General features: G+C 45.2%; 1 protein-coding gene across 3 annotated transcripts; it reads left to right on the plus strand.

The window, feature by feature from the left end:
- Window positions 1-26600: 26600 nt before the first annotated feature.
- On the plus strand, window positions 26601-57212 carry LMO2 (LIM domain only 2). 3 transcript variants are annotated; one of them, XM_027562696.1, is made up of 5 exons: window positions 26601-26806; window positions 34596-34659; window positions 45598-45829; window positions 49888-50103; window positions 56205-57212. In XM_027562696.1, exons 3-5 carry the CDS (start codon window positions 45789-45791, stop codon window positions 56422-56424), a joined length of 477 nt encoding a protein of 158 aa, XP_027418497.1. In that variant the 5' UTR covers window positions 26601-26806; window positions 34596-34659; window positions 45598-45788; the 3' UTR covers window positions 56425-57212. The 3 variants fall into 3 exon arrangements, with proteins under 3 accessions (XP_027418497.1, XP_027418498.1, XP_027418496.1); XM_027562697.1 differs by lacking the exons at window positions 26601-26806; window positions 34596-34659 and adding an exon at window positions 44560-44805; XM_027562695.1 differs by lacking the exons at window positions 26601-26806; window positions 34596-34659 and adding an exon at window positions 45347-45474.
- The last annotated feature ends 3736 nt before the right edge of the window (window positions 57213-60948 follow it).

The raw sequence follows: 60948 nt of genomic DNA on the forward strand, positions 1-60948 counted from the left end.
ATATCAAATGAATGTCAGGACTTTTTACTTAAAAGCTTTTAATCCTGAAAGACAGACCCTTCCTCCCTGGTTCAGCCTCCCCCATCCCCAGAACCCAGGTCCTTCCATTTCCTTCCAGAGCTTCCCGGGTCAGGGTAGAAAAGGGCTCCTGTCAATGTGCTAAGCTTTACCTTGAGGGATGAGTGAGGACACCCTTTAAATTACCTATAAAACCCTTTGATTCACTCAGCAGAGGTTGCCATGGGCAATTTGCTAAGCTTATTGATTATTTTCTGTTTAAATTAAAGTTTGATGTCCTGGAACAGGCTGTGCAGTGTATGGAGTTAATGGAAAAGGTTGAGATCCTGGGGAGAGACACTCGCTGGGGAAATGGAGGGTATTCAAGGGGAAAACAGAGTCTATGAAGAAGAGATTGTCAGTGCCAAGTTGTAGTAAATATGATGGCGATAAAAAAAGATAGAGAATGGAATTCTTTTATGGAGAAGGGTAGCTTCCTGGACATTTAAAGCCTCAGGGAGACAGAGGGAAAAATGTATTCACTCCACAAATATTTGTTACATTTGTGCTTGTTATATGCCAGGCATTGTGCTGGTCATCAGGGACAAATAGCAGGGAAGGTATGATCTCTGCCCTTTGCTTCAAATCAGTGCTTCTGAAAGTGTGCTTCCTGGTGGGGCAACATCCCCACTGCCTGGCAATGTGTTCGGAATGCAAATGCTCAAGTCCTACCTCAAACCTAGGGCTTCCCAGGTGGCGGTAGTAGTAAAGAACATGCCTGCCAATGCAGGAGACATGAGAGACCTGGGTTTGATCCCTGGGTGGGGAAGATCCCATGGAGAAGGGAATGGCAACCCCCTGCAGTATTCCTGCCTGGAGAATCCCATACATAGAGGAGTCTGGCGGGGTACAGTCCATAGGGTTGCACAGAGTCAGATACAGCTGAAGCAACGTAGCATGCACCTCAAGCCTACTGAATCAGAAACTACGGACGTGGGGCCCAGTCCCTTCCAGATGAATCTGATGCATGCTAAGGCTTGAGAACCGCTTCTCTAGACCCTTAGGGCTCTGAGGAGTGGAGCTCAGTTTGCATTGATTTTTTTTTATGGCCAACATCTGTTGAGTATTTATCATTGCCAGGTTTTGTGCTAAGCATGACATACAGGTTTCATTTCACCCTCATGACAACCTTTTTTTAAAGGATGAAATGGAGGTACACTGGAATTAAGTGGGACTGATAGAATTCAAATGCAAGAATTAATCACCCTTCCCTACTGTCGCCCCAACACCAAACACAAGCTCTCTGATTCATCCTGTCCTGGTTAAAGCCAATCTTCAGATAGACACAGAACCCTGGTTTTCTCCAGATGAACTATATTGGCAGAGTTGGGTTTTAGATACTTGGGAAGTAAAAGAGGAGTAAGAAGTATGAAATGTGGGATGAACTTGGAGAGTAGCATTGACATATATAACGCTACCACGTGTAAAATGGGAAATTATCGTATAGAACAGGGAGCTTAGCAAGGTGCTCTGTGATTACCTAGGGGTTTGGGATGGGGTGGGGGAGGGAGGTTCATAAATGTACACATATAGCTGATTCACTTTCTTGTACAGCAGAAACTAACACAGCATTGTAAAGCAATTATACTCCAGTCAAAAAAAAAAAGTGTTTAACGGACTTGGGAAGGTGGCAGAGGGCATAATGGGCCTCAAGGAGAAGCTAGTCAACAGTCCTGCATGCATGGTTCTGCCTCTCTTGTGGGAAGGTAGAATCCACAATTGCCATATATTGATTGAGTATAGGGAACTCTTGTCAATTCAGTCAAAATGAGACTTCATATTATGATACCTAAACCCAAGATCTTTAACTTTTCCACTGTTAGTGTGTATTGGTTGCCCCACTGCTGCTGTGACAAAGTCAGTATTCGTTTCATGCAACCGCTGAAGCAAATTACCACAAATTGAGTGGCTTAACACAAATTTATATCTTATAGTTTTGGAGGTCAGTTCAGTTCAGCCACTCTGTCTTGTCCAACTCTTTGCAAGCCCATGGACTGTAGCACACCAGGCTTCCCTGTCTATCACCAACTCCCCGAGCTTGCTCAAACTCATGTCCATCGAGACAGTGATGCCATCCAATCATCTCATTCTCTGTCATCCCCTTCTACTGCCCTCAATCTTTCCCAGCATCAGAGTCTTTTCAAATGAGTCAGCTCTTCGCATGAGGTGGCCAAAGTATTGGAGCTTCAGCTTCAGCATCAATCCTTCCAATGAATATTCAGGGCTGATTTCCTTTAGGATTGACTGGTTGGATCTCCTTGCAGTCCAAGGGACTCTCAAGAATCTTCTCCAACTCCACAGTTCAAAAGCATCAATTCTTCAGTGCTCAGCATTTTTTATGGCTCAACTCTCACATCCATACATAACTACTGGAAAAACCATAGCTTTGACTAGACAGACCTTTGTTGGAAAAGTAATGTCTCTGCTTTTTAATATGCTGCTAGGGTTGTCATAGCTTTTCTTTCAAGGAGCAAGCATCTTTTAATTTCATGGCTGCAGTCACCATTTGCAGTGACTTTGGAGCCCCCCAAAATAAACTCTGTCACTGTTTCCATTGTTTCCCAATCTATTTGCCATGAAGCAATGGGACTGGATGCCATGATCTTAGTTTTTTGAATGTTGAGTTTTAAGCCAGCTTTTTCACTCGCCTCTTTGACCTTCATCAAGGGGCTCTGTAGTTCCTCTTTGCTTTCTGCCAGAAGGGTGGTGTTATCTAGGCTGGCATTTCACACGATGTATTCTGCATGTAAGTTAAATAAACAGGGTGACAATATATAGCTTTCACATACTCCTTTCCCAATTTGGAACCTGTCCATTGTTCTATGTCCAGTTCTAACTGTTGCTTCTTGACCTGCATACAGATTTTCTTGGAAGCAGGTAAGGTGATCTAGTATTTCCATCTCTTTAAGAATTTTCCACATTTTCTTGTGATTCACACAGTCAAAGGGTTTAGCATAGTCAATGAAGCAGATGTTTTTCTGGAATTCTCTTGCTTTTTTTATGATCCAGTGGATGTTGGCAATTTGATCTCTGGTTCCTCTGCCTTTTCTAAATCCAATCTGAACATCTGGAAGTTCTTGGTTCATGTACTGTTGAAGCCTGGCTTGGAGAATTTTGAGTATCACTTCGCTAACATGTGAGATGAGTGCAATTGTGCGGTAGTTTGAACATTCTTGGGCATTGCCTTCCTTTGGGATTGGAATGAAAACTGACCTTTTGGAGGTCAGAAGTCTAAAATCAAGGTGTTGGCAGGCTGTGTTCCTTTTGGAGGCTTCAGGGGTGAATCCATATCTCTATTTTCCCAGTTTTTGGAGGCTGCTTGTATCCCTTGGCTTTTGATCCTCTCCTCCATCTTCTCTGCTGCCATTCTTACATCTCTAACGGACTCTGAGCCTCCTTTGTCCCTCTTGTAAGGACCATGGTGATTATATCAGGACCACCTTGATAATCTGGAATAATCTCATCTTCATATCCTAACTTAATCACATCAGCAAAATCCGTTTGCATTGTAAGATAACATATTCACAGATTCTGGGAAATAGGATGTGAATGTCTTTGCAGAGGCATTATTCTGTCTACCTCACTTTGTGACCTTAGGAAAGGCATTTTTCTTTCTGAAAGCCTCCAGTTCTCTCCAAAAATGGGGACCATCATAATTCTCAGTCTTAATCTTATAGGTCTATGGTTGTAATGAGTGGGCATGTCATTTCAATCACGGATGTAAATAGTATTACTGCCTCAGTTTCCTTATCTGGCAAATGGGTATAAGAGTGGTATTTCTTTTTCTTCAGTTAAAACTATGTACTGTTTACTTGCCCTGAGCTACATGGTGGTCGTGTTGGTTTGGAAAGGACTTGACATGCATCCGCCACAGAAAAAAACAGTAAGATGTACTTACAGTAGTTGTGTAAGTTAGTTAGGTTTTAGAGCCTTAAATACGTGTCAGCAACAGGCAGAGATGAGGCTGATTCTCTTGAGAAACCAACCATCTGATGACTCATATCATCATGCAATGTTTGGAAGAGAAGCAATAAGCCCAGGTCCCAAGATGCTCCAGCGATTGTGAACTTAAGAGTCTGCCCACTGAGCTGAGGGTCAAAATGAGCCTCTTTGCCCCCCATGGTAGGTGACAGGTAGGGGCTGTGTGTGCCCACTGGAGGCTGTTATTGCCAAATCCCTTGATCTGCATTTGTTGGGGATCGAGAACAAAAAGCAGCAGCCAGGTCCACCAGAAGAGAGACATTAAAGTTGATTAAGTGAAGGGGCCAATTATCGTCTGGCTTCATGCAGTGTTGAGTTAATTAGCCTCTACAAAACAACAACAGCTGCCTTAATGGTGGGGCAGGAGGCCCAGCAGAGGAGCCATGGGAAGAGAAGTGATAGGGTTAGTGCTTAATAACTTGGCTGCAGTGAGCCCTGCTCCACTAAAAACGGAGAACAAAGCCCTGGGCAAACTTTCCTGCCGGCCTGCACACAGTGCCTGGGGCAGAGAACCAGACCCTTCCAGGGTCCTCCCCCCGAGGGGGAGACCAAACTCAGACCTCAGACTTGAGTTTCTTTCTGAGCCTATTAAGCACAGCCTAGTTTACCTTCTATCTAAAATCACTATGCGACAGCTTTTGTCTGGATTCTCAACTTTATAATTCGCATTGTTACCGAATGGTGATATTTTTTGCCTTGTTCCAAAAGTAATATATATTCTAGGGGGAACATTTGGAAAGTATATAAAAGAGGATAGAAATATCCCTCCATCCTGCGATAGATTCTTTTATTAATTAACCATTTATTGTTCACCTGCTAAATGCCAGGACTGTTCAAGGTGTTCAGACAAAGTATCCATCAGTTTTGCTTTTTCTCCCTGCAAATAGATATGCTCTTTTACAAACTGGACTCACTATGCATGATCTTTAATAACCTACTGTTTTAAGCAATATGTCATGAACATTTTTCCCACCTTGTTAAAGTATATTTTTAAACAACTCAGCCTTTATGGTTCCACTAATTAAGCTACATTTTAGCTGTCCATTTATTGATGCCTTCTGCTTCCTCTTCTAACAAAGTTCTTGAGGGCATAGACAATCGCTCTCTCTCTTTTTAAAATCACTATATTCCTAATGCCTAGATGAGAGCCAGGCATGGGGTAGGTACTCACTAAAAATGTGATGAATGAGTCAGCAAATGGCTAAACAAATGTAACCAGTCACTTTTCATGGGTTACTGAGATTGCTTTCATTTCTTTTCCATTATAAAAATGCTTTGTATCAGTTAATATTGGGTTCAACCACAAGTGACAGAAAATCCCCCAAAGCAGTGACTTAAACAGATAAAAGTTTGCTTCTCTTTTGAAAAAGTTCAGGAAGTGAGTCCAGGGCTGGTCCAGTGCTTTGCTGGGCTGGTCCAGTGTTTTGCTATCCACTGGCATGGACTCCATTTAAGTTACCCCATTGTTCAAGATGGCTTGAACCCTGTCCAACTACATTCCAGCCAAAAGCAAGGAAAGGAAGGGAAGAGAAGGACATATACTCTTTCTTTAAGGACCCTTCCTGGAAGTTCCATATATGGCTTGCATTCTCATTAGTCAGAATTGGTCACATGAGCCTGTCTAACTGCAAGGGAATCTGGGAAATGTGGTCTTAATTATGCAGCTAACATTCAGGGCTACTGCTAATGAGAAAAAAAGGGAAGGAAACTAGGGAATCATTAATTGGGATGGCTATTGGACTTCTGCATTGACCCCAACCTGTCAAGCTAGCCCTTCCTTTATGTGGCCCTTAACGATTCCGAATGGGGATCTGGATATCGATCCAGTCAGCCTGGCTTCTTGGTCTCAGTCCTGGGGCCAGTGCACCAGGAAGGTTTCAGAGCTTTCATCTCTCTGCTGCAAACTTCATCTTGCCAGTTGACATAGCCATGGCCAAAGATTGACTCAATAAAGCTGCCCCGTTTCCCGGAGGATGTTTTTCCAATTAGTGCAAAGAGGAAGTTCCAGCTGTGAGGACAGGAATCGAGTTCTGTCCTGAAACACAGTGATTATTAGTAACAATCAATCAAATGGCCTCTGAGGACAATGAGAGAAAGCCAGCTCTCAAGGATTCTATGTGGGACAAGGAGGACGGGCTGCCTATAACAAGAGGTGGTGTGGCTCCATCACAATGCTACCAAGCTTCTGAGACAGCGAGGGACTTTGTAACAAGGTTTTATTGCCTGCAGTAAAAATCCTGCCAAAACGCATTCAGAAACGTGCGGGGAGATATGTATTCATTATTGTGCCCCTAGCAGCTATCACAGGAAACCATCTGGGCTTGGTTGGCCTATAAATTTGCAGCTTGCAGTTGGGTGGGCTACGAGGACTTGGCCAAGTGGGAAGGCAAGGTGTGAAGTGGATCTGGCAGGTTCCACACACAGGGCTAGCTCAGAGTCACCATTTCTGGCAGCTATTTTTCTTTCAAATTTTTTTATTGTGAAATATATCACACAAGTTTCTGTGGTTCAGTTGCTAAGTCATGTCTGACTCTTTGAACCCCATGGACTGTGGCTCGCCAGGCTCCTCCGTCCATGGGATTTCCCAGGCAAGAATACTGAAGCGAGTTGCCATTTCCTTCTCCAGGGGATCTTCCCGACCCAAGGATCGAATATGCATCTCCTGCATGGGCAGGCGGATGCTTTACCACTGAGCCACCAGGCAAGCCCCAAATCACACATACAGAAAAGTGAACAAAACATAAATGTATACTTTAACAAATTATTATAAAGTGAATGCATAGGTAACTATCACCTTGGTCTGCCAGCCCGCCAAAACTTCCATGTGCTATTTCCTAAACACAGTGCTGTCTTTTTCCTCAAATATAATAACCTTGACTTTAATGAGTATACCTTCCTTGCCTCACTTTACTGTTGTCACTGAAGTATTCACCCCAAAATGGTAAAATTCAGTTTGTCTATTTTTGAACCTTCTGTTGTTGTACAGAATCATCAAGTTCATATTCTTTTGTGTCTAGACGTGTTTTTGTGTGTGAGTGTATGAGTGGTCAACATTATTTTTTTAATACTTATCCATATTCCCCATGGACAGAGGAGCCTGGTGGGCTGTATAGTCCATGGGGTCACAAACAGTCAGATACAGCACAGCACAGCATCGCGTACGACTCTGGTTTCTTCATTTTCATTTCTGAATATTATTCCACTTACCTATTTTACTGCTTTGGAACATTTTACAGATCCTAGACATTTGGGTAGTTTTCAGTTTGAGGCTATGACAGACAAAGCTGCTGTGAACATTCTTGTACATGCATCCGTATGCATCTATGTGTGAGTTTCTCCACAGCTGTAATTCTCAAACTTAATTGTGTTATGAAAATAGTCAAGGGCCTCTTAAAATTCAAATTCCTGGTCCTTCTCTCTAATGATTCTCATTCAGTTAAGTCCAGGGTAGTGCCCACACCATTTCCAACATATTGTTAGGTGATAACAGGGAGAAGTTGAAAGCAACCTAAATGTCAGGTAATGGAAGAAGAGATATCATTTTGTCAACAAAGGTCTGTATAATCAAAACTATGGTTTTTCCAGTAGTCATATATGGAAGTGAGAGTTGGTCCATAAAGAAGCCTCAGTGCCAAAGCATTGATGCTTTCAAACGGTAGTGCTGGAGAAGACTCTTGAGAGTCTCTTAGATGCAAGGAGATCAAACCAGTCAATCCTAAAAGAAATCAGCCCTGAATATTCATTGGAAGGAATGATGCTAAACTCCAATATTTTGGCCACCTGATGTGAAGAGCCGATTCATTGGAAAAGACCCTGATGCTGGGAAATATTGAAGGCAAAAGAAGAGGGTGGCAGAAGATGAGATGGTTAGAAAGCATCACCAGTTCAGTGGACATGAATCTGAGCAAAGTCCAGGAGATAGTGGAGGACATAGGAGCCTGGTGTGCTGCAGTCCATGGGATTGCAAAGAGTCAGATGCGACTTAGCGACTGAACAACCATGAAGGAATGGATAAGTCAACCATAGAATATTGTGCAATTATTCAAATAAAGACAGAAGCAACATGAATAAGTGAATTGAAATTAATTAATGAATTAGTATGATGCTAATTGAAAAAAAGACAATGAATTTCTGTTCATTAAAAGACACCATCATGAGGTTTAAAGACGCGTCTCAGCAAGGAGAAGATACTTTCACACATATGAATGACAAAGGAACTGTATTCAGAATAGATAAAGGACAGATAACATAATAGAGAAGGGGGCAAAAGATTTGAACAGGCATTTCCTGAAGTAGAAATCCAATAGCTAATAAACACTTGAAAATGTGCTTAATGTTTATTGATAATCAGGAAAATGCAATTTAAACCACAAGGAGATACCACTGTACACTCAATAGACAGGTTAACATTTAATTCAGATAAAGCCAAGTGTTGGTAAGAATGTAGTGATGGGAATATAAAAGTGGTACAACCACCTTAGAAACTGACATTGTCCAATAAAGATGTTACAAGTGCATACCCTATAACATAGAAATTCCACTCAAGAGCATATATTCTAGATTAGGTATCCAGCAAACCTTTTCTGTAAAAAATCAAATAGTAACTATTATAGGCTTTCCGGGCCAAACTCTGTCTTACAACTACTCAACTCCACTGAGCACTAGCTTGGTCATAGATAATACATAAAGAAATTGGCATAACTGTGTGCCAAAAGAACTTTATTTATGGACACTAAAATACAAAGACAAAAATAAATACATCTGTAAGAGAAGAAAGATGCATTGGAAAAATACTGGAAGGAATTACAATGATAAGAGTAGTTATGAATATGAGTAGTATTTCCTTTTTTCTATTTTCTAAACCTTAGGTAATGAAGTTATATAAATTTATCATCAGAATGAGTTAAATAAGTTAAAGAGCCACTTCCTATTAGTAACTGACTCCTATTTTCAGTACCTGTCATGTATCCGGCAAGATGCTAAATGCCTTATGTATGTGATCTTGTTTAATCTCCAGAGCCCTTGTGGGAGGAGTGTTTTTAGATTATTGCCTCCTTATGAATAAGAGGAGGAGGAGGCTTAGAAGGGCAGGTACTTCCCCCAAGCTACACAGTGAGAGCAGAGCTGATGCACAAACGTGGATCTACCACACCCTCTGGTCTTCATCACTACACCAGCCTCCTTCCACTTGCTAGAGCAGTGGTCTCCAAACTGGCACCAGGGACCAGTTCCATGGAAGACAGCTTTTCCACAGACCAGGTGGATGGGGGGTAGTTTTAGGATGATTCAAGTGCATTACATTTATTGTGTACTTTATTTCTATTATTTTTGAATCAGCTCCACTTCAGATCATTACCCGGAGGTTGGTGACCCCTGTACTAGAGAACCATGGCATCTTTCAGAGGGAAATGAGGTTAAGAATGGTTAAAGTGCAGTTCAACCCAAAGCAAGTAGGTCATTAGCTTTTAGACCCCCCCCTTGGCCCAGTGCCTCTGATTCTCAATCCCGTCTCATGTGAATGAGCCAGGTGATTTTAGATGGTGTCTGAATCCTGCTGAGCCCCAGCTTAGTCTTCTGTCAAATGCAACGACGCAGCCCACCTCGGAAGTGGTTGCATTGATTAATGAGATAATATATAACCCATGTCCTTCAAAAGGGAGGCACTTGTTAATTTATTTCCCTCCACCCAAGGACACAGGAAACTTTAAGAAGCCTTTTCCTGTCACTTGGTCTCTGGTTATTGTCCTGGGTGTAATGGAGTGGAAAACTCTATACATGGCTCCCTCTGACAGTGAATTTCTAATCTTAGAAAACTTAATGGTTTTTGTCAACCTGATTGTCCAGTGAGAGCGGATTAGGAGAATGACTTCCTTGTCACTGGGAAGTTGACTTGCTTCACAGCGTTTTTCCTGGTGCCAGTGGGAGGCATGATCGATACAACACAGACCTAAATACTTACCTGCGGTTTCGAAGTGAGGACAAAGGTTGGGTGTTCCATTTATGTGCCTTCCGCCATTTCCATGTAGACCCAAGCGTAATGTGCATTAAAGCGGTTTAGGCGGGCGACCTGCAGCTCTGCAGTCTGAAGGGCAGACCAGAAATCGAGCAGTCGCTTCCTCCTGAGCAGCAAAGCACAGGCCCCTCAGGCTCAAGCTGGGTTTGTCTTTTCTTGCTCTGTTTTTCCCGTCTGGGAAAGGAGGGTCCATTAGTTACTGTCTGTGCTACAGGGGAAGGACGGCCTTGCTTTTTTCTGTATCAGGACATCCCAGACATCATGCACTGGGGCGAAAATGGATGGTGACTGCTAATGGAGACGCAGTTTCAAATCCCTACCCACTGTCTGCCTATCGCCGGGAGCATCTCTCCCACCAGGCTACTCTCTAAAGCAGATGGAACTCGGGCAGCCTCAGCCAGAATTTAGTCTCCCAGGGAAACTCCTGCCCTGTCCAGGGAAGCCCTCTCAGTCCTGGCGGGCAAAACAAAGCCTCATCTTATCTGAGGCACTTAAAATGATGTCATTTCCTCAGGAATATCAGATGAGGCAGGTCCCCTGTACTTTTACTTCGTGCTACTTATTTTAACTAGAAATAAATCAGTATTTACATCATTAGAATGTAATCTTCCTGAAGGCAAAGCTGTCTACATGCTTTGTTCACTGCTGAACTGCAGTGCTTAGCAACACTTGTGCCATGTGGTAGGTACTCAGTAAATACTCGTTAAATACATGAATTAATAAATCAGTTATATATAATTACTTGTTTATGTCCCGTCTCCCCTATTTATGAGAGAACCTCCATGAAAGAAGGAACTGTGTTTATCTTATCCATCCTGTATTCTCAGGACCCAGATGAGAACCTGGCACATAGTAGGTGCTCAATAAACACTGAAGAAGAATAAAGTATTTAAATTTTTTATATTGAACTAATGATAATTTTATTCATGTAACAAATGGTATCACAGTTATTTTTAGAAAAAGAGAGTAAGGTAAAAGACATATCTCCCACCACTCTTAAGCAGCTACTTTCATTATTTTGACGTTTTTCCTTTCAGGGATTTTCCACTGTGTGTTTAACACATAATTTTATTCAGGTCACTTTAAGTGCACACGTGTGCACACACACACGCACATCAACAGCTGTCCAGGTGGCAGGGATTTTTATGAATTTAAGAGCAGGAAGGGAGGACTGGATGAATAATGTCTCTCTTATTGTTATAACTAATTGTTGGTCCTGCAATGGGATTGATAGCATCATGGGAACAGCCAGCGAGAAGCATTGCTCACTAAAGGTTTACCCCTGGGGTCAAGGCAAATCTGGCTATGGAAAAAATTTGCAGGTTAGAAATAATCCACAGGAAAAATGCTTTATTTTTATGCTCACAAATCAGGGAAACTTGCCGTGGCCACTGCTAAACATTAACTGGTTATATACACTGCAGTGGGCTTAGCGGCTCAGGGCTCATTTCTCAGGCTTTTTTATTTGGATCATTATGTAGAAATCAACCCAGTTTCTATCTTTAAGCCCCTGGTGATACAGTGCCAACAAGTGACTCTGACTGTATTTATAGAAGTGAGGAAACCACTGTATACTTTAAAAAAACAAAACAAATCCACACCCTGCTCTGTTATTTTCAAAATACCTTTCTGAATGTTTAGAGGAAAATGGGTCTACTCCCTGTAAGATGCAGCCCATAATAGTAGAAAGCCTCTTAGGTTACATGAGGAAAATTCATGCAAATTCCTTATTGATAAATAAGGTAGACAGGAAGTTGAGTGAACAAATTATCTATTGTTAGGGGAACTACTTTGAGGCTTGGATACAGACTGTGTTGACTGGAGGATAAGAGATTTATCTTGATCTGGATCTTTTGTCTTTTTTTCTGTTCCTTATCTGCAATAGCAAACAGGGGTAAATGGTGAAGGGAGGGGATTTATTTGAGATGAATAAAACAACGCTCTTTCAGGAGATGGTTCAGTGCAGCGGTCCCCAACATTTCTGGCACCAGGGACTGGTTTCGTGGAAGTCAGTTTTTTAAAAAATCATTGTATTTATTTATTTTTATTTTTGGCTGTGTTGGATCTTCCTGTGACTCAGGTGGTAAAGAATCCGGCTGCAATGCAGACTTGGGTTCGATCCCTAGGTTGGGAAGATCCCCTGGAGAAGGGAATGGCAACCCACTCCACTATTCTTGCCTGGAAAATTCGAGCCACCAGGGAAGCCCTGTGAAAGACAGTTTTTCCATGGATGGGGTGGGAGGATGGTTTTGGAAAGATTCAAGTGCCTTACATTTATTGTGCACTTTATTTCTATTATTATTACATCAGCTACACCTCAGATTATCAGGCACTAGATCCCAGAGGCTGGGGACCCCTGGTTTAGTGGAAAGGCAGATGAACTGGGTGCTGGTTTCTAGCTCTCTGACCATCTTAATGTGTGAACCTGGTCACCCTTCTGGGAGCTGGGGATGACAGTGACCTCATCTCACCTTCAAAGAGTTGTTTGGAGGATCAAATAAAACCCTGGCAGTGGAAGCACTTTGAAAACATGTAGTTAAATGGTTTTTAAATGAATGGTAAGGCTCAACATTGCAGGAGGAAGCCATACTATTGAAAAGCCCTGGTGAGGAATTTCGATATTCAAGCTCCAGCAACCATAAAGGAGAGAAACTGAGCCCAGCTGAGAACTTGGGACTTTTGTATATTAGAGGCACACAAACAGAGAGAGAGAGAGAGCAGTTTTCTCAAGCATTCAAAAGATTGCCCTCGTGTGCTAAGTCACTTCACTCATGTCTGACTCTTTGCAACCCTGTGGACTATAGCCTACCAGGCTCCTCTGTCCATGGGGATTTCCAGGCATGAATACTGGAGTGGGTTGCCATGCCCTCCTCTGGGGGATCTTCTGGACCCAGGGATCAAAACCTGGGTCTATCCAGCATTAGGAGGCAGGCTCTTTACCAGTAGCACCACCTGGGAAGCCCAAAGAGAAAAGTTTCAGCAGTAACCGGCTGTGTGTGTGCTAAGTAACTTCAGTGTCTGACTGCAACCCTATGGACAGTAGCCTGTACTTGATAACAGTTGAGTTAAATGGGAAAGAGCATGTGTATGTGTTTCTACTTCTTTGATTTTTCCTTTCTATGATGTTGACGTTATTTGTAAAATGAAGATGGGAAGAGACATCCATTTAAGCAGAATTCTAAGAAAATTAGATTTCTAGGGTTAAATAGTAAATTTTGTCTTATTGTCCCCAGTTTTTAATAACTGAAACTGCTGGATCTGTTAAACAATATATTACCTTCAAACAGGCTTATTGAATTCACTTATCCATTCAACAAATATGAATTGAGTATCCAGCTGAATGTACACGGGAGAAATAATTTGCTAGAGTCTCTAGGGCAGTTCTTATAGTCCCAAACCCACTGGGCATTGCAAAGTTTCCCAAGAAGAAACTAATAAAGAAATTGCAAGAGCAAAGCACCATTCAGAATTTGGAAAAGAAACATCAAATGCGGTTGCGGGGACTAATGACACATATTTTCTGCTCCTTCCTGGACACACAGAGGGACTCATTCCCCAGTTTCCTTTGCATGTAACAACAGCCACAGGACTATATTCTAGTCAAGGAATAAGAAATTGCTCATCACTTTCAAGTTTGGCCCATAAAATCCTCTCCCACAATGCTCTTTCCTGCTCCAGCTGGCTAGAATCCAGGGGACCTCACACGTTGAAGATGGCAGAACCTCCATCAATCTGGATCCCTGAATGACTGCACAGAAGAAGCCTGCCCTGTGAGCTGTTCACCAAGCTACTGCCATTACGAGAACATGAAGTCAATCTCAATTATGTTGTGTCATTAGGCTTTTGGGGTCTGTTGGTTCAGCAGTTATACTAATTAAACTAATTCATATGGCAACCAAGTCTTCACATTTTAGGCCTATAAGAAGGAAGAAATCAGGAACTGTAACAGATATCAGCAATGGGTGCTTTTGCTGTCATTAAAAATTTCAATTTTTAATGGGATTCTTAGTCTGATTGTTCCAGGGACTTGCCTTCTAGGAGAATCATCTACACTTTTCTCTGCCTTGGTGTTTCCATGGCAAGAGAGTAGATATATAGATAGATAGAGATATACAAATATAAAGATATATTTGAAAGTATAGTATAAACATAAACTCTTTCAAGGGTAGATGGATGCAGATACAAAAGCAGAGTGTAAGGCATCAGAAAGAACCTGGCTTTCTGTATCTCTGATCATTTCTCTGCCAACCCAGCCCTGCCAGGGTATCCACAGTGATGTCAGGCATCTGTAGCCTGAGTCTTACCCAAGCCCTGGGCCAGTGGGAGCCTGGCCTCATACCACACCAGGAAACTGCTATCTATCAATGAGCAAACTTGTGCCTGAAAATAGGCTCTCTTCAGTTGCTTCAGCCTTCAGTTAGGATGCTTTGGTTGCAAGTGATAGAAAATGCAGGCCAAGCTGCATTAATAAATTCCCTATTTCTGCTAATAGGGAATTTATTAATATATGCACCTGAAAACCCAGGACCAGGGACTAGCTCCAGGACCAGCTGGATTCAAGGGCTGCAACGGCATCATTAGAAACTGTCTCCTCTTTGTTCTACTCTTTTTCTTCCTTCAGTCTCCATTTTGCCTGGCCACAAATGGTTGCAGCAACATCAGCTACCTAAGGTAACTGCTCTTCTCTGAACCAATCCCAGTGGCCAGAGAGGCACAGTGCTTTGATTGGCCAGGTTTGGTCATGTGGTCTACTCTGGTGGCTGGATGTAAGAACTCTACACAGGTGGCAGGGACGGAAAGCAGGGAAGAGATGGCTTCCTGGGGGAATGGCAAGGGCTATTACCAAGAAAGGGAGGGTGAGTGCCAAAGAGGCAAACCTTTCTGGGTACAGAGAGGTTAAGGTCATAAGCACTGTGCTGTGCCTTTCTGCCTCCTTGCTCCCGGTGGTACTAACCCACCTCCCTGGCTCTTCTAGAACCTAGTGAGATAGACCAGAGCCCTAGTTCTGAACCCCAGCAGCAGGCTACAAATCCTGTCCCCTTTGCTTAATTCTTTCCCCAGCATTGGTTTCTAGGTTTCCCTAATCCTGCAGGAGACCAGGGGCAGGGATGGGCAGCTTTGGGCTCTACAGCAGAATTCCTGCCTGTGCATCTTGCTACTGGCTTCTCTCACTGCTCTTCTTTCTGATCTTTTGGACCGTCCAGTCTACATACACCATTCTGCCTGCTCCATCAGTTTGGGTTCCTTGGTCATCATCATCTGCTTACATTGCACTTGGGTTTTATTCATACTCTTTTGGACATCATTGTCAAGTTCTCAAGAGATGAGCTTCCATCTGTTTGGTCTCATGGTATTTCTGGTTCAGCCTTCCTTCTTCTCCCAACCTCAGTCCCACCTGCTCCCACAACCAGCCCTGTTCTGTACTTCAGACACCTCTAGATTTTGTCAGCCTGATAGGCTCCTAGGATGGGAGGCCTGGGCGTCCAGCAGCTCTGAGAGGGACAGTCAAGTGTCTTCTGGACCACCCTGGGCCAGAGGCACATTCTCTACAATTGGGCTAGAGCTCTGACCTTGTGACCCTTCTCTGGCCTTATAAAGTGGGAAGACTGGTGCTGTTTGTAGATCTGAAAATAAAACCCCTTTTAATGCATATGTGTTATAGCTCATCAGCATGCAGGCCTGGAGACAGCTCATGAACAGAAAATATCCTAAGTCCTGAGTTGGTTGGAAGTAGAGGAAATACTGTGGGTTCCCAGAGGTCTGTGTAGGAGCCATCCCATGTGGGCAGGGCCTTCTTCATCAATCTTGGGGGAATTCAGGATGCTTCCATGAAAACCATCTTGAGCCTATTAGGTTTTAGGAAAAAAGGAAAAATGTTCCTTATTTGGAAACTAATGAAAACACTTATAAAGATAAGAATAATGGTATTTTATTCAGTCTTTTCTATAATATTAATATGTTCCAAGTATGTTAGAAGCCCTTTACATATCTCATTTGCCATGAATCCTTACAACACTTTCATGAGATGATTATAATCTCTACTTTTTATAGGTAAGAGGTAGGAAGCTCAGGAAGGCAAAATAATGTATCCACAGCTACACAACTAGTAAGTGACAAGGACTAAGGTTCAAATACAACCAGTCTCACACTAGGGGCTACATCAAAGTGCTTAGTTTTAGAAGAGGTTCGGGCTTTATAAAGGGCTTACATGAGCTGTGGACAGTCCCAGGTTGAAAATGCTAAATCAAAGCAGAGGAGACAACAGGTTGTCAGTCTGGTCCTCAATTAGAGCTTAGGCTCAGCCAGTGTCACACACAGGGACAAAGACAGACCAGGAAACCCAGTGCTCAGGAAATCAGGTTGCCAAGGTCTGAACAACAAGTGTAGGAGGCCCGAGGCTGGGGCAGGGGGCAGGGCCAGAGAGAAAGGTGATCTGCCAGGAGCCAACTGACCTGGCTCTGAATGTGCGGATGTTTCTCCCCACCAGTGTGTATCTTGGCTCACAGTTCAATCCCTTTGTGCTGAATCAGGACCTCAAGGCATAGTTCATGGAGGGCTGGGAGGGGGCAGAAGTGGTCAGCCAGAACTCAGAGACCACATCAAAGCATTTTCTGTGTTGAGTGTCCCACCACGAAGCCACACAATGCCAGGGGGACTCTGTGAGATATTTAAGGTGTGTGCAGAAGAAAGAAATGGGAAACAAGAAAACAAGAATTTGCAGGAGGGCAAGAGCGGAGAAGGACAACACCAAGGTGATTGTGAGGTCAGAGGATCGAGCTGTGTCATTTACTGCCTTGCCCCACACTACTGCTCCCAGAAACCTGTTCAGGGGTCAAGGTGGGAGGGCAGGCTATACTGAACAACCTGGGCTTCCTTCCCCCACATTTGTCCACTCTTCTGAACAAATTTTGAGTATAAAATATCTCTCCCTAGGCAGGAAGAGTTCTAGTAATAAGATGCCCAGAGTTAGTTATGACACTGAAGCCTCTCACAGGAAGGAAATATTTTTTTATGTCATCATAAAACTGCTCAACTCCTCTAAACCTGCTGTGGAAATGGTGACTCTGAGGACAGAGTGGAGATAAGAGCATCTGACCTGAAGCCGAGGCAGAAGGGAAAGCGAGGGACACAGGTCCCCTCCCAGCTCAGAGTCACACTGGCTTTTCTACTGCATCCCCAGTCAACAGGAAAAAACAACACAGTCAGAGAGGAAAATAAAAGGACAAATGGGAGTCCCTGGACTAGGCCCAGCCCTGTCCAGAGGAATTAAGCCTGTAGAATCTCCCAGGGCGCAGTCATCTCCCTGGTAGGGGCAGGTGTGGGTGGGTAGGGGCAGGTGTCTGTGTATAGCTGCCCTGAACTCTCTGCTTAATTAGAACTCCTTGTCCTGTTGTTGTTCAATTGCTAAGTTGCATCTGACTCTGCAACTCCGTAGACTGTAGCATGCCAAGCTCCTCTGTCTTCCACTATCTCCCAGGGTTAGCTCAAACTCATGTCCATTGAGTTAGTGGTGCCTTGTAACCATCTCATCCTCTGCCAACCCCTTCTCCATTGCCTTCAATCTTCTCCAGCATCAGGGCCTTTTCTAATGAGTCAGCTCCTCACACAGGTAGCCAAAGTATTGGAGCTTCAGCTTCAGCATCAGTCCTTCCAGTGAATATTCAGGACTGATTTCCTCTAGGGTTGACAGGTTTGATCTCCTTGAAGTTCAAGGGACTCTCAAGAGTCTTCTCCAGCATCATAGTTCAAAATCATCAATTCTTTGGCGCTCAGCCTTCTTTGTGGTCCAACTCTCACATCCATACATGACTGTCCTGGTCCCACCTAAAGTAAGTCAGTGTAGGTCTGCCAGGTTGCGTTCACAGACCTCTCCCTCAGATAAGAGGTACCCCAACATCTGAGCTCTGGAGGCAGCAAGACTTCTGTCCAAATGTCACTCTGTCATTTCTAACTAAGTCATCTTGGGTGGCTGCCCCTCTCTGAGCCTCTATTCCCTCATGAAGTTGGGGAAAACAGTGCCAATCTCCCAGTGGTTTGAGGCTCAGAGACAGAGAGGGCAAAACACTGCTGGTGAATCTCAAAGCTTTGTATCTAAAGATATTATTACATAGTTGTCCCACCCAGAGCCTTAATGGTATGTTCCCTTCCAGAGATGCAGCTTTGAGGGTCTTTGTCACACAAGCCCTGGAGACAGAAGTGAATAAGGCCTGCCCACCAGGGCACGCAATGAGCAGGGAAAACAAGACAGGCAGACACCATTAGAATCAACACGAAATGTGCTGAGATGACTGAGCAGCTCCGGGAGCTCTTGAGAGTGAAGAGTGTCCACCTAGGGGATACAGCAAATAGGCATAAGACCTGGGCTTTGAAGGGTGAGCAGGATTTTATTAGACAAAAAGTAATTAGTAGAGAAAGGGAATTTTAGGAAGAAGGAGCTACGTGAACAAAAGTATAGTGATTTGATATGACCCAGAGTATTAGGAGCAGCATGAATGGTCTAAAAGGCTGGAGAATAGAGTACATAATGGGCAGTGACAAGAGGGAGGTGAGAAAGGCAAGCTGGTCAAGACTTAGACATGGTTACTACAACCAAGAATGATCCCATGAAAGTAAGGATGCTATCCCAGAGGACTTCCTGTGATGGAAATGTTCTGCATCTGCACTGTCCAGTATGGTAGCCAGTTGGCCTTGTGTGGTTTGTTGTTGTTCAGTCGCTCAGTCATGTCTGATTCTCTTTGCGACCCCATGGACTTGTAGTGTCTCTGTCCCTCACTGTCTCCCAGAGTTTGCTTAAATTCATGTCCATTGGGTTGGGGATGCTATCTAACCACCTCATCCTCTTGTCACCCCCTTCTCCTTTTGCCTTCAATCTTTCCCAGAATCAGGGTCTTTTCCAATGAGTTGGCTCTTCACATCATGTGGCCAAAGTATTGAAGCTTCAACTTTAGTATCAGTCCTTCCAATGAATATTCAGGGTTGATTTCCTTTAGGATTGACTGATTTGATCTCCTTGCTGTCCAAGGGACTCTCTAGAATCTTCTCTTGTGTGGCTGTGCTTTGTCGCTCAGTCGTGTCCAACTCTTTGCAACCCCATGGACCCCATCAGGCTCCTCTGTCCGTGGAGATTCTCCAGGCAAGAATACTGGAGTGGGTTGCTATTTCCTCCTCCAGGGGATCTTCCCAACCCAGGGATCGAACCCAGGTCTCCCACATTGCAGGAGGATTCTTTACTATCTGAGCCACCAGAGAAGCCCTTGTGTGTCTATTGAACACTTAACACGGAGTTAATATGACTGAGTGGAGAAGGCAATGGCAACCCACTCCAGTATTCTTGCCTGGAAAATCCCATGGACGGAGGAGCCTGTGGGCTGCAGTCCATGGGGTCGCTAAGAGGCGGACACAACTGAGTGACTTCACTTTCACTTTCCACTTTCATGCATTGGAGAAGGAAATGGCAACCCACTCCAGTGTTCTTGCCTGGAGAATCCCAGAAACGGGGGAACCTGGTGGGCTGCCATCTATGGGGTCGCACAGAGTCGGACACGACTGAAGCAACTTAGCAGCAGCAGCAGCAGTATGACTGAGAGATGAAATTTTTAGTTTCAATTAATTTCAATGTCAATTTATGTAGCTCCATGTGACTAGTGGCTACGATACTGGTCAGTGTTACCATCAAACTTATGACAATAACTTCGAGTGTATAGAGGGAGCCCTCAAGATCCCCACCTTGCTGTTCTGTCCTCAGCCCCTACAATGCGAGCTCCTAAGCCAGCCATTGCTGTGATCGTGCAGCCAAGTGGTTGAGTTGGGCTGAAACACAGTTTGTTTCCTGCTTGCCAAGCTGTGACCCAAGATGTGGTTGTGTCTGCTTGGAGGAAGGGGAAGCTTTAAAAAAATTCCTCCAAAGGCGCCATGTGGACTAGCAGCAGCCCTGTGTCTGTCCTTGGTGGCCTCTCTGCAGGCAGAGTCAGGTTTCCTCTCTGCTTCTACTTCCTGGAGCTCCTGGTCCAGGTGAGCATACCTGGGGCATGACTCAGGTGGGGCATGCTGGGTGCTGGCTGTTACTCAGGAACGCTCCCAAGAGGTGATGAGGCCAGGTTCTCATTAAGAATGTCAGTGTCAGGTTCTATTCTGCAGCCCTAACTGTCTGCAAGCAGGTCGCTTGGCCTGAAGTTGGGAAGAGGTAATGGGAGGCTCTGACTCTGGTCACAGGTTAAAAGCAAGGTCATTATTCAGCTTTACCTGCCATAAAACATATATTGCAATTTAATTCCCACTTGGCCTCCTGGTCTAGTTCTCAGTAGTTTCAAAATACAAAAGGGAAGAGGAGGAAAGGTAAGCCATTAAGTTCCTCCAGAACCTCCTCGCCTCCCAACCAAAAGGACATGGATTACACTCTAGTCTTGAACACAAAACAGGAACATAATCACGAGCTAACATGTCCATTCATGATGCCCTGCTCTAGAACATAGGCACAAGCTTTCTGAGTTGGAAGGAATATTGAATTCTAAAATCTCATCATAAGATGAGGAAATTTGGGTCTTAGGGAACTTTGATGACTTGGTCCAGGCCATGCAGAGATCAGAGGAACATATGACTGGATTCCAGTTCTCCTAACTCAGTCCAGTCCTAATTATAAAAATCAGATCGCAAACCGGAGGCAATGGGTTAAAGTTAGCTTGCTGTTTTTGTTGTCGTTGTTGTTTGATTGTACACAGTGTTTGCCCATGCAAGGTTTTAAAAATATTTTTGAATCATTTGCCAATATTTAAAAATCAGATGAATTCATTTTGAAATCCCTATTGGCTATTATCTGGGGGCCTGTAATTCTACATGGCAGCAAGGGCATACAGGGAAGTAGTGCCTGATCCTGCCAAAAGAGAGGTAAAAGCGAGAGGGGGAAGATGTGGACCATCTCAGACGCTGATCAGCCAAGGCCATATCAAACTGATCCCAAAGTAATATACGCTGCTTTGAAAATGCCAGGTGAGTGATTTGTTACTGCTTAACAAACTGCTTTGAGTTTCAGTTTGTGGACGTTCAAACAAAATAGAGATCTTAGGAATCACCTGGTTAAGCCGATTTTTTTTTCCACAGATAAGCGTCATGTGTCTAAACCACTGCGCATCTAAGCCTGCAGGTAAGACAGGGTCACAGGGTGTTGTGATCACGTGTAATTTTATAGGCTCCCCTGGCTCCAGCTCTGCTGGGGGCTCCAGATCCATCACATTTCCCCCTAAAATAGTCTTGGCAAAAAATTTCCTAGGAATATTTCTTGTGGACTCTGTGTATTGACAGCACTGATGTCTGCACCAGACTGATGCCTGTGCCCAACTTGGCACATAATAGGCATTCATTCAATAAATGTGTTGAACAAGTGAATGCATCTGTGGGTCAAAATTGGGTGTAGCTTCCTTATACATGTTGCCGTTTTCAGGACATAATCTTTTCAAATTAATATTGATAAATCTTGACAAAATCCTGATATCTCTGTCAATTATAATCTGTTCTTCTTGAAACAGATGTGACATTGCTCTGATTTGGAGAAGTAGAGAATCAGAGTACTAGTGTTATATTTTTCAGGATGTGTTTTGCAGTCTCATAAAATATTAATATTTTAATTGCCCCCAAATGAAAACTAAATAAATCTTCACATCACTAGGTAGGAAATCATCAGGAAAAAAAAAAAAAAAAACTAAAAACAAATCAAAAACACCATGTTGTTGCTGAAACCAAGGCAATCATCTTTTGAAGCCACCAGTACCATCTTTGCTCACAGCCAAGGAGCTCGCCCGGATGTCTTGCGTCTTTCTACTCCCCAGATATTTGAGTGAGAAACCTTTGATTCAATTTTCATTCACTCTTATTATAGGTCTCTTGTTCCGGAGCTCTGTTGTGGGTGCCTTAGCTGTCATCAGAAACAATTCTGCCCTCTCTCCACTGTTACCCCTTGTCCTTGAATTAGACAAATATCCCTCAACTTTGCCTCTGCTTGAGACAAGTCATCTTCTGAGAAGCAGCTTAGTCCTGCAGGTAATTGGATCCTGGGCAGGGATGGTACCCCACCGGTCCTCCAGTCTGGTTCCAACATGTCTGGACCCAGCTTAAGCTGTGTTATCTGATACATAAAGGTGGTAACACATTGGAATCAAAATGATGCAAGTGCTTTGCTCTTTCTTTGCTGCTGTCTTCTAGAGAAGTGCAGGGACCTTGCTCAGCTCCACTTCACATGGGAGTCATTGCTGATTTGATCACTGTACAAAAATGAGCTTATACAAGTCCGACTCTTTGTGAACCCATGGACTGTAGTCCACCGGGCTCCTCTGTCCATAGCATTATCCCAGCAAGAGTACTTGAGTGGGTTTCCAGTTTCTTCTCCAGGGGATATTCCCGACCCAGGATCAAACCCAAGTCTCCCACATTGCAGGGAGATTCCTTACCATCTGAGCCACTAGGGAAGACCATACCAATTTGAAAGCCTTTGCCAACTAAAAGCTTTTTCTCCATAAACATCAACACACTAGAGAGAAATCTCCACAGTGAAAACCCTTTTTTTAATTTTTAAAAATTAAGTCACAGGTTGCATAGAGGGGCAATAAATTACTACTTACTATGTGCCAGAAATTATACCAATTCTGTATCTTACTAAATCCTCACAACAGCCTGAAGAGGGCTTTATAATCCTCATTTATAGACGAACAGTGGAGATTCAGTGAGTGAGTGGCTTGCCTGTATAAAGAGCTGAGCCAGAATTCAAATTAAGGTTTTTCTAACTACAGCGTCCTCTGCTTAGTGTTGCCTCTCCGGAGAGATTTTTTTCCTTAAAGCACCCCCAAAACACACAAAACAGCCTCCTTCTCTGTGTGTTACCACCGGGAGTTCATAAAACAACATATTCCCACCGTAGTCTGAGACTTTGCAAAATGCACATATAACTAACTGGGAAAATATAATGTTTGAACCATCCCAGTAAAGAGAACCTCAAAGCAATAAGTCCGTGGCAAATGCCCAAGGCTCAGCCTAAAACTTTCTGCAGGGTGTTACTCTAAAGATGGCCCAGCCCAAGGCTCAGCCTAAAACTTTCTGCAGGGTGTTACTCTAAAGATAACCCAAAAGGTCTCATAGCTTCCTGATTGTTAAAACAACAACTACAGTAGCAGGAATTGAGACCTAAAGATCAGCAGAGTAGAAATGAGGAAGGAAATGGCATGTTGAATGACTATTTTTCCCCAACTGGCCCTATTCTTTCTAGATATAGTCCCAGAACTTGCATAGTTACAGTGGGAGAATTGATCGATCAAAGGCTGAAAGTTTTCTACCAAGGTTCAGGCTGTTCAAAACTTGAAGTACTTCAAAGTCTGGGGTGTAGTGGAATTCCTAAGAAATTTATGCCTTTATCTCTGTTAGGCTGGTTTGACACAAATACCCTCTTAGGAGGCCCTTCGCAAGCCACCATGTAAATTCTCCTAGGCCCGCAACGAAGTGTGTTCTCGTAGTCTTCTGCCCTCCGAGGATCTCATTTTAATTCCTGCCTCTCTTTGTCCTTTTCTGGTTTCATTAAATTCGTTGTCACTTTGGCTCTTTTCTTTTTTTGTTGTTTTCATTTTTATTGGCATATGATTGCTTTCGAAGTTGTGTTAGTTTCTACTGTACAGCAAAGTCAGCTATATATATACATATATCCCCTCTTTTTTGGATCTTTCTCCCTCTCTCTTCCCATTTTTCTACTTCAGTTCAAAGGAGCTCTCCATTTCCTCACTTCTGAAATTACTCCCTGGAAGGCAAATCCAGTGATTTCCCATCTCCTTTTCCAGGCACACAGGGTGCTCCTTAGCTGAATAAGATCCCCACCCCAGCCCCCACCCCGAGAGCTCTGGCAATTTCAGGCTTGTAGCAAGAGTAAAGCTTTAGTTTGATGTGGTTAAACCAGTCATCACAGTGTCTTCAGACTCTCAGCCCCAAACCACTCTGGGGTACATCACCCTCACTTTCCATTTCTCTGGATTATCTTTCATCTGTTCACCACTAACCCTCACAGCCTCAACCAAGGCTGAAGCGGGGGCCAGCAGGGTGGTACGCTTCCTTTCTTGGTTGAAATACTAACTGCTGTGGCTAAAGCCATTCCCTTTCGGACTCATTACAGGGAACAAGAGAAAGAGAAAGCAAGAGTAAGCGCTGCAAAGACTGCTGTTACATGGTTTCCCTTAAGCCCCAGAAATAGAAAGTCAGACTTCCGACTTGCAGAGCCTCTGTGCGAACCACCAGACCACACTGCCAGATAAGAAAAATGTTCGATTGTGTCATATTTCCTTCATCAGCGCTAGTTTCTGAAAATGGCTCTGAGTTTCAGAGAGCCCGGCCATGATCCTAAGATTAAGAGAAGATGAAAGAGGAAAGAAGAAGGGATCAGATCTCTTTCTTTTCAGGTATAAGTTTATTTTCAACCACATAAGTAAAGGGAAGGGAAGATTATGAGAGATTAGACGTGAGCTAACTTTATTTGCAAAAGAAATTTTTTATTTGCAAGAGAAATGAATTGGACATCAACAGGCATTGAGAAAGGGAGCCTGCCAGTTTAAAAAAATGTGTCCTTGGTCTTTTCAATTCCCCTGTGTTTATTTATTGAGTGCCTGCTCTATGCCAAGGGCTGTGCTTATTGCTGCAAATCCAAAGAGGATGAGGCATCTGTTCACAGAACAAGGAGGCTGGACTAGATTCAGATTCACCTAGATTCCAACTCATGTGCTCAGCATCACCTCCACCACCAAAATAATTTTACTCCACTCTCCCAGAGCAGACTTGGTGGGCACCTGTGCTGTCAGCTGCTGCAGGACGAGTGATGGCCCAGTTATTGACAAGCTCCTAATTGGATGGTAGGAGGTACCATCAGCTATAAAAGGTTATCTTTGGACCAGGCTGGGCTGCTTATGCTCAGAAGAGACTTGGAGGGTGAGGCCTGGTGAGCTGTCAACCTGGGGTAGGGCCTGGCCCAGCAGACAGATGACAAAGGTTGGGGAGGCAGATGATAGACAAGGCTCTCGTGGGGAAGTAGCCATTTCAGGGATGCAGCAACAGCATGGAAACCAGGACCTCAGAAGCCAGAGAGCTCACTAGGGGCACAAAGAAAGGAGAGCCTGATGTGGCCCCAAAGCCCAGGACCAAAGAGACCGGGTTTGGAGAGCTGCTGATAGGAGACTTGTAGTGAAGACAAAGGAAGGCGAGGGGACTTCCTTGGTGGTCCAGTGGCTTAAACGCCATGTGCCCAATGCAGGGAGCCCGGGTTCAATCCCTGGTCAGGGAACTAGATCTTGCATGCCACAAATAGACCCTTGATGTCCCAACTAAGATCCAGCACAGCTGAAAAAAAAAAAGGCAAAGGAGAGGTAGGAGTCAGGAGTCTCTTTTATCAATATGCAGCCAATACAAACCCAGCTACTTATGAGTGACTTCTGTTTGCCTATCCGTGTGCCTTGGGGCTTCCCTGATGGCTCAGACAGTAAAGAATCTGCCTGCAATGAGAGAGACCCGGGTTTGATCCCTGGGTCAGGAAGATCCCCTGGAAAAGGGAATGGCAACCCACTCCAATATTCTTGCCTGGAGAATGCCATGAACAGAGGAGCTTGGTGGACTACAGTCCATGGGGTTGCAAAGAGTCGGACAAGACTGAGCAACTGAGTGCGCACACACACACACACACACACACACACACACACACACACACACGTGCCAGGCCCTGAGGGGCTCAAAGAAAGAGCCAAGTTAGAATTTCACATCGAATGAAGAGCAGATCAAATCCATACACTGAAATTACTGCTGGCTGAGACAGTCCTGCATGGGTCATGCAGCACTGGCACTCACACAAGCTCTTTCTCCTTGCCTTATCTCATTTAATCCACCCGACAGCCCTGCAAGGTGGGGACTGTTGTCCCTGTTTTAGAAATGAGGGTGCTGAGGTTCTGAGAGACTGTGTACCTTATCTGAATTGGTCCAGCTAGTAAGTGACTGAGCCAGGCTTCGGATCCAAGCCTGTGTTGAGCCTCTGAACGTTCTAGTATAGCCTGCAGCATTCCCGTACTGGAATAATACGGTGCTCCATTGAGCGAGTGTGCTTAGATGTTCAGCTGTGTCTGACTCTGAGGGAAAAGTAAATACCGGCCGGAGGTGCAGGGGAGAAGAGCAGCAGGAGGAGCCCTAGGAGGGAGGGTGCCATGCAGGCACGGCGTCAAGGATGGCTTCTTGGAAGCAGAGGGTCTGTTGGAGCTGGTTCAAAGCTGTAATCATGAGTCTTCTCCAGTTTCTGAGGCAGAGAAGGAGGGTCTGAATTAGGATGTGAGCCATCAGGCAGTTGCTGTCTGCAGTGGCCCTGCCCTGAGGACACAGGGGTGCCACGCAGAGCACACGTGGTGTGAGCGCTCACTGCGGGAGCCATGTTCCATCCGGTCAGACACCCAGGCGGCCCACAGGCCCAGCCCCCGAGCCGTGGGCTTGCAACCCCCTCGCAGAACAGCCACTGACCCTGAGCAGAAGTGAGAAGGAAGTACCCCCTCAGCCCCAGGCTGTGGAGGGGGCCTGGCTGTCCACCAGGGACTGCGGGTGTCCTGGCAGAGACAGGAGGTAGCACAGGCCCCAGGCACTAGGGTGCCAGAGCCTCCTGAGAAGGAACAGGTGTGAAGCAGGCAATTAGCTGGGAAGGCGTCCGGGGGGCAGGCGGCCTAGAGCTGATTGGGGAAGTCACCAGGATTACATCATCGACCGGTAAGTAGGCTTCATTAACTCTCCGATGAGTGCAGTGTCGAGAGGGAATGGTTTTTTTCTTCTTCCAGGAGCCAGAAAAAGTGATCGTTAGATTTGTTTTGTAAAATAAAACTGTCCCGTGGCAGGGACGAGCCTTTAAGCTTCTCCGGTGTATCTGGCACCCTGGCTTCTCTCTGGGAAGAAGGAAGAGTGTCTATTCATGGGCTGTGACTTGGAGAGGCCCCACGGTGAGTCAGGGGTTCTCTGTGTGTGTGCGCCCCGCGGTCACTCATGTCGTGGGGGAACTGCTAATTTACTCATGTAATGTGTTCCTCTAGACCAGCCACAAAGACCACTCAGTTATTTTGATCCAAAAGAGAGGCTGGTGTTTACCACAAACTCCCCAGCAACCCTGTGGGTGTGTGTGTTTGTACAACGACCTCATACAATGAAGCGTTGCCCTGGCTGGCAATGACAAGCATTCCAACTCTGAATTGAGGGCAGAGATTGTCCTGGAGTGACCTCCACGGGCATGATGGCTTGTATGTCTTCTAAAAATCCAAGTGCATGGAGAGAGTGGTCATGTGTTCCGGCCACCACAGGGGACCTGAAGGGGAGCAAACATTTGAGAATATCTAATTCTTGCCAGGCACGGGGCTCAGGTTTTACATATCTTATCATGATGGCTTCTCTCAATTACCCTTTGAAGCAGGTATTATGCTTTCACCATTCCAGGTTCTTGCCCCAATGTTTCTGCTTCGAGGACGCTCATATGTCCTTAGGTGCCCGCTGAAAAATCCTGTAAAACCTTTTCTGACTTTATCACAGTTAGTTACACTCTCCTTTGTGCTCCCAGAAAATCATAGACTTTACGGAGATGGCAGCTTCAGTTTCTTCCTCTGTAATATTAGGGTAACCATAGGGTCATTGTAAGGAATACATGAAATAAGTCACATAAGTGTTTTGACAGCAGTTGGCACTTATCCCTTGCCAGTCATTGCTGTTATTAATAACAGTAACAATAATACCACATACGATTACGTATAATTGTAAGTTCCTTGAGTATAGGGATGTTAACTACTTGGTTCATTGCTTTATCCTCAGAGTCTAGCAGTATTTGGCACGTGGGAGGCACTTGTTTTCTAGCTGGTGAGTGAATCAGAGTGAAAGCTTTGCCACCTCTCACTTCTGTATGCGCCTGAGAGTGGACCCTTGTCTAACCTGCCTCTGTATCGGTAATATCACCACTTCATCTGGTACAACCCACGTGTTCAGTGACTGTACTGAACAGATGAACGGGACCATGAGATGCTGCTACTCAGCCAGTGCCTGGCTAAGGGAGGCGGCCTCGTGCCCATTTGATGCTGGGTGGGGGCTCAGGGATCCCTCCTGCTCCCTGAATTCAGTAAGTGTGCCCTCGACACACCACCCCTGCATGGTGAGCTTCTCAAGGTGGGGACTGCGTCTTGTTTACTTTTGAATCCTTGGTGTCCAGCTCTGTGCCTGGCACAGCATGCTCAGATGGGTGTCCGAGAAATCTCCTGTCCTCCCGGACTCCGAGCGTGGAGTCAAGTGGATTTGTCATCTCTCTTCCAGCACCACCTAACCCTCTTCTTCTGTCGAGGCTCCCACTTCAGTTTATTAAAGACCCTTTTCTCAGTTATAATGGTCTAAGTCTCCTCTGGAGTACTGTACCCTATGGGAAGAGCAGTCTTTGTAATCAGGCTTTTCTGGACTCAAATCTTGACTCTGGCAACTGAGAGCTGTCTTATCTGGATGAGTTGCTTACCTCTCCTGGGCATCAATTTCCCCTTTCAACAAATGAGGCAATAATACACTCTATTCACCTATTCACCTTAGGGCGCCTAAGACATGGCGGGACCTGTTCTAGGCCCCAGAGATACATTTATGTGAACAAAACAAACATTGCTCTTGCCTGAATGGTACATGCAAACTAGAGAGGGAGAGACCGACACTAAACAAATAAGCCAGTAAACAGATAGGGGGTTGGATGGTGCATGTGCTTTGGGGAAAGGAAGTGGGCAGTCAGGGTTATCAGTGTCTTATTCTGGGGACGAAGGGAGGCCTTTCTAATAAGGAGAAACTGCATCCGGAGAATAAGATTCCAGGGAGAGGAAGACAGCAAAGATACCTCCTGCCTCTCCCACCCCAGTCCAGCCCCAGTGCAATCCAGTCACATCCCTTGTTCTGCTCAAAAGTCTGCAAAGAGCTAATGGCTCATTAAGTTCATAGTCTTAGAGACTGACCTTCAGAACCACCTCCAATATGAGGCTACATTCACCTTTTCCAGCCATATTCTACTGCTGTCAGAAATATTTAATCCTAGGAGAGAGAGCTGGGTGCACTTTGTCAGTCTCAGCAGAATGACTGAGGAAAAAAGCCTAAGCATACTCCCAATGACGAACAGATTGAGATGGGCCCTTATCCCAGATTCCCTGGGCCAGGTTCGCATGTTCCAGTCAAGGTGGACAGGACCCCTATTACTGGCTCGCCCTTCCCATAGTGTTACCATGGAGTCGGCGATAACGCATCTTTTTTTTTTTTGAGTAATAAGCGTCCCTTTATTTGCTGACGCCATTACAAAAACCGATTACATTAGCAACAAAAACTGTTTTCTTGAGTTGAAGTCAGAGGCAGTTACTCCCCAAAATGTTAAGTAAAACAGTGTACTACATCAGTATTAAAATGTTAAATTTTACATTGTCTTTACCACGTTTGATCTTCTGAACAATTTTATTGAGCAAGATAAGATAAAAGAGTACATGTTTATTTTATCTTCAGGAATGTAAAGGTTTAATCATTCAAACAGTTTTTATTATAAAACTAAATTCTGAGGATGTCTACAGAGTTGGCTTTTTTTTTTTTCTTAAAGCTACAAAATGGCATGTGGTTTCCCAAATCAGTTTTCTTTTACTACTTTTATCTTGATCCCTGCTCCTATGGGCCCCTCACCCATAACAAAATGACCTCATTTTGCCTTTACTGATTCTAATGGGTGATCCAGGCTCCAGTCATAAATTCCTGTATCCAACGGCTGCAAGCTTCCCTGGTCCTCCATTCTTCCATTCTTTTTCAATCAGCACTCAATCCACAAAGGATTAATGTCCAGACCAAGGGCACATTGGTCTGGACATTAAACTGGGACCCTCTGGCCGTACACAGAACAGTAAACTCCCCAATACTATGGTTTTACCAGCCTGGTGAACAGGCACCACCAGCCTCTAAAACGTCCCCCATGATGGCATTTATGATGAATTTAAAGCCTGGCTAATTTCAGACCCTTCTTGTAGGGAAAGCCCTTGGACTGACATTTACCACCATGTGGATCTTGGAGAAAAGCAAAAGAGATCCTGATCCTCAACACTGATGTTCTAAAAGAACGTGCCTGAGGCTTTCTATTCTCTACCACACGATGTTGAAGCAAGGACAGCCATTCATGACTGTGGGATACAGATGCCCCCTAGCATTATGAATGGCATCCCTGAATACCACTGTGGAGCCTACACATCTGAAAATGTTACTGCCGAACCTGTAGGTTTTCACTAGCTGGCTCCACCTGATGTGGCTGATGTAGCCTCAGTCTGGGACACAGTTTTCCTACTCAATGCCAGGACGCCTGGGCAATGTGGCACCCACACTGTCATTCCTATCTGTTTGAGTGTACCCCTCTTCTTCCCCAACACCACCGGCCAAGCAGATTACATTATCCTAAGCAGCCAGCAGGAAAATAAAAATGGAATGTGATTCTGTATTTTAGTGCCCACTTCTGAAGATTGCTCCATCATAGTTATGATGCCCAATTGGATGCCCAGTACACAGAAACTTGTGCCCTTGAACACACCTTCTACCCTGTGCATCCTTGTGACAGCCTTTCTGATGTCAGCCTATCCTTCCACGACCTGGGTCAAGAGCTGCACTTGCCCAGGGAGCCTATCACAGCATTACAGGTGATGACCTGATCCCAGACAACCACCCCTCAGAAAATGACTACCCAGTTACACACATCATCTGCCAAGGTGCCCCTGCCAGAACACAGGCATCTTCCCCTCAGGGGATAGCCCACTTAGCATATACCATACACTCAAAAGAGGTGAACACCAGACAGACCTGCAAACTTAACCCTCTCCTCCCCATTGGGCACAATAAACCCCATTACCACTGTGGCTAAAATGTTCCCTCCTAAACCTCCTAAAGCAAGCCTCCTGCTTAAGGCCCTCCCCAAGCTAGTCTGTATGTACACATGGTCAAGGCTACGCCCCAGAGGCCCAGTCACTGGGTGCACTCAGCCCCTATGGGCAAGCCACTTCCTTATTCACTCCATGCCAGATGACCCAAGACTCATGAAAAAAGGCTCCCCCCTACACCCACCAATACTGATGCTACTGGTCTGGGTCTCTAGGTCTTGCTTTGTCTTACCCAGGACCCGACAGGACATTGATTGAATGTTATCAAGTTTGGTCCCTGGCCCATGAGTCTGGACATGTAACCATTCAAATCCACATGTCTGTGTTGGTGTCTTCCCAGGCCCACATAGCATGATAGGAGGCACAGCTCTCCAAGATAGTAAAGGCCCAGATAGTAAAGGAACATGAGTGATTAGAAGCTACAGAAGGAACCTGGTTCGCCAGTGTCCCTCCCCTAGATAACTCACTCCTGATGTCCCAACTCCTAAACTCACCCGCACACCCTACTGACTCCATTGATCTTCTTGACCTTTTCCAACCACCCCGTGAGGGGACCCTGCTGGTCACAATCCCCAGCAGAAATGATGAGCATTTCCCTATGCATGGCCCCAGATATAAAAGTGACACCTTGGGGCTAGAGGAGTGGGGCTAAGGGCTCGATTACATAAGGAATGTATTATAGCAGATGCAGCAGAGGAAATGTCTGAGGTTCTATTAGAATCTTGTGACGTTCACAGTGTAACAAACAGTGGCAGCACTTGAAGCTTTCACTGAAGGGCAAAAGTCCTAACTGCCAGGGTGGCAGACGGCAGACTAGCTCCAGATGACCTTACCACTGTAATACATGTGCCCTCAAAGAGGAGGAGTATGTGTCCTCAAGGGAATTTCCTGCTATGTGTGGATAAGTGACACAGGCAAAGTCATCTAAATAGCCCAGCAGATGCACCATCAAACCAAAACCAAATTTTATACAAAGTAGCTTGAAGTCTCTAGTTTCTGAATGTTCCCTGACTCTTGGGGTGACCTGCTCCAGACCCTCCCACCAGAAAGTGGACCTCACATACTGAACGGGTTATGTAAAGTCAGTACAGCCCACAGTCAAGTGTATTAATAAGAGACCACCTGAAATTAATCTCTCTTCTCCATCACCTCCTGGCATTTTTCAGCAGGTGGGCTCCTGTCCTATATCGATGTCCCCAGGACCAGGTTTTCTCTCCCTGAAGAGGTTAGGGAGCTCTATTGTCAGGGGGCTGTTCACCTAGGGATTCCCCTCATTTTGCCAATGTCTGATTAGATTATAAATCTTTGAGTCACTTGTGATCACAGCCAAGGGGTGGTGTGTTTGGACAGGCAATGCCTTTAAACAAGGGGGAATGGCAGACAGGTTGTCGAGTTGAATCATAACAATATTCCAGTGAAATGAAACCTGAACCTGTCTTTATTCCATCAGTACCCCAGAACCACGCCTCCAACTCCTGACCCCAGACACTTAGGCTCTTTCCTGCCAGTCACACCTGCTTCACTCACTGGGTGCTTAGGACTATGGGCTTTGAAACCTCTGCTGTTTATCCCTACTCATTCCTCAGCTCTGTGACCTGTAGCAAGTTCCTTAACCTTTCTGTGACTCAGTTTCCCCATCCATAAAGTTATGAACACAATACTTACTCCATTAGGGTGTTGTAAGAGATGTGAATACCCCACTCTAGGTAAAGCCCACAGTACAAGTCTGACACAAAAGAAATACCCAGGTATTTATTCATCAAGGGTACCTCACTTTCTATTAATGCTTCCTCCAGAAAACCTTCCACATCTATTCCCACTCCAATTTCTCCTTAATCCAATTAATCTGATTCCATCTCTGTTCAGCACCTTGCTGTGAATCATATATCTGTTCTCCATTACATATGCATTCATTTTGGCTTCCCAAGTAAGACATAAAGGTCCTTGAGGAAGGGACAACATTATACATGGCTCGCCCACTGACGTGCTGTGTCATCTTGCACTTAATTTTTTTAGGATTGAGTTTCTTTCCCTGGAATATGTGGCAAATATGTGGCATGTGTGCCAACATTTCCCCACCCCTTAGCCTTGGGAGACACTAGTACTTAACAATAATTCTCTTCCTCCTCACCCGTCTCCAAACTCAGCATCCTTAGCGCAGCGCTTTGGACAGTGTCTACTAATGTATTCAGTAATTAAGTTAAGTGTTGAGTACTTACTAGGTACTACTCTTATTTAGTATTCTGGGGATAAAACTTTGGGTGTGCTGTTGGTGCACTTGTGGAACTTGTCACTTAATGGGGAAGAAAGAAAATATGCAAATGCATAAGTGAGAAGATCTCAGATAGTGATCAGTACAGGGATGAAAATAAAACAGTGCTGTGTAGTGTCTGGCGAGGAGGTTGAGTGTCCAGGGACTTTCTGAGGCCTCAAGAGATTTTGATCTGGTAGATTTGGTGTGGGCCCCAGAATATGTGTTGTTAACAAGCAAATGTAGGAAATGGCAACCCACTCCAGTATTCTTGTCTGGAAAGTTCTATGTACAGAAGAGCCTGGTGGGCTACAGTCCATGGGATCAGAAAGAGTCAGACAAGACTAAGGGACTGAGCACGACGTGGTAAGAGTGAATGTCTGGAGTCAGAAGACCTTACATCCACTTCCTCACTACATAGTTGTGTGACTTGAGCAAGTTATTGAATTTCTATGACCCTCAATTTCCTTATCTGTTAAATTGAAATATTACTACTACTCATCTCAGAAGGTTATATTAGGATTAACTAAGATGAAACATATAAGATTCCTGGTGCATAGTGCATGCTCAATAACAGGCAGGTATTAATTACAACAATGGGCCCATCTCCTCCTAATTATAATCTTCAAAAAACAGACCCAACAAGTACCATTTAGTAGGTATTGAATATAGCCTTTAGTTGGTTTTTGCCTAATGAAAACTCTTCCTCTTGAAAAATAAATTGTCAAAAGACCTTCCTGTCAGCAGGACTGCCAGAGTCCAGTGAAAATATATTCCCTGGCACTCTAGTTGAGGCAGGTTTCAGGTTTGGAAGGACTTTGTCTTAATTTCCTCTCCAGTCAAGTGGAAGCCTGGCTACTTGCCTTTCTAAGTTGGTGGGCAGGGATGGGGGGATTTCTGAGACCTGCAGGGATGTGAGATTTGCAAAGTATGAGGCACAAACAGGACACTTGCCTTCTCAGAGCAACTGGCCCATCCAGCTGACGGGCCCCCATGCGCTCCTGCTCTGCCGGCCTCCACTCACTTAGAGAAGGGGGCCACTCCTCCGCGTTAAAAGCTGAGCTGGTACATAACGAAGAAAAAAAAAAAAGAAAGCTGGGCAGGAAGCAGCCTTTTCAACCAGTGAAGAAACCGTTAGAATCCATCCCTTTGCCCCATGCCAAAGCTCAACTTGCCCCACCCAGCCACACTATCAAGGACACTCAGGCCATCGCAAAGCCCTGGAGGTATTTGTCCCTAGTTTATCAGGGACCTGTGAAAACATTTCCCTAACTGAAGATAAAGAGCTCTTTCCCCTTCTCCCTCCATTCTACTTCTAAATACCTACCAGAGAGTTCCTCTCCTTTTCTTTCAGTAACACCGACTCTGAAAAGAAGTTGTTTTTCACCCTGGACTTGAAGTAACTGGTGGAGAGGCAGGTAAGAGCATTTTATTCGTTCATTCCTTCAGTAAGTAATTATTGGGTGCTTAATACATGCTGGGCTAGGCTCTTGGATTCAATTCCAACGCAGACGGAGCCTGCAGTGTTTGGGGGAACCCAACAGTACTTAACAACCACAAAACGTAGAATTATCCATTGTGATCCAAACTGGCAAAGAGTAGATAAACAACGAAGTCCTACTGAATAGCACAGGGAACTATTCAGTATCTTATACCTATAATGGAAAAGAATCTGAAAAAAAAAAAAAAAAAAAAAAACTGAATCGCCTTGTGGTATACCAGAAGCTAATACAGCACTGTAAATCAACTCTACTTAAATAAATAAAAAGGAAAAAATATTAAAAACAAAAAGCTTGGGAGTGGGGTCATATAATGATGGGTCCTAGTACAGTCATGAGGGGCTGGGGGCTTCCCTGCTGAAGTAATGTTTGAGTTGAGAGAAGTGTATTAGTGTAATCTTCTAGATTTCACTCTTGCCCTCCCAGTGGGTGTTTTCAGGGTTAAAAAGCTGCCTCAGGGGCGGGAAGACTTGCTGCCATGCCATGCCTGTCCCGTTTTCGGGACTAAGTCACGATTCCTCGATTCTGGTGAAGGTTAGGATGGAAATGACTTATTGGAGTGATGGAGAGGCCAGCATAAACCTGCCAGGACCTCCTTCAAGATTCAGTTCACTTTGCAAAAGTTGCCAGATAAAAGATATTTCCAGATGGAGAGCCATGCAGGAAATACAAATGGAAGAGTTTTTAACAGCTCCTCCTTTGCAGGCTATGACCAAGGCAGTTTCTGCAGCGTGATGGGAAAGACTATAGCCTAATAGCATGGGAAGAGCTGAACGGGCCCGCGAGCATCCCAGGGTCGTCTGGAGAGAGACTGTGCCCTGAAGGGGGCATTCAAGATGCTCTACTATGAGACCACCCCCCACCCCAACCCCAATCCTGCCACCACCACTCCATGTGGAGCCTGTGCCTGCTATATGCTAACCCTCGGTTTCTCAGAGGAGAGGGCAGATAGGAATCGATGACAGCGTGAGTCCCTTTAAGGAGGAGGCTGTACATAGTAACAAACTGCCCCCTTTTCCCCGTCCTTGGGGCCTAGCGGGCCTGCAAGGAAGATCATCTGAGAGTCAGGGACCAGCGCTGCTGACGGGGGCCTAAGTGGGCAGGGATTGCCACTGGGGGGCCCAAAGAACGTCTCAGAGTTCATGCAACAGGGCTCACTGTAGCCTTGTGTGTGTGTGTGCTAAGTCGCTTCAGTCACGTCTGACTCTTTGCAACCTGATGGACGGTGTAGCCTGCGAGGCTCCCTTGTCCGTGGGATGCTCCAGGTAAGAATGCTGGAGTGGGTTGCCATGACCTCCTCCAGGGGATCTTCCCAACTCAGGGATCGAACCCACATCTCTTACATCTCCTGCACTGGCAGGTAGGTTCTGTACCACTAGTGCCACCATAACACTGGATGTTGTTAAATATATCTATGGGTGAACCTGAGAAGGTTGCAAGCTCCCTGAAATGAAAGGCAAAATTCTTTGCACCTTGGACAGCTGTGCACCTAGGGAGAGGTGTTTGACTTTTACCAGGTTGTGTGTGTGTGTGTGTGTGTGTGTGTGTGTGAAAAATACACACGGCGTAACATTTACTATTTTAACCACTCCCAAGGATGTAGCTGAGGGGCACTGAGCACATTTACACTGTTGAGCAACTGTCACCCACTACCCATCTCCAGAAGGTTTTTTATTCTCCCCAAACTGAAATATGATATCCAGTGAAAAACAACTCTTCTCTCTCCCAGCCCCTGGCCACCCCCATTCTACTCGTTGTCTCTATGAATTTAACTACTCTAGGTACCGCGTATGAGTGGAATCATACAGTCTTTATCCTTTTATGACTGGCTTGTTTCACTTAGCATAACATCCTCAAGTTTCAATCACGTTGTAGCATGTGACAGGATTTCTTTTTTAAGGTAGACCTTTCTTCTTTAAGAATGTAAGTCACTTATGAGGTGGCAAGATAGTATGCACACATTTTATGCATATTTATTTATTGGGTATATACCCAGAAGTGGAATTGATGAATCATATATTAATTTATTTTTAATTTTTTGCAGAACCTGCTTATACCATAAACTATATTACATTAATATATTATATATATATAATATATATTATACATGTGTGCCTAGTCACTCAGTTGTGTCTCTTTGCAACCCCATAGACTATAGCCTGACAGGCTGCTCTGTTCTTGGGGATTCTCCAGACAAGAATACCAGAGTGGGTTGCCATGCCCTCCTCCAAGGGGTCTTCCCAATACAGGGATCAAACCCAGGTCTCCCACATTACAGGCAGATTCTTTACCATCTGAGCCACCAGGGAACCCCAAGAATACTGGAGTGGGTAGCCTATCCCTTCTCCAGGGGATCTTCCCAATCCAGGAGTCAAACCAGAATCTCCTGCATTGCAGGCAGATTCTTTACCAGCTGAGCTACCAGGGAAGCCCATATGTTGTATATAATATATATATTATATTCCCATTAGCAGACCATGGGATTTCCAATTTCCCCACATGTTTGCCAACACTTCATTTTCTGTTTGGGGGATAATAGTTGTCCTGATGGATGTGAAGTGTACTTTACTGTGGCTGTGTTTTGCATTTCTCTGTTGATTATTATTTCTTGAAACTCTCTCTCTCTGCTTATTGGCCATCTGTATATCTTCTTTAGAGAAATATTTCTTCAAGTCTTTTGCCCGTTTTTTAATTGTTTTTTGCTGTTGAATTATAGGAGTTCTTTAAATATTCTAGATATTAACCTTTTATCAGATATATGATTTGCAAATATTCTCTCCCATTCCATAGGGTGCATTTTCACTCTCCTAATACTGTCCTTCATACACAAAAGTTTTTAACCTGCAGTCTAGTTCATCTGTTTTTCATTTTGTAGCCTGTGACAATAAAAGGTGTCATATTCAAGAAGTCATTGCCAAATCCAACGTCATGTACTTTTTACCCTATTTTCTTATAAGAGTTTTATAGTTTTGAGTTGGCAGGTTTTTAAAGAGGTCTGTAACTGACAAAGCATGGGCCATCCTCAATACTGATAGCGGGGAGACCCTCACATATTGACGAATGTCAGTATGAAGCTAGGAATTGGGAAATTGATAAAATGGTGGTGATATGTGAAGTCTTTAATTCAAAAGGAATTATTGAATATCTCCATATTTAGTGAAAATGAAAATTATGATCTCTCTTCTCTAAGAACATAAGTCACTTATGAGATGGCAAGATGGTGTGCACACATAAAATCATGGCTCTGCAAGGCAGAGTCTAATGAGCACCTACCCAGGCCCCAGAACCAAGAGCTGGAAGGAGTTGAGTTCAGGGGACAGAGAAACCTTCAGTGCAGAGATGTGGCTTGAGTGGGCTCCAAGTTGATGGACACAATCTGGAGAGGCAGAGAAGACTGGGGAGGATTTTGTACAAACTGCAGGATGATTGCTGTTACCGAGCACTCACTGTGTGCCGGGCTCTGTGCTCTGCCTGCTGCATACATTATCTCAGCCATGCCTCTTCACCCTATATTTATCATCGCCTCTGTTTTATCACTGCAGGCACTGAAGCACAGAGATTTGCCTAAGATTAATTACCCAGATAGTAAGTTGTAAAGTGGAGACTAGAAACCAGGTTTATTAATCTCTATTCTTAACCCCTCTACAATTCTAGCACCAAAGTTTTGGAGCACAGACAAAGCAGACATTCCTGATGGAAAGAACCGAATAAAACAGTGCACAGAAATGGGCATGAGCCGGATGTCTGAGGTCAAAGAGGAGCAGCCTGGTTGGTGGGAAGGGTCAGGCTCTAGGGGTTTGGGATGTGAAGTTGATTCGATGGGATGGGCAGGGTCACAAGCATCTTTCATGGAATCATCAAGAGTTTGTCTTGATCTTCTGGAAGGACAGAATCTCACATAGAGCTGCAGCTCTAACCTTTCAGTCCACCTCTTTCTTCTATAAAATGAGAGCATCAAGATCCCAAAAGGTTAAGCGACTTGCCAATGATCACAGGCAATAAGGGAGTCATTGCAAATTTTTGAGCAGGGTGGTGACAGAGAAGAAAAGAGTAGTCCAGATGGGTTAGTGAGGCAGCCAGATACATGAGGGGTAGCTGAAGGGAAGCAGAGAAAGTTGGCACTAAGAAGCAAGCAGCTCTTTCCCTGGTTTTGGCTGAAAGATATCTCCCTTAGCTACAGATATTTCCAGGAGCATCACATACAAGACTCCTTTCCCCTGAGGTCTGGAGCTTAGGAAGTCAAGTGCCATCAGGAAGGTCAGACTCCCTTCCCCAGCCAGGCTCAGGGCCCTCAGCTAGACACGAATGTCAGAAAACACTGCTTCCCCAGAAGCAGCCCAGCCCCTCCTCCAATGGAAGGTCTGTCTGGAGTGAGATGTCTCAGACCAGAGACCCCCAACTCTGAAGAACCAGTGACCAGGAAAGGCTCCTGATGCCATCTCTTTTTGTTGCTTATCTGAATATGGAGCTGGGCCAACTGTCTGTGAGTCTAACCCACCTGCCCCCTGGGGGTTGGGGGTTGCCCGAGCTGGTGAGATAAGGCAGGAGTCCCCCAGGCAAGGAGGCTGACCCCACCTGCTTGGACTGAGCCCTATATTGTAACATAACTCCAGTTATCCACCTGCGTGTCAAGAAAGGCCTGCCCTGGTCGCCTGTCCTCCTCTGAGGTTCTCTTAGCTTCATTAATTCTAATAATAGCTGCCATCCATTGAGCCCTGTGCTAAGCATTTGACATGCATGATCTCATTTTATTCCTCCAACCCTGTGATGAAGATATAATTATCCTCATTCTACACGTGACGGAACTGAGGCTCAGAGCTATCAAATGATTTGCCTAAAACCACAGAGCTGAAAGAGCCAGGACTAAAACATAAGCCGATCTATATCCAAAGCCTGTGCCTTTACGCATAGAATTGACTGCATTCTATGCACTAGCCCACTGTAACTACGTCTCCTTGTGGGCATGGGGGACCTGCAGTGGAGAATCAAGCTTCAAAGCAGGTCCTTGTTACTGACACCACCTGTATCTGTGTGTTCCTAGGAGCCAAGAGTTTGATCTGGTTCCCAAACCAAATTCCTGGGTCTGACTCTGAATGGTATATGGGCCCTTATTTTCTCCCAATAGCAATGCTCTAGGAAAACAAGTGATCTTCAAGTTCCCTCTCAACTTTTACCTGGAGAGTATAGTGCAGGCATATTTTGGCCACAGGGAGTGGGGCTGTCATTTATTCATTCCACGAACAGTTATTGAAAGCCTACTGTGTGCTAGGCACATTCTAGGTCCTAAAGACACAATTGGAAACAAGTCATATTCTTATGGAGTTTATATTCTAGCTGGGAAGAAAGGTCAAAACCAAACCCATAAAAAACTACAAACACATATGTAGTAAAGTAGAAGTAATGATGATACTAGGAAGAAAAATAAAGCGGGATAAGGGAATGGAGGATGATAAGAAATGGGATTTTAAAAGGCTCTTATGAGGATAAACATTTGAACCAGAATGAAATACATGGGAGCCATAGGATGCTCTAGAGGAAGAGCATCTCAGGCAGAGGAAAGGACAGGTGCAAAAGCCCTCCAATAGGAGTTGACTTGGTTTGTTTTAAAGTTTAGGGAAAACATCAGTGTGGATCTAGCATAGTGAAAGGGTTGTAATGAAAAAGAGGAGAAGGGGCCAGATAGGATAAGGCCTTCAAGGCCACAGAAAGGAGCTGGACTTCAGGTGTGCCGTTGGAGCGTCCCAGGCACTGTGCTGTGTCACTCAGGCAGGTCTGCGTCTGAGAAACTAAAGGGAGGATATGAATCTCATGAACAAAGGGCATCAGGACAGCTCTGACCAGCTCGCCCAGCTCTGACTCCCCCTTGAATTCAGAGCAGCAAATAAATTCAAGGTCTGGTACCCAAGAGAGAAGGTGGGGGAGGGTTTGAAGGGGACAGAGACAGAAGAAGGAACTGTTGACTCTAGGTCTCACTTGCCTTGTCCATCAATGGGGCCCTGAATCACCAATGGGTGTTCAAATACTTTAAAGCTGGAATCTCTCTGTATAAGCCGAATCTTCTGCAGAAGCTTACTCTGTGCCTGTCTCCTTTCTGAGTACCTTATATAATATGTCTCATTTCACAGAATTGTTATAGCGGCTCCGTGAGATAGGTACCCTGAATATGCCCACTTTACAGATGCAGAAGCTGAAGTCCAGAGAGGCTGAGCAACATGTCAATAGGTGCAGAGCTGCTGTGGTTGGAGCAGGAACGGGTGGAGCCTACTAGGGAAACACTTCAAACTGCTCCAAGGAGCAAGCTGGGAAATCACATTTCAGAGGCTCCTTCCACTCAGACATGCCATGAGTTTAACTCTGCTTAAGACCTCGCTGTAGAGTTGTGACATTTGGGGGCAGTTACTTAAGCACTTTGACTTTGTCTCTCATCTCAGTCCTAACAGGTGATTTAGAAGTTGCTGGAAAGGGGAAAATCAGAAACATGCAATCAGGGATGTGGCTGAAGCAGATGAAGGGAAGCGATGAAGCTGTCAACAGCGTACCTAGGACCTAAATGGTCACATTCCTGAATTTCTGATTGGAAAGTGGGGGCTTCCCAAGCCTGAAGCCAGCTTATGTCTTAGGTACACTTCAGCTTTTTCTACAGCACCCCAGTCTCAGCATTCTTTGGTGGATGTCCTGACTGGCTAGGAGATGGCTGCTTCCTGATACAGTAGTGATGACTTCTGAAAGATGGGGTAATAACAACAGGTATCATTTCTGAGCATTTACATCACTGTGCAAAGCATTTTTATACACATGATCTTATTGAATCCTCTTAAAACTCCTGTGAAGTAAGCAGATATCCCTGTGACCTTACTCTAGTCCCAACCCTGCTGAGTTTACTGTTGCCTCCATTTGACAGATATAGAATCTGAGGTTCAGAGAGGTGAAATAACTTCCCCCAAGTCACCCAGCTGGTAAACAGCTGAGTTATGCCTTCTGACACCTATGCTCATCTCCTAAACTCAGTTGATAAAGATTTTTCAAAAAGATTTGTGGGGCTTTTTTCTCCTATATAGGAAAACTGGTTTATTTTTCACAAATGTTACTGATAGATCTAACATGCTGAAAATATGTCCATCAACATGCCCTGAAATGTTTTGAGATGAGTTTGGAAACCAGATTCCTATGACAGCTGAGTTGTTTAAAGAAGTTTCCATGGGAGCTGAAGCCATAGTAAGACAAATCTTTATTTTTGTTCCTATACATGAATGTCACAACTAACAGGTATATGATGCAACTTGGCTTCTAAAGGTGGCAAAAAAAAAAAAAAAAAAAAAAAAAACAACATAGAAGAGGTAAATTGTCATTCTTGGCATCTTCCCAATGACATTTGCATTTTCCTTTCTACTAGAAGTCCACTTTAGCAAAGAAATGTAGCCTTAGTCACTTGAAACTGCTCTTCCTGAGAAAACAATTGTAGATGTAATAAGCAAAAAGAATAGAAAATGCCAACAGGAAGAAAGTAATCCACCTAGAGTCAGAATCATCATGCCAACTGATTCAGTCTTCCTGTGACATTCACATTCAGGAAGGAAAACTTGAAAATTTTCTAAATTTTAAGGTATGTAAGATTTGCAAGGAGTCGGGGTGGGTAAAAGGAATTAAACTGCAAACCCACTGGGGAGGAATCAAGTCCAGATTTCCTCAACTCTCAAGGACCATTTTACATGTTCGAATTGCCTCCTAGTTACTGAGTCGCTCTTCTACATAAGGCATAAGGTTGCTATGGAAGGATACAATAAGGTCATGATTGCTTTAAAATTATTCATAATGAAAACACATTTTGAGACTCGATTCTAAATGTTAAACTTAAATTTGAGCAATTTAATTGCCCGTTGAATAGAAATGAAATCCCACCGGCAGGCAGTTATTTCTTACAACCACTGTGTGTGAAATTGAAATCTTAAGATACCATTTCAAATATTCACTTTCTCTAAGGAAGTTCTCCCCAAAGAGTGGTGAAAGATAAGAAACTGACCCAAAGTCATCAGTAATCACTCTTTCTTTACACATTTGGGTCAAAACAGAAGCATATTATTAAAAGGAAACTTCATGTCCCAAAGTTGGCTGTTTGGAGGTTACCTCCTGGAACCCAAGGATATATTTAATTTAACAACTAACTTAGGCTCCATGCAAAACTATATAGCAAGGAAGGAAGCAACTTATCAGATTTAATAAAAGCAAGCAGATGAAAACACATCACGTAGTCATCAAGATAGTGAACATTAAACTGGAAAATGCATATATGTTTTACATACGAGCACAAGGAGATGAAGTGAAAGGACACTGTTCTATTTGCTTTTTAAAAATGGGACAGGTTTTCAAACCTACATGAGAAATTGGGAAGTTCTTATTTTTAACCTCCATTTCACCTTTGAATTTAATTTCAAACTCTCTAAATTCTCCCGGCAATTTTTTCCTACAACACAGAAGTTACCATTTATGAGTGCTTAGTATACACCAAATGCTTTGCATGCATGTAATCTCATATCCATTATTACCCCCAGTTCATTACAGGTCTGTGGGCCACACTGCATGCGTTTACTCATTTAATCCTTACAACAGTTGATGCAATAGACTCTGGTACCCTCACTGACATATAAGGATCCTGGGAGTTTATAAATTCCTGCTCTTCCACGAGGATCACAGGTAGGAAAGTGTGGGTTGTTATGAAGGCAGTCTGACTTCACAGCCACTACCCAATACTGCCTCTTCAGATTAAGTGACTTTCCTAGATAGGCTCCACTAGCTGATAAGTAAGAGCCTAAATCAAACGCATGCAGTCCAATGCCCAAGTCTTAGCGTTTCACCACCACACTGATTGGTTGTAAGCAGGTGAATTGTTCATCAAAGCCTATTTGTTTATTTCCATTTTTTATTGTAGAGTGGTGGGTTATATGTTTATCACATAATTTAGACTGACTTAAAAATGCTAGACATCTTTCCTTTTTTAATTAAAAACAAGGGCCTGAGCAGGAGAAGTTCTTTTTAGATTGAAAGGCTTGAGTTGGACCCACAGCTACTCTTAAGACTTCCTTTGACACACACACACACACACATAGGAGACGGTGGAGGAAACAGGGAGAGATTTTTATTATACCCATAGGGACCTAAGCTTTGGACATGGACATAAGAAAAGGACAAGAGCATGCAGACAATGGTAAATTCTAGGTATGCATGTGAGAAGTTAGAATCAGCTTTAAACAAGGAAAACGAAGCCTACAGGGATGTACTTCTGACTTCAACCACCACCTTCCGGGGTGAACTCATCCAGACTCTTCAGTGCCATCTTTAAAACGGGAATACAGTGTCCATGACCATGATCTAGACTGCTCCTGTAAAACCATGGATCCTGAGAATACTGGTAGCTTCTTCTTTACAAGACTTGTGGCATGCACAAGTAGGCCTTTAGTAATAATTTCTGAATGCAATTATTTTCAGGGAACTCTGATGAGGCCCAAGGGACCTAAAGCTTTGCTCTATTGAAGAGAAGACTATTAGCTTCCTCCTCTCCCCTTCTACATTCCCTTCGCTTCTTGGAATTTGCCCTTGAGATTAGAGGGGAAACCTGAACTAAACAAGTCTGCTTTCTCTCTCTTTTCCTGACCCAGGGCAAAATAGTCTCTAAGCGTTGCTTTCCATCATTGGAGAGGCACTTTTCTCTGTGAAGAGTGCTATTGGCCCTTTACAGGAGGGGCCAGTTTAACCGCAGGGGTCCGATTTTTAAAGATGCTGAGGGAGGGAATTCTGCCGCCAGCAGATGGAGAGGAGACTCAGACCAGCTTGGTCCCTCCCAAACACCCTCCCTCGGGATTAGCTGCCCCTGGTACTGCTCAGGCGTACCCAGCCCGTGCGGTCCCTGCTCGCACAGCTCCCGTCGTCTTTTTGGAGCGCGGACGCAGTCATAAGTCCTCAGCCAGCAGAGCCGCGCTGTCTTGGGGGCATCTCCGCGTTCCCTGACCGCGGACCTGGGACCTCCAACCCCGGACGCGCGCGAAAGCCACTTGGAACGCGTACATCTCTGTATGTGTTTATTTCACATTTTCGTTTTTTCTTTCTTCCTTGAGCGGCCCGCTGGTCACTTTCAATCTTAGTTAACCAAAAGGGGAACGCCGAAGAGGGAAAGCCCTAAAGAATGCTTTACAGGCAACCCAGCCGCCTCTCCAAGGAGAGGTGTTCTCTGAGCGAGTCTCCCTGTCCCCGACGCTGGGCCCCTTTAAGAAGCCAACTCAGTCTTGCTGCGGCTGCCGCTGTTTGTATCGCTAATCCCCAGGAGCCCCGTTTAAAAAAAAAAGGGAAGAAAAAAGATGTGGGGGGGGGGGGGGCGGACCGGGCAGCTGTCTCTTTAAATGTGATTTCCTTCTATTGTATTTGAATCGTGATCAGGAAAAAGGAAATGAAACCAGAGACAGAGGGAAGCTGAGCGAAAATAGACCTTCCCAAGAGAGGAGGGAGCCGGGGGAGAGAGGCGCGGTGTCCCCTCCCCGCCCCCAGGCCGCCGCCCCCTCCCTGCCCTCGGCGGCGAGCTGCGCGCCGCAACGCCGGCTGAAGGTGCGAGGGGCGCGGGGCGGCCGGGCGGGCGCGCACCATCCCCGCGGGCGGCGCGGAGCCGGCGACAGCGCTCGAGCCGAGCCAGACCCGGCGGCGGCGGCGGCGGCGGTGGCGGCGGTGGCGGCGGGACCGGGATGGAAGGTTAAGTCCTGAGCAGCAGTAGCAGCTGCAGCCGCCCGGGGCCAGGCTGCGCGCCCCGGTCCCCTCCTCGGCCGCGGCGCGCCGGCAGCCCGGTGATTCGCTCTCTCTCTTTGGCGTTTGAAGGGAGCGCGGTGACTGTCCTTGAGCGCGGAGGGGCGAGCTCGCCGCCAGAGCGCCGGAGCAAGAAGAGGCGCAGGAGCGGCGGCGGCGGCGGCGGCGCCCGAGCACCCGAGGGGGTCCGAGCCCCGGCAGCCGGCCAGCCCCGCGCCACAAAGGGAGCGCCCCCGCCGCCTGGCACGCCACCTCCCTCCCCAATGTCCTCGGCCATCGAGAGGAAGAGCCTGGACCCATCTGAGTAAGTGCGACGCCCCTGCCACCGAGGGTCCACGGCCTCGCGACCCGGGGCGGCGGGGTGGGGCGGGCGGCCGGCTAGAAGGCTCCAGGTGCGCGCCCGCGGCGTGCCCTTGGTTCCCTCTGCCGTGCGCCGGGCTCCCGCATCCTCTTGGGTGACTCCAGGGACACTGGGAGAGGGGCTGGGTGGCGGGCGGCAGGAAGAGGGGTCGGCCCGGCGCCTCAGCGGGCCCCTCGCGGCTCCCTGGGACGCTCCCTAAAGCCACTTCGGGCCAGAAAGTTTGCACAGGAGCATGCACAGGGGGAGGTTAGAGGCGCGCCGGTGCAGTCCCCAGAGCCTTCAGGACTCGATTCTGCTCCCTTCTTCCCTCTCGTTCCTTCTCTTTGTCCGTTTGGTCCAGGAAAGGGGGACACTACAAGTGAAGCCCCCCACCCCAGGTACCCGACGGTCCCCTTCCGGGCCCGCAGGTGGAGCGGTTGCCCACGGCGCCGGGGACCCGCGGGTGAGGAGGTGCGAGAGTTCACCTCGGAGCTCACTCAGGCCTCCAGAGACTTTAGAGCAGCCGAACAACACGGGAGTTAGTTTGGATACGCGGACACGCCTCTCCCTTCAGAGTCCACCGATGGGTACCTTTGAACCTCCAAAGTTAGTGCACCATTTTGGGTATTAGGTGAATTTTTCCAGAGAGCGGAGTCTTACGGCTTTTGTCACAATCTCAAAGGGTTTGGGGTCTGGGAACCAGAGCTCTAAATGAACCGCATTTGTTTTCTGAGCCCCGACTGGCTTGAAGTATCCCCCTCTTCCCAATCTTTACCTTCAGCCCACTGCTCAGTGTTAACATGGAGAGAAAGGGATGTTTAAGATGTCATTTTCCCCTCAGCGCAAATGCCCTTTTAAGATTCATTAGCTGTCTGGTTTTGAGAATTTTTATGCCTTTGAAGTCCCCATCTAAATCCTTTGAAGGGATTTGTTACACAGACCAAAGGAGCTGGTTAATGACTTGTCCATTTGTGCTTTTAAGAGGCATTTGTTTTGTTTTGTTTTGTTTTCCTGCTTTAAAAGAATTGTGCTTTCCTGATTGAAATACCTCCTCCCAATTTCAGCCTCCTATGGTGTTTATATACCTGGGTTTTACCCTCAGTTACCAGCATAAAAGCTCAGCGTGTTCTCATAAAACACAGGAAGTAACCATGATCCAGTGAGAATATAAACATCACTATTCAAACTTGAAGGTTCAGAAGCCAGATCTACAAGGAGTCAGGTTTGTTCTAACAAAAACCCAGCTTCCTTAAATTCTCAGGGAAAAAAAATAACATTGCTTTTTTTTTTTTTTTAAGTATTTATTTAGGAAAACTCTGGGAAGGGTGCTTTGCTCACTTTTTTTTTTTTTTTTTTTACAAACCTAGAATTACCACTTAGCCCTGAGTTTTCAGAGCCTGGGCAAGATGATAGTAATACAATAAAAGAGTGATTTGGATGAATTACCTTTGAAAGGTGCCTAATGCTTTTTCGAGCAACAGAACTTAGTCACTAATCTTTTTATTAGAAGATAAATCTGGAGGTTTCAATTCCCTGAAGGAAGTTTGCTCCTTTCAAAGTTTGTGCTTTTTCACAAAGAGACTGGAAAATTGAAACATCTTCACCTCATAACACAGCAGGCATCTGCGGAAGGATGCTCAGTAGGGTGCTCTTCTCTATCCTTTGCTTTATTTTTTGCCCAGTGAAGATAGGCTCTAATTGGAGATGGACCAGCTAGCTGAGAAATTATTGCAGAGCATTTTTTCCCCATATCTTCCTTGGAAACTGTTGAGAAATTATCCCGGAAATCCAGGCCAAAGTGTATTGAGGTGTAATGTTCAGATAGGCTCTAGGAGAATGTAAAATATTAATTAGAGGCTGAGTCCCACAGTTATTGGCTTGGAACATCCACCAAAGATAATGTGATATTATCTTTAATTATAGAAAGATAGAGCCAATATCTTATCCAGTCCTTTCCTATCTCATCTTAGGCCATCACAGACAGTAGCTTTTTGGCTTAACATTTCTCCTGTGGACCACTACCCTACCAGATGCTTCAATGTGTACATACTTGGGTCAGTGTGACTGAGGTCAGTCTGATCAGCAACTCCACATTACACCCAGAAACTTGACTAGGCCTATGCAAATGAAACATTTAGACAGAAAGCCAGCCAGAATTCACACACACACAGATCTCTTCTACTGTGCCGTCGGTGGCCCCTACTGCCTCCCTGTGAGTAACAGGAGCAGTTCATTTCAATTCCAGGCAGTTTTGCACCAGCTAAGTGCAAATTCTCTTCTTTCACAGTTGGTTGGCAGGATCTGCGTCAGGGCATCCAGTGGTGTTGAGGTTCCATGAATGTTTCTGAAAGCCTAAAGTAAGGCCACGGGCTGTGAAAAGGGAAGAGAAGTGATTCCGAGGCACAGGAAAATGCTGGGTGTTTTATTTTTCAGGAGGGAGGGTGGAAGTCCTTATACATAACCTGTGGAAACAAAGACAAGTCAGGGTTCAGTGGATGTTTAAAACTCTATTTAAAGTCTGGAGTTTTTAGGAGATAATTAGTTTGGGTTTTACACTTCCCTGGTCTAAAAGGAGATCATCTCACAAAGGACCCTCATACCCATTCTACAAAGTGTGGGCTCGGTTTCAATATGCCTGAATATTCACAGGGAAGTGTGTACTTTAAAGACAGAGTTCTCTGAAGGTGTCAGAGTGTGTTATCAACACTGATTCCCTGAGCCTCATCCTTCCTAAGTATAAAGGCCCTTAAATGCTGTGGGCACAGGCCAGTCAGGATGCAAGGTCACCAAGTAAGCCAGCATCAGCTGGAAATAGGAGACACAGATTTATATCCTCAAGGTACTAAGGGGAAATTCCCTTTGGGAATTTCACAGTTGGCAGCAGGTCCATTTTTCCAAAAGTAATAGATTTTTGAAAAATAGATTTGTGTTTGAGTGAAGTTCAAGAGAGCATTTATTAATTGCTACAGATCAACAGGTATTCAGTTTTTCCTATGTCCCATCTGGTGCAGGAATCATTTCTCGCACTCTATTTTTTTTATCTTCTTCTGGCAAGTAAGGTTATTTCTTTTAAAATGTAAAACAAAAGGATTCAGATTCCAGTTAAGTGAACTGGAGACACTGTATGATTTTGTAATAAAAGAACGCATGTCACAGGCTCACTCTTAACAATTGCCTGGAGGAGATTTCAGTGTTTAATTGCCTTCCACACTCTCTCCCGAAAAGAACTATTGCCCCCTCCCCATTTTCTTTCCTAAATCAACTTCATGCGAATCAGTTTTGCTGCTGTAAAAGTGTTCATGTACAAAAAGGTCTGTTTGATCTCCTTTATAAATATAACAGTGGCTTTAATCAACACCTTGAGATTTTTCCTCAAGGACTCATTCCATAAGAAGGATAGGATGTGGAGTTTCTGTTAAAAATAATGAGAATTTCTATTATATCTTGATGGTATTTTTATTTGGGAAAGAGAAAGTAACCTAAAATAATTTGGGGACCCTTTCATCCTCATCTTTACATTCGTGCAGTTGGAAAGGGATGGAGTCCAGGTGGCGCAGAGATTCAAAAGGGAATTTGAAAATGTTTAACCCGCTAGTCACTGTTCTGGCCACAAGCAGCTCTTAGAGTCCTGGTGTCTCCTCGGGTTGGGCAGTGCCCTTGGCTCCGGGATATGGGGGGAGGAAGGAGATGAGGTGTGGAGGTAGAGTAGGAGGGGAGGGGGGATCAAGAAGAAGAGAGACCACAGGTCTGGGAGGGGGCTGGGCTGTAGCTGGGGGGGTTGCAGTGCCCTTTGCCTGAGTGCCTCTTGGTGCCCTGCCCTTGCTTCTTCCAGGATCTAGAACGTAGGGGCTAGCCCTTTCCCGTCCTAACCCAAGGCTGGCGGGGCCTCTCTGCCGTCGTCTGCCCTAGGTGTTTGCTCTCCCCTCCTTTCTCCGATGTCACCAGACAGTTGAGTGAGGTTCTCTGTGGGCGCAGCGTCTCCCCGAGGTGAGGCCATCCCTAATGTGCGGCGTTCCTTCCAGGGAGCCGGTGGACGAGGTGCTGCAGATGCCCCCGTCCCTGCTGACATGCGGAGGCTGCCAGCAGAACATCGGGGACCGCTACTTCCTGAAGGCCATCGACCAGTACTGGCACGAGGACTGCCTCAGCTGTGACCTCTGCGGGTGCCGGCTGGGCGAGGTGGGCCGGCGCCTCTACTACAAGCTGGGCCGGAAGCTCTGCCGCCGAGACTATCTCAGGTGCGTCCTCCCCGCCCTCCTGGGGCCCTGGCTCTGTCTCTCTGGCGCCTGCCTCCTGGGCCAGTGAGATCACGTTGGTCTCAGCTGCCCTGTGCAGGGGAGCAGTTGGCCTTTCCTCCTGTTAGGGAAGCATGTTCTCGGGGACACATGCCTGTGTGGTCCAATTCTCATATTTTAAAGGCAAGAGAGTGATGAGCACAAAATTCAGAATAATGGTTCCCTCTGGGGGTCAGACAAAGGGAGAGGGTGGTGAAGGAAGGCACAGGGTATGCCAAGGGAACTGAGAGTTTTGAAGCTTGTAAGTTTGAGGGTGGATTCCTAGCAGCTCATTTGATGCTTCAAAAACATATGCATAGGTTATAAGTATTCTTTTGTAAGATCTCAATATAATGTGATGAGAAATTTAAAAAGAGTAGCATGGAAACATATACACTAATGTTTATAAATAGATAGCCATTGGGAACTTGCTGTATGACTCAGGGAACTCAATCTGGGGCTCTGAGACAACGTAGAGGGGTGGGATGGGGTGGGAGGTTGGAGGGAGGCTCAAGAGGAAGGGGACATATGTATGCCTATGGCTGATCCATATTGATGTATGGCAGAACCCCACACAATATTGTAATTATGCTTCAATTAAAAATAAATTTACAAAAATTGAAAGTACAATCTCACCCCAGCACACCAAGCAGTTTTGGTCACAGCAGGAAGGCCCTGAAGTCAGCTGTAGATTTGAGCCCTGGCATCACTGCTTTCTAGCTCTGTGACCTTGGACAAGTTACATAACCTTCCTAAGCCTCAATTTCCTCATCTGTAAAATGGGGTTATAGAATAGCAGTACCTGCTTCCAGGAAGGGGTGGGAATTAGATGAGGTGGTACATGTAAGGTGCTTGGCATGGTGCATGGGTATCAAATAGATGTTGCTGCTGCTAAGTCGCTTCAGTCAGCTGCTGTCTTTCAGTAACCCTCATGACGTTTATCATTAGAGTCTTTCCCGACCTAATGAACAAAGTGATGGAAGAATGGAAAGGCAAAAGAGGAACTCTAGAACACCCACTGAGACAGGCACTGAAGCTATCTCGGATACTCTGGGTCATACATTTGGCTATGTGAATTTTCCGATTCTCAAACGAGTGCCTTTGCCTGGAATGTTCTAGTTTCATATGAAATTTCCAGTTCCATATTAGCTGCGGCAGAGGTAACTCCATGCCCTCTGCTGTCAAACCTGCTCGACTGTGCAGCTGTCAGTTTTTTTTGCCATCTTCGCGGGGTACAGGGTCTGTGGAGCATGCAGCCTTAATACATTAGGACCACCCAACCCAGGGAAGCTTGTTTAGACTCCAGTGCCCTTGGCTGCCAGGCCAGCTCTTTCTCCCAAACCTGCCCTCAGAGCATTTTACATTAAAAAAAAAAAAAAAAAAAAAAAAACTGCAGGCAATTCCATGGTGAAGCAAGCTTATCTGTTTACCCAGAGACTGACAGAATAAGCTTTTTCTCCCCCCTAAATTTCCTGATTAAAGTCCTTGCAGATTTGGTGGTTCAGAGAAAAGAAGTTTCCAAGGATCATGATTTTAATTTTCACCATTTATTATTATTATTATTATTAAGGAACAAGAACATAGAACTGGGGTAAATAGAGACCTGATTCTCCTCCCTACTAGTTTGCCAAATCAGTGTGGAAAAGCAGACGGGTAAATGATTCCCACTGGGCCCCCTGACTACATCCCTGTCAAATCATTTGAATCTTATTAAATGAAGTACAGATAGAGTAAGGTCAAAAGAGCCCAGGTTTCTCCCTATCTCTGAGGTTTTATATAACATTCAAGAAGAAAACTCCGTGCTGCCTGGGCTTGTTAATCTCTTGCATTTTTAAAAAGGATAGAAAAAAAAAATAGTCTGGGAGACCCAGTGTTAATTAACTTGTGTCTTGGTGACATGAAATAATTCTTTTCCTTGCTACATTCCTAGGCAACATGTTAATTAACTCTGTGTTAGTGCAGGCGTTTCCAGCCATCCTTTCATATTTATATTATTGTTATTAAAATGGGCAGGTGGAAGCTTCAGACATGACACCTCTTGACAGAGGAGAAAAATCGTTTCTTGCTGCAGGCATGGCCCTTCAGCCATGGACTTGTTTGCTTGCATTCTTCACATAGCTGACAGCGCCTTTGCAAAAGGCAAGTTGGAGGAGTGAGGATATGTGTGCTGGGATGGTGTTCAGTCCTTGCCCCCGTCCCCCCACCCCCCACCGTCACCCCAGGAGAGCTTCTCTCCAGGGTTTCCAGTTGCTGCCTGGCCCGTTAAAGTCTTTTTCAGACATTTAGCCTCACAAAATCAGGAGATCCCCATGCAGAACCTAAATAAACTCTTAATTGCTAAGTTGTGTCCGACTCTCTGCGACCCCATAGACTGCAGCCCACCAGTCTCCTCTGTCCATGGAATTCTCCAGGCAAGAATACTGGAGAGGGTAGCCATCCCCTTCTCTAGGGGATCCTCCTGACCCAGGGATTGAACCCACGTCTCCTGCATTACAGGCAGATTCTTTACCATCTAAGCCACCAGGGAAGCCTGAACCCAAATAAACCCTGTGCTATTTATGTTGTTTTCTTGGGAACTTAACAGTAGCTGTTAATGTCAGTACCAAGTCCAGATCCCCTCAGATCCCTTTTTACGATTTTTGTGCTCAGTGCAGCCCCTACCCCCTATTGTTTTACCTTCAACAGCACCTTTCTGTTAAAGCCAGAAGCCTGCCCAGTACCCCCACCCACCCACCCAATGCCCAGCAGACCTTGCCCAGTGGCTGGCACTGCCAGAGACAGAAGTCTAGTAATCTTGCCTGGAGCCAAGGCCGCTTGGAGACATAACTTACACCCCAGAGTCCCCGTGCATTCAGGCCAAAGCTCCCTTCTGGGGGACTTGGCCCAAGACTGCAACTTGGCCTGCCTTCCATCTTCTGTCTGGTTTCCCTCGCCACTGTACCTGTTTTCCCTGATGACACATCCTTAATAAATCCTGGCCTCTGGGTCAGTTTCTGGGATAGCCAGCCTAAGTTACCAATTCTTGGTGCCAGAGGTGAATGTGCAAGTTAGATGTCAAGTCCTAGCTTATTTTCACTTAGTGAAGTCTCAGCACACCAGAGCTGGAAGGGGCTGTAGAGGCCTTCCTTCCCTTTCAGTTCTCTTGTCTTACAGCTTAAGACACGGAAGCCAAGGCAGAGGATGTCCCTGGCTCCAGGAGAACTGGCTGATTGGAGGTGATGTTGGGATCTGAAGGTGTCTCCCAGATATTAGTCCTTCATGCTTCCCGTCATCAACTGCCTGACGTGTGTGTAATTTACCCCCTGATTTCCCTTTAATAAACGCTCCCCTTCCGTAAGGGCCACACACTCCAGGCGGTTGGCTGCTTTCCACGCATGCTGTTTTGTGAGTCGTTTATTCTCACTCAGGCCCAAACTCCTCTGACTGAACAATCAGGAAATCAGAACTGTCTTTCCACTCCATGACCTCCAAGGTGGCAGTTCCCGACAGTTCCACCATCTGCCATCTTGGGATGAAGTGTTCTTCCCCCAGTAATGAGTTTGCACCCAGGTGGGGCCTTGAAAACACTCGGAGATCTTCGCATGGAGAGTGGGATTTGGAGGGAAACTAGCCAGCCTGTCTGTACCTGCGAGCTCTCTACCCACAGACCATGTCTTCCTGGTTCCATTCATTCTGCTCTAAATTTGTCAACTGCTCTCATCGCCTCTACATCCTCTCAGAGCCTACCAGTTGATTCGCTGCTACGCTGAAGTTCCTAAGAACTTCTGAGAGGAACAACCATTTACCTAAAACTTCCCTGAAGGTTTCCCATGGAAAAGACCTGCTGACATGCCATGTAATCAGGCAGCAAGACTGGCCCCTTTGGGAATACCCCCAAAATGTGTTAAAACCCAGCCAGCGTTGGCTTCACCCTTGAGCACTGGAGCTTTGACTTGTTGCATTCCATCCTCCAACAGCCGGGTGAGGTTGATGCTGTGATGACCGTCATTCCACAAGTTCACAGTCAACAGAGGTCTCAACAGGGTCACTTAGGTACTCAGGGCCGGTCCTGCCTGAATCGGAGTCTTCTGATTCCAGCACTTGTGTTATCCAACTCGTGCGGGCTGATTCTCAAACTTCAGCCTGCATTAGCATCACCTGGCCGTATTCAGGACCAGACAGACGGTTGGGCCTCTACCCACAGAGGTCTCAGTCAGGAGGGCCTGAGTGTGCGCTTCTAGCAAGTTCCCGGGGGATGCAATGCGGTTGGTCCCAGGACTACACTGTGAGAACCACTGCACTAGGCTCCGGCCTCCCTAGGTGGCACAAGTGGTAAAGAACCTGCCTGCCAATGCGGGAGATGTAAGAGACGCGGGTTTGATCCCTGGGTCGGGAAGATCCCCTGCAGGAGGCCACGGCAACCCACTCTAGTATTCTTGCCTGGAGAATCATGGGCAGAGGAGCCTGGAGGGCTACAGTCCATAGAGTCGCACAGTCGGACAGGACTGAAGCAACTCAGCATGCGGTAGGCTCCACCATAGTGCATCTCCTGCTTTGACACCGCATATTGCTTAAAATAAGTGACCAGTCAACTGAGACTTGGGAGGGTCTTGATTTTGATGACAGAAGAGAAGATTTTCAGAGACTTATGCCATTGGGCCAGCGAGGATCTTGAATTAGGATCTTCCATTCAATATGGAGAGATACTGCTCGTCCCCCGGGTGGCTGAGGGACTGTTCACTGTTGAGCTCCCTCCATCTCCCAGAAGCTGTTGTGTGCAATGGCCTGTGTGGCTCTGGAGAAGTCAATGACCAGCCCTCCCTGGGGGTGGAATTAGAGCCCTTGATGTGATAGTGTGTGGGAGGGAGCCTCAGAAAGAGGCCCATTTCATTGCATTCCTCTCAAGAAGGCCCCTGGGCTTTACTCCTGCTCCCCTTCTAAAATAAAAGTTCCCTTGGGAGGAAACACACAATCCATGCCTAACCTTTTTTTTTTTTAATTGGAGGAAAATTATTTTACAATGTTGTGTTTGTTTCTGCCGTACAACATGAGTAAGTCATAATTATGTATGTAAAACTATACATGATATATATATGTCCCCTGCCCTGATTTACCCTCTAGGTTGTCGCAAAGCACAGGCTGGGCTCCCTGTGTTACAGAGCAGCTTCCGCCCAGCTATCTATCTTGCCCATGGCAGTGTGTATATGTCAATGCTACTTTCTCAATTCATCCCACCTTCTCCTTCCTCTGCTGTGTCCATTCTCTACATCTGTGTCTCCATTCCTCCCCTGTAAACAGGTTCATCAGTCCTACTTTTCTAGGTTCCATATATACGTGTTAATATATGACATTTGTTTTCCCCTGTCTGATTTACTTCACTTTGTATAACAGGCTCTAGCTTCATCCACCTCACCACAACTGACTCAAATTCCTTCCTTTTATGGCTGAGTAATATTCCTGTGTGTGTGTGTGTGTGTGTGTGTGTGTGTGTGTGTGTGTGTGTGCCACAACTTCTCTATCCATTCATCTGTCAGTGGACATCTAGGTTGCTTCCAATTCCTGGCCATTGTAAATAGTGCTACCATGAACAGTGGGGTACATGTGCCTTTTTGAATTGTGCTTTTCTCAGGGTATATACCCAGTAGGGGGCTTGCTGGGTCATATGGTAGTTTTATTCCTAGTTTTTTAAGGTATCTCCATACTCTTCTTCATCATGGCTATATCAGTTTACACACAGCTAACCTCTTAAATCACTTCAGTTAAGACTCTTTTCACAGAGGCAGGTCCTAGGGCATCCTAGAAGCAAGGAGAGAGCTCGGAAGAAGAACGAGTTATGCCAAACACAAATGCCCCAGGCATGGTTTCATGTCAGAGGACCCTCTTCCTTCTAGGAAAGACTATGAATTAGTCATAGTCAGTTGTGGAGAGGTGGATGAATTAGTTGGCCGTCTGTCTGGACCCAACTCTTCCTTGCTTCGCGACATCTTGGAAATCCAACCTACATCATGGAACCCGTCCTCAGGCTGTTTCTTCCAGTCTTACCTCTGCACCTGCCTTTTTAGCTTCTCTCTCTTTCTTCCCCCCAGGCTTTTCGGCCAAGATGGTCTCTGTGCATCCTGTGACAAGCGGATCCGTGCCTACGAGATGACGATGCGGGTGAAGGACAAAGTGTATCACCTGGAATGTTTCAAATGTGCCGCCTGTCAGAAGCATTTCTGCGTGGGTGACAGATACCTCCTCATCAACTCCGACATCGTGTGTGAACAGGACATCTACGAGTGGACTAAGATCAATGGGATGATATAGGCCAGGGGCCCCAGCCTCTCGGGGTGGAGATTCACTGAAAAGTCCCTGTCTCTGTGGGGTCTTACGCTCTCGGGCATTCTGGGGATTTGAGGGTGGGCTGAGGCATTTCTTAGGGGATGGTAGATTCTAACTGGGCACCAAGAACCAAGACATAGCACCCAAGTGACATGATGCAAGGGGCAGAACTTAAATGTCACAAAATGACTGGCCTTGGGGGAGAACTTAGGGACAGTGGCCACAGCCTCTGGTAATAACTGACATGATTAGCCAAGGAAAGTCGGGGACTGCGGTGCCGTCATGATGGGACTTCCATCTACAGATAGGGACATATTCTGCCCAGACTTGTTATGTCTTTGACCCTTGAAAACTAGAGATGTGCAATTGATTTGTTTTCTTCCTGGTTTTTATGACAACCCTGTTCCAGCCACTGTCCTCCACACGAGAGAAGGACAGAGATAAAGAGTGGCCATCCTCTTCTTCTTGGCCACCTTCCCAAGGCCTTAAGCTTTGGACCCAAGGGACACTGCATGGAGACAACATTTTAGTTGAGAATGAAAACTGCAACTTTTAACCAAACAATTATTTAAAGCAATGCTGATGAATCACTGTTTTTAGACACCTTAGTTTTGAAGTGAGGAATTCCACAGATTGTTTCTATACAAATGTAAATCTAAAAAAAAAAAAAAAGTTGTTCAACTATTTTATTATCTTAGATTATATCAAAGTATTTGTTGTGTGTAGTTTGAAAAAAAACTCTGCGGAAAATAAAAATGACTGACTAAAATGCAGTGTTGTGTATTTGGCAATGACTTATAATTTGGAATGGCAGAAAAATGACTTTATATGAAAAAGGAGAAGTAAATAAGCAATTTACCTTTAGGTCAAATAAAACTTAGGTTTATGTGTGGGGTTTATAGGAGGCAGGCACATTTCTATATTACTAGCAATTAGTATGTAACAGGTCATCATGTAGCTCAGAGGGACGTAGAATAATTAGATTGTTATTGTAAAACAAGCATTTCACTTCAGCATTGTATGCAGTGAATGGAAGGCAAGATCTTTGCCTTTGGGAAACCTGTAACCTAGAAAGGACACAAATACATAAAGCAGATTCCCTTTGGGAGAGAAGGTAATTACCTAGTTTGAAATGTGGCAAAGATGCTGAGCTTGACACTTCGATTTTCCAAGACGTGTGTCTCAGGGTGTTTTATGACAAGTGGTTAAAAGAACCTTACTTTGAGGATTTAAAGCAGGCACCTCGTCTGCGTGTTTGCCTTTCACGGCATCCAGGCCACCGTGAACTGACTCAGAGCGCCACCTGCTGGTCACCACCTCTCAGGTCTCTAGTTGAAGAATGTCCCAATGACCGACTAACAGGTGCATTTCAATTGTTACGTAAAAATATTGGCAAGTATCACGAAGTCTTAATGTGTTTAATTATCAAGACATCAGAATCATGCATCTAATACTACAGTTAAGTAACCATGATATTCCTTTAAAAACTTTAAGGTTTGTTTGGGTTTTGTTTGTTTTTCTACTGGAGAAATAAGTGATGGCTCCCTTGGTCTGTAAAATACTAAAAGTGGTTGGGAAATTTGACTGCTGAGGGTGGCCTATTTAAATCAAATCTAGTTATACTGAGTTTCAACTCAGGTGGTGGAAAGGACTGCCAGTGAGGGGATGTTTGTTCTAAATCAGCAGAGGGAAGTGGTTCTCCGATTGTGGCCCCAGAACCAGCAATATCAGAGTCACTTGAGAACTTATTAAAAGTGAAGATTCATGGGCTCCATCCCAGACAAAATGTGTTGGAAATGCTGGGGATGGGATTCAACAATCTTTGTTTTAACAAGCCCTAAAAATGCTCCTGACTCATGCTCAAGCTTGAGAATGTTCTCCAACATCTCCCAGTTTAGTAAAGCATCTGCTCTAAATTGTTAATAGCTAATATTTGACACAATGGTTAATCCCTGAGTAACCTTTCCACATGTAGACAAACACTGTCTACCCCTGGTCTCTAAACTGAAAACTTTTACATAATTTTGTAACTCAGCTAGCAGTTGTCATCTGCCAGAACAATCACAATGTAATCCACCATTTTCAACCATATCGACATTATTAATAATAATAATAGATTTTAGTTATGTAAACTATTAGGTAAGAATAAAAATGATTCTTGCTTTAGAAATGTAAATTTTATTCTTAACCCCCACAGTAGTACAACACACATAAGAGTCAAGAACTCAGCTAATGCCTTTCCCATCTTCAGTAAAGTAATAATTAACTTTTCTGATTGTCTATAGCACCATCTTGCAGAATTGTGAATGCATAGACAGTCTCTGTGATGTCACTCCAGGGGGTCAAATGTCTAACCCACAACTGACTTGAGACAAGGACGTGTAAAGAGAGGGACCAACTCCCAGAATTTACCTGGTGGTCCGTCCTTGGCTGTGCAGCCAGCGCCCCAAGACCCAGAGTCAGGACAAGGTACCTGCACCCTTCCGCAGTCCATGACTTAATTCAGCAGTTAGCTGGGATATTTCACTTCCTCTTGTCTTATTCATGTTTTATATCCCAAACCAGCCTCCTTTTATTGCTGTCTCTAATCGAACTACTGTCTGGAGTCACTGGGCTTCCCAGGTGACTCAGTAGTTAAGCATCTACCTGCAATGCAACAGACCAAGGTTCAATCCCTGGGTCACGAAGACCCCCTGGAGAAGGAAATGGCAACCCACTCCAGTATTCTTGCCTAGGAGATCTCATTGACAGAGGAGCCTGGCGGGCTACAGTCCATGCGGTCGTAAAGAGTTGGACATGACTTAGCCACTAAGCAGAAACAAAAATAGAATCACTGCTTCTCAGGGAATCTTAATCCTACAAAGTTACAACAGAGCAGTGGCTAGGAGCTTTATCATCATAAGACTGGGATTTGAATTGCAATGACATCACTTAATCACTTAACAAACATTTACCCATCACTTACTATGTGCCAGAGAAGGCAATGGCACCCCACTCCAGTACTCCTGCCTGGAAAATCCCATGGACGGAGGAGCCTGGTAGGCTGCAGTCCTACGAGTCTGGGGTCGCTACGAGTCGGACACGACTGAGCGATTTCACTTTCACTTTTCACTTTCATGCATTGGAGAAGGAAATGGCAACCCACTCCAGCGTTCTTGCCTGGAGAATCCCAGGGACAGGGGAGCCTGGTGGGCTGCCGTCTATGGGGTCGCTACGAGTCGGACACGACTGAGCGATTTCACTTTCACTTTTCATTTTCATGCATTGGAGAAGGAAATGGCAACCCACTCCAGTGTTCTTGCCTGGAGAATCCCAGGGACAGGGGAGCCTGGTGGGCTGCCGTCTATGGGGTCGCACAGAGTCGGACACGACTGAAGTGACTTAGCTAGCTACCATGTGCCAGGCACTATTCTAGAGGCTGGACAAGTATTAACTCCTTCACACCATAAAACAGCCCCACGTGGCAGTTTCTGTTCATTGTCATCCACATTGATTCCAGGGAAACTGAAGTACAGACAGGCTTCGTCACCTGCTTAAGGTCCTACAGCGAATACAGGCAGAAGTTGGCTGTAATCAAGACCTCAACCTGTGCCCTGCTGCTTCTCTTAGGCTCACCTCCCTGAACCTCAGGTTTCCCATCTGCAGTTTAGGGAAAATAAATACCTTCCTCCCCAGGTCACTTGAAAATATTTGACTTCAGTCTAGCCAGGAATGTAACCAAAGTACAACGATACCAGATTAACACCATAATAAAGGTATGTAAAAAATGTTATGGAAACACAAGTAAAGGAACAATTCAGTTGGCCCATGCGTGGCTATTGGGGGCATTTTAAATGTCCCTGAACCAGCAAGGAGGTGACACAGACAAGACCAAAGACTCAGAGACCTCGACCTTGTAGAGCAGGCAGTCAAATGAACCCAGAGTTTTCATGGTGGTGGTGATTATGGTCACCTTTGGCTGGAGAGGGGCTGGACCAGTGAGTAAATAAACAGGTAGATGGGGTTTTCCACAGTTTTGAGTCTGCATGGCAAATCAAAATCCAAACCCAGGAATCTCTGAGGGACAGAGGAAGGGTACAAGGGAGGTACAAAATGGGCCTGGAACATCTTATTACACTAGAAAATAAGGAAGTGCTTTTAAAAATGTAGGCATGTCACGAGGACAAAGAAGCCAGCTTGAAGGGGCTATCAGTGGCCAAATCTGGGGCAATTTGATTACGAAAATCATGAAGGACAGTAATGAGTTACAAAGTGTTGGGGGAAAAATAAGAATCTGTGGGTTCATACCAATAATAAATAAATGGAGAGAAGAAAGGGCTCTCGTTTACTGCAGAATCTTGAATGCTAACTAGTAAATGTGAAGAGAATGTGGGAGCTGGAAAGTCATCCTTCTGAAACTACCATACTGAAATGACAGAATCAAGCAAGAAGTATCAATAGCTGCTAAATTTCAACAGAGAAAGACCAGGGTACTTGGATGGTCTTACAGTTCCTTCCCACAGATTGTTA

This window comes from Bos indicus x Bos taurus, chromosome 15 (assembly GCF_003369695.1).
Source record: "Bos indicus x Bos taurus breed Angus x Brahman F1 hybrid chromosome 15, Bos_hybrid_MaternalHap_v2.0, whole genome shotgun sequence".
Classification (NCBI taxonomy): Eukaryota; Metazoa; Chordata; class Mammalia; order Artiodactyla; family Bovidae; genus Bos; species Bos indicus x Bos taurus.

Excerpts from the sequence above, each read along its gene's own strand:
- LMO2 (XM_027562695.1), top strand. Across the intron at positions 45,830-49,887 it reads AAGAGCCTGGACCCATCTGA|GGAGCCGGTGGACGAGGTGC; the intron begins GTAAGTGCGACG and ends CGTTCCTTCCAG. Across the intron at positions 50,104-56,204 it reads TGCCGCCGAGACTATCTCAG|GCTTTTCGGCCAAGATGGTC; the intron begins GTGCGTCCTCCC and ends TCTTCCCCCCAG.